General features: G+C 43.8%; 1 protein-coding gene across 1 annotated transcript; it reads right to left on the bottom strand.

The window, feature by feature from the left end:
• Window positions 1–26,094: 26,094 nt before the first annotated feature.
• Window positions 26,095–56,244, bottom strand: TMEM154 (transmembrane protein 154). The gene is made up of 6 exons (XM_053403096.1): window positions 56,063–56,244; window positions 38,610–38,927; window positions 33,797–33,824; window positions 33,334–33,419; window positions 30,377–30,434; window positions 26,095–26,843 (listed from the first exon to the last, which is right to left on the bottom strand). The coding sequence occupies exons 1-6, from the start codon at window positions 56,124–56,126 to the stop codon at window positions 26,828–26,830; spliced, it is 570 nt and encodes a 189-aa protein (XP_053259071.1). The 5' UTR covers window positions 56,127–56,244; the 3' UTR covers window positions 26,095–26,827.
• Window positions 56,245–64,509: the final 8,265 nt, after the last annotated feature.

Below are 64,509 nucleotides of genomic sequence, written 5' to 3'. Positions count from 1 at the left end.
TGGTCCCGAGGCTCGTGCTGCCAGGGCGGAGACATGCTCGATGCAAGGCAGCACCTTTAACTGTGGTGTCGCGGGGCTCCGAACTGGATGCAAAATCCCTCTTCAGTCGTGAAGCTTCCCTGTGTGATTCGTCAGCAGCTGTCAGTCTCTGCTACCTCACAGGGCTGTTGTGAAGATAAAAGCATCGGAAGGAAGGGAGTTGGCCACCGAGGCAAAGCGTCTCCCCCGTTACCCTCTCCCCACTCCACTGAGAGTGCTTCACTTTGCAAACACTTATAAAATATATGTTCTGAGTATGCAAGGCTCATGATCTGTGTTGGTCCCACCGTTAGCCCAAGTGAAGTGATCGTGTTGCCCGTCTTGAGGCTCACCTGGGCTTGCAATACCTTGTATTGTATGGTAGAAGTGCAGTCGAGCACTATGCAGCCCGGAAGTACGCACATGTAATTATCAGCTATTTTTTAATAATAATAATATAGAAGAAATTTATTAGACTACTGTGGCAAAGCACATGGCTGGTTAAGCTGAGGAAACTAGCTCACTGCATTAGAATAATGAGGTATCTCCCTGCCCATCACTCTGTAAAAATTACAAAATCTAATGAAACTATGCAAAGCTTACTAATTTTTTGCAAGAGGGTGTGAAGAAAAGATAGAACATCCTGAAGAATTGGCAGTGCTAGTACAAATGTTATGCATCCGAAAGGTCCCAATTCTGACATCTCCAAATTAAGATTCAGGAAGAGAAATACCTCAGACAGAGCTGCTGCCAACCAGAGCAGACTATATTGGTCTAGAAGAGCCAGATAGTCTGACCCAATATGACAGTTTTGTTCATAATTCTTGCAGAAATGCCCACCCCACTTCCATCGTAAGGCAACTTATGAACTATCTTGTTCTAAGGGAAGTCAAGAAAAGACAGAACAGCCTGCACATAACCCAGCTAAAGAGAGCAACACAAAAAGCATATATTGAAGCTGTCAGTTAGCCTGTGACAAGCATGGGAGGCAGCTATTGCAAACAAATGTGAAGCCCACTTGTATTTGTATTCTCAGCATTTTTATTGTATTTTGCCTCAGGCACGCTTTTTAGCAGAGGGCAATTCAAAAAAGCAATCAATAAATAATGTGTTGTCTGCCTCTTAAGGATTTGTAAACTTCAGAGATGCTAATTCAAAACCCTGATTTAAAATAATAAATAATAAGTGTATTCCACCTACCTAATTTCAGGAGATTTGGAGGCATAGAGTCAGGGACAGTGGTGAAACTAGAGTGATCACTGAATTCTATTCAAAAATAATGCCAACCCAGAATATATCAGGGATACAAACATTATGCAAACTAAATATTTAATTAGCAGGCTGCATTGCATTATATTCAACAGTTTGTTTGCCTCTATGAGATGAAAATGTGGCCTCTTTATATACATCTATATGACAGCACCATAGAAATAGATAGATGAGGAAGGAAATAGGTAGCATGAAGATTTCATAAGGAGTTACAGTACATTTCAAGATGGTTTGATGTGTTGCATTTGCTGCAAGGCATGGAACTGCATTTCTATTGAGACAATCATTCTCAGAAGCCCTTGTTCAGTGCACTGTCAGAGATAAGGCAGGTTGCACCAACCAGGAAATGGTTCTCTGTGGTCTTTCGGAAGCTGTCCCTTATATAGGAAGTCTATCTTCCAGTTGCAAATACCGTATGGCCCAATTTAACCATGGCTGTCCACTGGCAAGTAGATCCTACCTACTCAGTGCTGTGCACACCTGGTATCTTATTTCAACTAGGCTCTCAGCTGCTCTACATGCAGTGTTAGCAACAGGAGCCACCTGAGCTATGGACCACTGTCATGGTAACAACATAGTTGCAGGTGAGGCAACTGGGTTTAGCAATGGCATGCACACCACCACACCACACAGTAAATTCTCCTTGCTCATTTGATGCCACATTTCAACATAATATGTGCTTAGTGGTGAGAGCCGAATGAATTCCCAACATACTACAGTGCCCCGAATTTGGGGGAGGGGAGGAAATGTGCTTTGAATGTGTTTTAAAGGCATAGGGCAAATATTGTGGGAGTAAAATTCAGAGTCTGTTCCTCCCACAACTGTATTTAAGCAAAAAAAACAAATACATACTGTTAAACATGCAAAGCTGAGTCTTGACACACAGCTGTGCCCAAACATCATTTCTATGTCAGGGGCTGGTTCCTAATACTATGCTCCCTTCCCATTCCAGGCCTGTCTCCCCAGTGGCAAAGCATGGGTTGCCAGTGCCCGGAACCAAACAGGGGATGGGTGGGAAGGAGGGAAATGGATGGGCATGCATGCTCATTCAACTGCTTAATGGCGTCCACATCACCCAAGAGATCGCAGCTGCAGAGATAGGAAAGGAAGAGTCATTCCGTTGCCTGGAGAGGTCACTTCCAGGGTTGCATGGAGAAGCCGTTTTCATCACAGTGAAGGAAGCGTGCAGCTGTATTGAGGCAGCACTGGGTGTTGAAATTTTGCATGTGGGGCAATCGCCCCTGTGCCCCCCCCAACACTACTATGTCTCCCAATTCTAAATATGGCCTGAAGAAGCACATAAATAGTTTTTTTAAAACTCGGGGCAGAAGGAGTAGCTGTGGTCCTTTAAGGATAGTGTTTCTGACAATTCAGATAGCAGCTCCACAGCTAGACTATTCCTGTTGCTCTACCACCAATTAGGGTATTGCACAAAAAATCTACCAGCTGCTTCTGTTAAATCATCAGCAACTGGCCAAAGTCACATGCCTACAACTTTCTCTTACCCTATCAGCAGCATCCAGTGGCTGAAAATGCTTTGTGACATTAGGCTGCAGGCACAGAAGCAACAAGCGACAGCAATTGCCTGCCCACAGCTCTCATTAAGTAAATTGATATTCAGCTTTTCATCTATAGTCTTGGAACTGTCTCATTGGTCTACACTGAAATGATGTAATATTTTAACAGTCCTTCAATAGCATTTGTATATTATATGACTTCCGGGCACTTTTTGCATCCCTGTTCAAGTTTGCCAGGGGCAGAAACAGTTGCCGGTCATGTCCCCCAAATATTTCCTGCTGCCCAAGTCACTCCCATAGTAACAGTATATTTATACACAGCACAAATTAAATCCTTGCTCCCCTAATGATGGTCCTGGCCACGCCTTCACTCATCCAAATTTGTCCTTCTGGAGGTGACCCTAGGCAACTGTTTCCCCACCTTAGTTACATTACTTCATTGTAATGTAGTTAGACTCTCTTGGATATCCTGCTCAACTTGTATATTTGTGATGAAATAGGTATTACAAAAACACCATCATGCTTCCATTCCTGAAACTAAGCATATAAAAGCAGGAAGAAATTGAAAAATCTCTATCCTCAGGAAACAGGAATATGAGAGGCTACTTGCCATTTATATAATTTATTTCAAGTGTTCAAAGTGCTTCACATACACTATTTCAACAACACTTTAAGGTAGGCTAGTGATGTTATATCTACCGTATTTTTCGCTCTATAAGACGCACCAGACCACAAGACGCACCTAGTGTTTGGAGGAGGAAAACAAGAAAAAAAAATTCTGAATCTCAGAAGCCAGAACAGCAAGAGGGATCGCTGCGCAGTGAAAGCAGCAATCCCTCTTGCTGTTCTGGCTTCTGGGCTAGCTGCACAACCTGCATTCACTCCATAAGACGCACACACATTTCCCCTTACTTTTTAGGAGGGAAAAAGTGAGACTTATAGAGCAACAAATACGGTATATGTCAGTTGTGGGGAGGGGCTGGTAAAAGGGATAAAGTTTGAGAAAATAGTAACTTACATAAGGCTATTGGGAAGTCTGTAGCTGGGATGTAAAGATTATGAGCCAGCAACTTTCTAGTTCATTCGATTGGCCATTACGCTCCAGAAGCTGACATTAGAAGGTCCAGTTCTCTGTTCTATATTGCCTCAGCTTCAATTTAGCACAGAACAGTCCCCACTTGCAAATAGGCAAAATTATTTGTTGCTTGTTGATTGGTCTTTCGAGTGTATTGGCCATATGCCTTCATTGCCAATCTATTTGTGGCGAAGTTATGTGATAGCGTACTTGTTTCTTTCCCATTAAGAGGTCATAATGTGGGATACTATTGCAGTCATTCCCCTCTATGGATACCACTTGCTCAAGATAGCCATTGGACACTTACTAAATCCTTTACAGACCTTACAGTTAGAAGTGTTTACCTCAAATACCTGAGAACTTCCAAGCTGAATAAAGCCAACCAGTCACTGAGGTCTCAGTAAACTTGCTGTTTTTGCTGCCTACCAGGGACTGCAGAAAGGGCCAATTCTCAAGCATCCGAGGGGGGGGGTATTCTGTGAGGGACATGTGTGGGCATTGAGTACAGTGGTACCTCAGGTTACATACGCTTCAGGTTACAGACGCTTCAGGTTACGGACTCCGCTTACCCAGAAATAGTACCTCGGGTTAAGAACTTTGCTTCAGGATGAGAACAGAAATCGTACTCCGGCGGCACGGCAGCAGCAGGAGGCCCCATTAGCTAAAGTGGTGCTTCAGGTTAAGAACAGTTTCATGTTAAGAACAGACCTGCAGAACGAATTAAGTATTTAACCCGAGGTACCACTGTATATTCTTCATTGTGTGCGAGTTCTGCTCATAAAAGAGTGGTTGTAATGAGTAAAGTGGGGTGCCTAGTGACTGGTAGTAGAGGGGTCACTGCTGGCTGTAACACTGGGGCTGGTGGAGTGAGGACTCTATGGTGCTGCCTTGCATGTTGTGTGGGTTTAATGCAGGGTGTGTGCCGGAAATGTGTCTCATCAGGGTGAGTTCATTGACACCCTCTGTGTGCCAGGCATCCTCTCTTGCACAGTCTGTGGGAAAGGTTTCCAATAGCTCTGGTGAGTGTGAGTATTAGAGCAAGTGTTGTTTTCATGCCTTTTAAAAAAATGGTTTTGTATTTAATGGTTTTCCCCTCCCAGGCTGAGTGTACATTGGATACAGTGGCTGTTCCACCAGAATAGCGGCATCTAGTCCAGGCATATAAGATTGTGATATAAGTTCTTCATAAGGGATATGAAGAGGTCGCAAAACCTCCTTTCACACAGATCAACATTTCAAACTCTATAATATTTAGATTCAGAAACATATTTAATCTACCTCTTGTCACAATATTCAGTGTGTGTACTTTGCTGAAGTGTATGGGTTTTTGTACCACAGTCCAGGGTTTATATATATATATATATATATATATATATATATATATATATATATATATATAGTTAAATGTAAGAACTGTGATATGGCTTTAAACATTGATTGCACTCCTGAGAAATTAAGCTATAAATCACAAGTATGTTGTAAGTGCCTAAATTATTTTTCAACACTCACAACGTACTAGCTATTAACTATATTTTAAGGTGAACAGTTTATGATTCTTAATAAATCTGTCTATAAACCAATAAATAGTACATAGCGCCATCCTATGAAGGTTGACTCAAAAGTCCTGCTGAGTTCTGCTGGACTTGCTTCTGAGTAAGTATGGCCAGGATTAATTATAGATACAAAGTCTTTTTAGTTTTAGATGCCAGGTGAAAACTTGAAGTGTTGCTATTTCGTATCATGTATTTGGAAAAACATACCCAGAAGACATATTTTTCTCTAAACAGATTATTTTTATTGCATTGATCTTGATATTTGATTACCTATTGTTTTGTATATTATATCTTTTTCTTATGATCTGCCCTGGGGTCTTTGGATGAAGGGTGGGCTATGAGTTTTAAAACCAAATAAAATATGTTCATGCAGAAGCAAATCCTACTGAGTTCAACAGGGCTTGCTTTCTGGTAAGTGAATTTAAGATTGTGGTCACTGCCATTTAGCAAAAGAAATGCAGATCAATCTATGGGGATCATTTTACCGTTGAAGCAGTTTGCAACAAAATCACAGAAGGGTCCTTTGCTGAAATGTCTTTTTAATGAATTGCTTGACTTCATACCAAACAAGACTTAATATTTCATATCCTCAAAATGAAAATATGTTGACTTGGAAACATCTTGCCACTAAACAGCACCCAGTCCAATGCTAATTTTGCCAGATGTATTTATGCCGATGGCTGTATAATATTGGTATTGTCTAATAAGCTCCAACGCATGAACTTTATCTTCATTTTGCAGACTGCTTGGCAATGTCTGAACCTGTTACTGTTCAATTAACATACTAAAAAGGTTTGCTCAAAGGTGTTACGTGGTCTATTAACAATTCAACAGGGGAAATAGCTGTGTACCGGAAGTTTCTTTCCGAGGCTAACTAGTGGAGAAACATTTATGACCATTTTGCTTGCAGGGGTGAAAGGGGGACAATGTAAGGAAAGGAAGGAAATTGAAGTTCTGGTATTCACAGCATTCCTTGTGAAAGAGAAATAAACATCCCTTGTGTAACTGATAACACCTTCACATCAAAGCAGCAAGATAGTGTGCTATATGCTTTTTCACATGGCTGTAAGCCTAGAGTAATCAAATCTAAAACATTAAGAATTTTCTTCTCAATGTCAGAGTCTCTGTCCCCCCCCCCCCAATTTGCGTGTTCAGACCCAGAGACCTCCCCACTAAATAAAGTCACACTTGACTCAAATTTTAGTTTTGGTTTTTGGCAGAATTTAGGCCATAGCTTTATTGATTACAGGTGAGTGGTTGCATAGGCTCTGGTTCGACTAGCTCCCTGCACCCTTGCAGGCAGTGCTGAACCAGGGCAACAGCATAGGTCAGCCAAGGGTGAACACCTGGGTAGACGAAAAGCCGGGAACAGATTATGTTCACCACCCAGATGCCCCCCTGGACTCAGGCACAGGCACAACCCCCTCTTGGGAGTTGACCAAACCACACACATTGCTGCAACAGCTGTGACCAAAAAAATTGAGTCCAGGAAGAGCTGCCTTCAACTCTTCCAAGTCCTCCTGCATGCGGGTCTGCAGGCTCAAGCTGGGAGCTTCTGGCAAATTGTGCCCAGCTGCACCACCATCGCCGCAGGCATGCCTTCCACAGACACCTTTGCCCACACCATCGGGAGACGCTCCTCCCAACACATTCCTCATCTGGACACCCAGGAGAGGCACATGTGGTCAGGGAGTCTGAGCCTGCGTCTGAATCCAGACTCTGCTGTCCTCCTGCCGGCCCAGTGTACAATGCTGTGCCCGACTATCCAGACGTGCAAGGTAGGCAGACCTAGGATTGAACAAAACAACATTAACAACTGCACCTCAGTTCCGCATCCGAACATAACCCCTGTAGGCATCAGATTTCCAGCAGCCCAGATCCTTAATCCTGTCGACGGACAGGCTCCAGTGCGCAGTGGTAGTAGCTGCCCCAATACGGAAAGAATGAGGTGCAAACTCACTGGCTAGCAGGCCACACGCTGCAAGCACCTTACGCATTACTACAGCAAATTGATGCCTCCTTAACAGGGACCCATCCTTGTGGACCAGGAAGGGACCATCCCCAGGCGGGTGAAGTGACAAATATCTCTTGGCATCTTCCACTGGACAAGGACGGGGCTTATCAGTGGCAGGCAGCCTCATCAAGGCGCCTCTGCCCAACTGGTCCATTTTAGAATTTCGAATTGTGAGCACCAGCTCAGCATCAGAAAGCTGAACATCCTGCAAAAGCAAGCCCCTGGGAGCCTTTTCCTGTGCTAACTCCAGCACCACTTCGCCCACACGCAGTGCACCAAAAAAGGCTATCGAAAAAGCTGCCACAAAAAGCCTCGCCTCACAAGTCAACCAGCAAACAAGTCTTAACTTGTTGCGCACCGAAAATAAAATGTCAAATGTGACCAGCCTCCTACCCGGTGACTTTGGTGGCTGCAACCTGGCCCAACCTTCAAGAGCCTTGCGCACTACAAACTTTGCACAAGGGTCTCTAGAATAAAGGGATTTACAGAAAAATGAAATGGGAGACGACTGTATTCTGATGGACTTTACAGCACGACCCATATACCGCAGGTGAGCCAAATACTGTAAATACTGCCTCGCTAGAAAGAAGGGAAGGAGAAGGAAGGTGGAAGAGGACAACTTAAAAAGGAGAACAATAAAAAAGAATTAATGAAAAAAAGGAAGAATAATAGAAAGAAATCACCAAGACGATCTGTCAAAGGTAAGTCTCTCGGCTGCACAGAGGACATGCTGTTAGCTTGTTCCAAATGCACAAGCCGAAAGAGGAAGCTCTGGGTCAGGTGCCTAGGTATATATAGGTCCCTTGATCCATTTAGACTGTGTCCCATTGGCCAGATTGAACCCAACATCGAGGGACCTACCAATTGGGTGTTGTGGCTGACCAGTCTTACCCACCCACAACACAGGTGGTCGGTCTCCAGGTCTCACCGCAACACGTGCCCTCTTTTAGGGAGGACACAATTTACCACACACACCAGTTCAACAGATTAGCACAGACTATCAGAAGAGCTGGTAGAAATTTTTCAAAGATTAAGGAAGCATAAGAGCTGACACCCAGCTTTTCTTCCTGCCTGTATTTTGCTATTTACTACTGCATTTATTCTCCATCTGAATGTCTTTCATTCAAGGCATCTTGAAAGGAATGTCTAAGTTAATACATTATATCCCCCATCACATTTTCATACCAAATTTAACCCAATTAGATGCTGGCAAAAGAGGAGCTCTTGTTTTCTAATGGGATAATATCATTCATATATATACACATGCCATCCTGAGCTATTCAGAAATAGGGTGGGATACAAATACAGTGGTACCTTGGGTTAAGAACTTAATTCATTCTGGAGATCTGTACTTAACCTGAAACTGTTCTTAACCTGAGGTATCACTTTAGCTAATTGGGCCTCCCGCTGCCGCCGTGCGATTTCTGTTCTCATCCTGAAGCAAAGTTCTTAACCCGAGGTAATATTTCTGGGTTAGCGGAGTCTGTAACCTGAAGTGTCTGTAACCCGAGATACCACTGTATGATCATCATTCAATAAAGGGAACAGTTGCATAAAAAGGGACACTTTCCCTGTCTGTGCATCTTTTAATTAATAGTTTATTAATGCTCTCAACACACACACACACACACACACACACACACACACACAGCCTTTTCTTTCCCTCTGTGGTAAATTCATGGGTCCAATAACCACAATTTTTATGAGTTATATAGAGTCAGGAAGAAAAGAGAGAGAAATGATGAGAAATAGAAAGGGAGGAGGTTGCACTATGTCCCCCCCCCCAATATTTCTCATTAAAGGCTTCTAGGTTTGTAGGCCAGATGTGTTTGTATTTGTAAAGTGTCCCTCCAGTGGTATGGTAAGGTAATTTTAGAATCTTAATGACCTTACTGAGAGGGGTGCCCAGGGAGAGGGCTCTTTTATTATCCCTGTGCATTATGTCGCCCATTTCAAAATGTGATAAGTCAGTCCTGTGGCATTTGGGCATCCTCCTGCTCATTCTGCAGAATGCAGCAGGCCCTGGACAAGTCCTGCCCTGACAGCACCAGTCCCTCTTCTCAAAGACACAGCAGGCATTTCATCACCAGCTCCAACTTAGTGCTCTGTTTTTCATCATGGTATGCATGTGTCCTAGATTTCCATCCTCTAAGAATCAGTCCCTTGGCTGCTAGAAGATTCCTTTGGAGCCACCACTGGCCTCTCTTCCCACCAAAAAACCATAGAGATATAGTTCAATACAGCTATTCTTCCAGGTCCTTCACAAGGAGTTTTGGTAGCATAATTGACAATGGAGTCAATCTCAAATCAAAATTAGGACATTACTGAGGAGCTCCATTTCAGGCGATGCACCAAGAATCATATATCTTCAACATTGCAAGTGTGTTAATGTGCTCAGTCTTTTCCCACATCCAACCCACAGAAAGATTTCTGGTGAATGACACATAATTTTGTCCAGCGATCACAAAGTGAAAAGTCTGAAGGCCTCCTTCTGTTGACTCCTTGAGGCCCGATGTTCTAGCTCATCACACCATAATTGCTTCAGAGATTCTATGAAGACCTAAGCTGCTCATATAAGTAATTTATATACATCTACATTAAGATCATAGAGACCTTAAGCATTGGCAAAACTAGGGTTTTGCTCATTGCTCTGACACTGCTCAAGTTTCTGGGAAAACTGAGGTTGGAACCAGATTTCACACTGGCAAACATAGGATTCCATCTCCTTCGCAAAGACAACAGAAAGACAGAGGTAGCAGGTGATCATATATTGTCTCCTGCAAATGTTCTCCCAGTACTAAGACCATGTTTCTTCCAGCCAGGAGCATTTCTGGAAAGTAATGATTTAAAACTGTCAAGGACGCACTTCTAGGCGAGATTTGTTGGGAGCAGGAAATATTAATCACCACCACTCAGCCACCATTCTCCCTGCAAGCATTCCTGTCACGCTGCATTGGTGTTCCAAAAGAAATATGCAATACCTAGTTGTCCTAAGTAATGAATAGATGCTGGAGCTGTAAATACTCCCACTTTCTCACACCAGGGCCTAAAACCCCTCACACTGCTATATGAAGTCCATGAAATCACCTGTTGTGTACATCACCTCGGGCACTTTTGAAGTGCCAGCTTTAATCCAAACATTGACCTTCAGCCAATATTCAGGTCAAGGTGTTTCCCCTGCAGGTATGGTTTCTTCATGCAAGTAAGTGGACTAAGTTTATCTGCTATGCACCAGCAAGCTTGTCTGGTTGTTTTGACAGTAGGCTCCCTTCACCTCTGAGATCTAGTCAACATGTGCTTAGTAACAGAGTTATATCCTGTAAAAAAAGGTATTAAGGATAAGGGCACTGAACAGATGAGGGGCAAGCAAGGTGTGATAGGCAGTCTCTTTTCCCTGACTGTTTGTTTGACTTAATGAAAAACAGCCTTGGGCAGCTGCAAGTTTAAGGAAAAGGAAGGAGCTGCTTAACCCATTCTTCCCTTCCATTTGCTGACTCAAAATCACACACTCACCAGTTGCTAGGGATTTAAAAGTGAACCTGCCTAATTTGCACCTTCAGAACCAGAGCAGAGCTAGTGTTTGACATTCACACTGCTCCAGATTTTGCAGTGCAGTTCTCTAACCAAGTAATGTGTGCACAAAACCACCAATATTCCATACAAAATACCATACAAAAATACTTTAAATTAGGGGAGATTGTATGCAAAAAGGTGTCTATTAGAATAAATTTGAACTAAAATGATAGTGGAATTTCATGAGGGGAAAAAGGGGAGAAATGCAAACTGATGTTGAAATGTGGAAAATAAACTCAAGATTTCAAAAATTAGGATCCGAAAGAAACTAAAATTGACAGGTTGGCTCGTTCCTACCAGTTGCTTGCCCACCTGTTAGAGAAAGAAATGGGGTCTCCATTTATTTTTCTCTCCAGGGAGAAAGGGAACTTGGGGATGCAAAAAAATAAAAATTAAAAGGGGGTTGAGCAGCTATGCCCCCTACTCTTCTGCCTTTCAAAGTCTGTTTTTTTTCATATAAAAAGAAGAAACAATCATTAAAAGAAGAAAGCCACACTGTTTAAAAATAATAAAAGTAATAATAAACTATGTTCCAGAAAGGCAGTGTGTCCTGCATCAGAATGTTTTGCCCTTATGGTGGTGAAAGGAGTTCTGATTTTCCTTCACTTAAATTCAGTTTCCTACAATACAGTATTGATATGCTTGCAATTGCATATGGTGCAATTAAATACAGCTGTATCTTGGAAGTTGAACGGAATCCATTCCAGAAGTTCACTTGACTTCCAAAACATTCAGAAACCAAAGCGTGGCCTCTGATTTGCTGCAGTAAGCTCCTGCAGCCAATTGGAAGCTGCGGAAGCCGCACTGGACTTAAGCTTCCTAAAATAGTTCACAAACCAGTTTGCAGCATTCAGGAGCCAAAACGTTCGAGAACTAAGCTGTTTGAAAACCAAGGTACGACCTTACAGTGTGTTTGTTATTACATCACTGTGTGCTAATTCAGGAGAGGATGAACGGTACAGGGGAGGGCTTTGAATTTCATAGGGATAGGCAAGTATGGTCAGGAAGATGCCTGTCTCAGGTTCCAGCTCTATATGTTGGGACAACTTTGATGATTTCTTTCTTAGCTCGGTTGGTAGAGCATGAGACTCTTAACCTAAGAGTCATGGGTTCAAGCCCACATTGGGCAAAAGACTCCTGCATTGCAGGGCATTGATGACTATTGTGGTCCCTTCCAATTCTACAATTCTATGCTTTAGTGATGGACCAAAACTTGAGAGACCTGGGTTCAAGTCCCCTTGCTGTTATGGAGCTCACTGGGTGCCCTTAGGGTTAGCGGAGACTGTAACCTGAAGCGTATGTAACCTGAAGCGTATGTAACCCGAGGTACCACTGTATGCTCCCTGAGCGCCTTGTAGGAAGGGTGGGAATTTAATATAATTTTATTTCATTCATTTCTATTAGACCCGGAAGGATGGGGTAAAAATCCCTATAACAAATAAAAAAAAATTCTTCAGTGATGCTTATGCTTGGAATGTTACAACTGCCTCCTGCCTTCTCAAGGGGTTTTGCACGGGGGACAAGATCTGGATTTCTGCATGAAGAAAACCAGGAGGGAGAAATAAGCCGAAAGAAGGCTCAGAAAGCCAGTGTGGTTGTGTATCCTTCGTAAATTATAAAGCAGCCAAGAGAGCATGGAGGAATATATTTGCCCTTGCAGGTCACTTAGGACGGCTGAGTCAATAAAATCAACGATCCTACAATTCCCTGACAAGAGGGGAGAGGAGGTGCTCCTTTCAGAGAGGCGGCATTTGCGTTGGTTAATTCTCAGTCAGAGATGATCTCGCCTGCGTTTTAAGAGAACCGGCCAAGGGATTTGTGTTTGGGACCCATTTCCCCAGCCGCCCCGTTAGCCGTGGGTTTTTCAGATGCCGCCTTGTTTTCTTCTCCCAAAGGGTTGCTGGATGTTTCCTAAGAAATGATGAATTATTTATGGCTTTCATAATTATTCCGTGGCTGCGGTTACTTCAGATGTTGGCCTTGCATTGTTCTGGCTTGTTAAAAATTTAACAGTGACAACAACAAAAAAGAAAGGCACCGGGAGTCAATTTCTTCTGCCGCGTAGTTGCGAGTTATGATTCCGCGAGGTGTTCTGTGAGGAGTCACCGACTATTTACACTGCTCAAGTCCCCTGAGACAGCAACCAAAGGCTTACAATGCACCTATTCTGTGCTTCTTTTCTTAAAAAAAAATGTTTAGGGGTACTCTCCTATTCGTATTGAAATACTGCAGCTCAATGAGGCCAAACTTAGATTCACAAAATGTTTAGGGGTAAGCGCACCCCTGTGACCCCCAGAAAAAAGCACTGCACCTATGTGTGTGACCCATTCCATTCTGCACCTTCCTCAGCTCTCCTGTGTACAGTGGTACCTCAGGTTACATACACTTCAGGTTACAGACTCTGCCAACCCAGAAATAGTGCTTCAGGTTAAGAACTTTGCTTCAGGATGAGAACAGAAATCGTGCTCCAGCGGTGCAGCAGCAGCGGGAGGCCCCATTAGCTAAAGTGGTGCTTCAGGTTAAGAACAGTTTCAGGTTAAGAACAGACCTCCGGAACTTAACCTGAGGTACCACTGCTAAGAGGAACTACATAGCTAATCATAAAAATAAAGACTAGGAACCCAGCATGGGGCACTTTCCTAGGTCAGGGCACTGGTCTATCTAGCTCAGTATTGTCCTACACTGACTGGCAGCAGCTCTGCAAGGTTTCTGAAAGAAGGCATTCCCAGGCCCACCTGAAGATGCCAAAGATTGAACCTGGAAACTTCTGCATGCAAAGCAGATGCTCAGCCACTGGACTTGGACTTGTTCAGGTAGCCTGGATAGCTTGGTTGGTTGCAGTGTGGTGCTGATACCGAAGTCCCAGGTTTGAACCCCGTATGGGACAGGCACATATTCTTGCATTGCTGCATATACCAGAGCCAGAGACCAGGACAACATGTGCTTTCAAGGCTAACGTTCTAAGCTGCCATAGTTTTGCACTGCAGGTTTTTCTCTGAAATTCAGTTCCGCTTGCCTGTGGCAGAGGCTTCACTCTTTAAACCTTAACAAGTCACAATAATTGCCATTTGCTACTTATTGCTATATGGATAAGTAGTAAATAGCAAAGAAAAGGCACTTCCTGCCTATAAGGAAAAGGCGCTTCCTGCCAGATAAGACAGGATACAAAAAGAGGATATAACAGCATCTGGCTACAATGAATTGCTGAGCCTGTGCAGTGATTCAGGCATTAAAATCTGCCACTCTGGGCTTTAGGAAGGACCCAACCTGCAAACAGCTTTCAAGTGCAGTTCAAATCTATTTTTATACAGCTTTATTTTGAAGATTTTATCTGGGTAATGTAAAATATAATGGAGTGGGGTGGGATGTTTGAATCCTCCAAACCAACCTCAAGAAATACAATTCCAAAATATCCTATATATTGTCTGTCATCCCAGTGCAATAGATTGCACTACCTAACTCCTCTTTCTATCTCGTTGCCTCTGCTTTGTGCTCTCCCCCTTCCTCTCCTCTATGCTTAATTTTAAACAGAATTTCTAGCTGCCACACCAAAATACCTACAGCACAGGAGCTGTCCAGGCCACCTAACACAGGATGTCTGGTTCTGAGGAATGACACCCTTGGCTCATCCTCAGATGGAGGCAGGGAGGAGTGGGGAGGCAGAATACCCCACAGGAGCCAGACCAGGTGGGTCACAAGGCAAGCAAGTGGAGACCCAGAACACGCCACTTCACGGCCCTGTGTCCTAAATATCAGCTTGTCTTACAAAAACATGCTGCTTGGACATAGTGCTTTTTTCTGGAGGGACGCAGGGGTATGCATACCCCTAAACATTTTGTGAATCTTTGTACTTTTGTCCATTTACTGTATTTATTTTCCCCGATTTGAACTATAAAATGGTGATTTTCTTGAGTCAAAATGAAAGTACCCCTAAACATTTTTTTAGGGGGGAAAGCACTGGAGGTAACTTTTAACAGCTGTGAAGGGACAAAATGATTGCTGAAATATAAAGAATTAATGAGTCTATTTTCAAATATGGGCACTATTAAGGGCTGGTTGAGGGCCACGTTTTTTTGCATGTGACCCTGGATGTCCTGTGCCTTTCCATCTCCTTTAACTTCAATTTTTTTAAAAAAAATAATAAGACCTTTTTAAAGTGCAGTGCTAGTCACCCACCATCGTAATTTGCCCTGAGGGCCTATATATACAGCTTAGCATATGCAAATTCTATGCAAATTTGTACCATTGGCCTTTGCCCCAAGCCCTTTACAGTACCTGGCAATCCCCCATGAATTTTAAATCAAGACGCTTCCTCTTATTTCTTTAAGCTCCTGAGGAAAAGTTGGTATGATCTAACGTTGCATTTCTCTGTGGAGGAATATCAGTGAAATAATTAATATAAGGAACATTGTACGCTGCAAATCTACATGGATTTGGGGTTCTTGTGTAAAAATTTCAGTTATTTCCCTAAAGAGTTCTGCTCAGGAGAGAAAGGTTTATAGTGAGTTAATCTAGAGTTGCTAAAAATGTCTAACGAGTTTTAAAGAGTTTACCTCTTTGACATAGTAGCTGCTTTAGATAATTATACATCAGATTAGCAAACAGCTGAATCATTTGTTTACTGTACCACAAAACACCCCAGTCCCAGGATCTGCCCTGGGACCCTCTGTTTCTGGCTGTGCAAACTGCTTAGATAGTTCAGTTGTTACAGCATGAGATTCTTAATCTCAGGATCGTGGGTTCAAACCCCACGTTGGGTAAAAAGATTCCTGCATTGCAGGGGGTTGGACTAGATGAACCTTGTGGTCCCTTCCAGCTCTACAGTTCTTTAATTCTATGATTCTGCATTAAACAAGGGTGCCCAACCTGAAGATAAGAAAATGTGACACTCCAGAACAGAGCTGCTTGCCATCTATACATCTCTAGCAACTGCACAGGTTCCCTAGCAACAGCAAAACTCAAGCACCAATTAGCGTGTCTCCATGTGATTATTCCTCAAGAGCACCTATATCTCTGATTATTATGAGGCATAAAAAGTAACCACCACAACAAATGCTCTTAAAACACGCTGCTTCTCCTCTGCAATTTCCAGCTGAATATATAAGACATATACAGTACATACACACACACACACACACACACACACACACACACACACAAAATCAACAACAAACAAACTGTAGCACCTCAGAGAAGCTGACCTCATGAGTTTGACATCCAGTCTAATATTTTGTACTCCCCCCAACTTGTCTTCCCTCCCTGCCCCAATACTTCATGAAGAATTCTTCATGAAGAATTTGTCTTCCCTCCCTGCCCCAATTCTTCATGAAGAATTTCGGAGAGCTCAAAAGCATACCCCATTTTTGTGGTATTTGGTTGGTCCTAATCAGGCCTGACCTGATACATTTTGGCACCTGAGGTGAACCACAAAATGGCATCCCCATACCTGCCAGGGAAGAAGGAGGAGAGTGAAGTTCAACACCAGGAACAGCGGGGAAATAAAGATCTGCCTTGGGATTTGCTTCCTCAGTGGATCTTGCCACTTGAGGCTGTCATCTCACTTTGCCTTATGTGGGGAGGCCAGCCCTGGTCCTAATCATAAGATTGCCCAACTGCATAGCCTCCGAAATTCCACAGATGAATGACCATTCTCACTCCCTCTCCCCTCACTGACCCTCCTCGACCCCCCATTCTTGGTCCCCTCCCTCGCAGAGCATTTCCTGTCAGAAGAAGCGCAAGTAGCACCACCACTACACCAACAATACACAGCACACACAGCCTCCACCATCCTGAGAAAACCCCTTAATCCTGATTTTGTTTTATTCTTTGGTAGATTTACAAAAAGAAAAAACACACACCAATACATTTTAGAAAGGATCAAGATTAGACGTGGACGCACAAAGCATTAAAAAAAACCACACACAACAAGACTCCCTACACTCCACTGTGCTCCCTCTTTTTTCTAGCCCAGGGCAGCCCTGCCCTCTGCCTGCCCCTCAGAGCCAGCAGATCACGTGGGTCTGGGCACCAGCAGCTTCTTCTCCTCCTCACCCACACTCCAGGAGCTGCTACAAGTTGCCCATGGGTGGAGGCTGGTAGTGGCGGCCATGAAGAGGCCATGGGATGCTCCCTCGCAGCTGCTGTCACTCAGGACAAGTCCCGGGTCAGCTTCCTCCCTTAGCTGAAATAGGGACATCGCAGAAGCAGAGGCGGAGCTGTGCACATGCTGTGCACCCAGGAGCAGGGCCAGCCCACAGCAATGTCACACCCCTCAGGGATGACACCCGGGGCGGACCGCAACCACCGCACCCTCCTTCCTCCACCAGTGCCCAGAAGCTGGGGTGCCTTTCATAATTCCAGGACTGTCCCTGGTAAACCGGCTTATTCTGAAGTTATTTCTTATGGACTAGCAGGGCTGCCTTTGCTTTTTGAACCTTGCAGTGAAGTGAGTGCCCTTACTGATCTCTGAAACAGGAGTCCTGTTCAACCCCTTCTCCTGCCACGGCTTAGATATTGCAGGGTTCATTCAAGGCTTGCAGCCAGGATGGGAACAAGCAATCTTGCTGTAACAAGGATCGCCTTGCTGAGAGGAGAGAGGGTAAGATCACCATGCTGCTGTCTCTTGCCTGTTCTGTGTTTTTTGTGTGTTTTTTTTGAATGAGATCTGCGCTAGAGCTCATTTTGCAAAGAGAGGGCTAAAGGAAGAAGAGCTGGAAGTGACTAGCCTCAAAGTAACATCTGGAGAAGCCTCTTGTCAGTTTCACTTGGCAGCCACTCAGGCTGAATCTGCAAACTTGCCTCTTCAAAAGCATCATCTATCTGCCCAAATTGCCTTGCGGCTAGTCAGTTTCAGGTCCTGGGTGAGCCCCATCTAATGAAAGATGCAGTTAAATCTTTTTTCTTTTCCTTTGCAAGCATAAGCCTCTCATTTACATTTGACTGTAGTAAGATTTTTCTCCCCCCATCACCACACAGTTTTTTAGGTTTCCGAGAAAATTAATCAGCTATTGATTGCACCATCTTCCACTCACAGTAAGTGACATTTTGATATGCTATGTTTTAGACTGATTTTAAATATTTCGCAAACACATTGCTCTGTTTTGTTTCTTCTAAGATTTAATGCAGACTTTTCTGCCTCTTATGCCTGCAATGTATCTACAGAAGTCTTTCTGTTTAGATGTGCAGTGCTTAATGTCAGGCTTTTTAGCAATATGGCACATTAGCTAACATTTTACATTTCATCACACTGAAACAAAAAGCTCATTTAGATGCCTTTCAGAGGCCCTTTTCACTTGGCCTCTACTTTTAAGACTCTAAAGGAACAAAACCCCAGACACAGCCACTGAGGAAAGTGATGTTTGCTAAAGAAAGCTGCCCTTAATTTCTGAATGAAAGGTAGAGAGGTTCATGCTAGACTGAAAGTCATCTCTTTTTTTATCCGAAAGCCCTTAGCACTAATAGTAGTGCAATGGTAGTGCTGCTAAATTTAGTTTTCTTTGATTGTCCTGTTCATTCAAAACTTGTGTACACAGCGTAAATGCAGTGACCATAACAAAAGGATGAAATATTGAGAGTGCTCATCATGCTACATACTTATGCCTGTATTATGAGTAATGCATGAACAGGGTTCTTTTTTATATGCAAATATATAATCAACACATCTCGGAAGCAAACAGGTACTCCTCTAGTACACAGCACTTCTGCTAACTTGCCTCAGATTTTGAGAGGGAGAACATGCACTATAAGGTTGACCTTCCATCAACTGCTGGCTTCCTCTTCCTGTCTCTTTCTTGTCAAATTTAAAGTGCAAAACTGCCTTCTGTTTCTCAGCCCCTGCCTTCAGTTTAGAAGGCTGTCACTTTCCAAAGGCTGGAAGGTGGAATTGCCATCCCACTATATTGTTTGTTTATTCAGGCATTATCCCTAGCAGTAATCAATCAGACCTAACTAAAGAGCGTCTCCCAGCACTCAAAACAAATATATTTGTAAATATTTTTAACTTTGACTTCCATAGTTTCTCCTACGGTATTGCATAGTACATTTTCTATTGAGACAGAGATGTGTCTATATTGCCTTTTTATATGAATAGAGTACAGTGGTACCTCAGGTTACATACGCTTCAGGTTACATACGCTTCAGGTTACAGACTCTGCCAACCCAGAAATAGTGCTTCAGGTTAAGAACTTTGCTTCAGGATGAGAACAGAAATCGTGCTCCGGCGGCGCGGCGGCAGCAGGAGGCCCCTTTAGCTAAAGTGGTGCTTCAGGTTAAGAACAGTTTCAGGTTAAGAACAGACCTCCAGAACGAATTAAGTACTTAACCCGAGGTACCACTGTACTAAAAAATAACTCAATTTAAATAAATCCGTTTGTTTCAGAAGTGAAATGTAAATAGAAAAAAATAAATAAATCACATATGCTACAGTTAATATGGTTGCTACAAACACTTCCAGATGGCAGTCAAGCAGGCTGCCTTTATGCTGCAGCAGATGTTGCACACAATTTTTATTCTTTTTGGAGTAAAATAATTAAAGGTGCGGTTGAACTGTCATCCCTTAAATAAAATGCAGCAGATCAGTGGATGTCATAGACAACTCATGCATTTCTCCTCTCCTCAACATTTCAGTGAAAGATACACCTGATTTTCCCTGTCCTCTTAATATATTTATTTGCCACATTTGTATGTTCCTTTCCTCCAAAGAGCTCGAGGCATCCTAAATGTGATTGTGCCATACAACCAAACGATGAGTTTTAATTGAAAGATAGCACTTGCTGAAGGGTCACCAAGGGAGCTTCCTGGCTGCAATTTTTAAACTAAATCTGTGTGATCCAGGTCTTGCATTCTTCCCACTAAAGGTAAAAAAAGGTAAAGGGCCCCTGGACGGTTAAGTCCAGTCAAAGGCGACTATGGGGTTGCAACGCTCATCTCACTTTCAGGCCAAAGGAGCTGGCATTTGTCCACAGGCAGCTTTCCATGTCATGTGGCCAGCAGGACTGAACCACATCTGGCACAACAGAACACCATGACAGAAACCAGAGCGCATGGAAACGCCGTTTATCTTCTTGCCACAGCAGTACCTATTTATCTACTTGCACTGGTGTGCTTTCGAACTGCTAGGTTGGCAGGAGCTGGGACAGTGCAATGGGAGCTCACTCTGTCACGGGGATTCGAACCGCCAGCCTTCCGATTGGCAAGCCCAAGAGGCTTAGTGGTTTAGACCACAGCACCACCCACGTCCCTATTTTCCTCATTGTGCCAGGCTGATAACAGCTGCATGAATACTAGAAATTGAAAGCACATTTATAGCATATCCCTGCACAAAGAATCTTGGGAACTGTAGTTTACGCATCTCAGAGCTACAATTCTCAACAGCCTGAACATACTACAGTGACCCAAATTCGGGGGGGGGGGAAATGTGCATTGAATGTGCTTTAAAGGCATAGTGGAAATATTGTGGGAGTAAAATTCACAGTTTGCTCCTCCCACAACTTCATTTAAGCAAAAAAACCCCACAACCAAATAAACCCGCTGTGTGTAGATTGGTCGAGGCTCCCTACTATGGGACCCATAGTGGGCCAAACAGCACTCCCAGTCACGTTGCCTAATACCCACTTTGGGCCAAGTTGTTTTGGTGCCTGATACAGAAAATCTCACAAGGTTTACTGCCTGGGAGCTTAAAAAACATGCAATGAAATTAAATAACTACAGTGGTGCCTCGCAAGACGAAATTAATTCGTTCTGCGAGTTTTTTCGTCTTGCGAATTTTTCGTCTTGCGAAGCACGGTCAAGTCGCAACTGCACCTCTTCAAGCGGTTTTAAGAAAAAGGAAACAAACTTGCAATATGTTTTCGTCTTGCGAAGCAAGCCCATAGGGAAATTCGTCTTGCGAAGCAACTCAAAAAACGAAAAGCTCTTTTGTCTTGCGAGTTTTTCATCTTCCCAGGCATTCGTCTTGCGAGGTACCACTGTAGCTGTTTGCTGCATTTTCATGGCACCCAACATTAGCTACTTTGCTCTATCTGAGGGAAGGGCCAGCTCTGACGGGGCCAGAGTAGAAGGAGCACTTGAAACTGCCTTATAGCAGTTCCACCTAGTCTAGTGTTGTCTCTTCTGGCTGGCAGGAGTTTTCCATGACCATCACTCCACAGCTCACACAGACAAGTTTTGTGAGCTATTTACTTATTAGATTTCTATACCACCATTCATCACAAGACAGTTCACAAGGTAAAAATACAAGCCAAAGCACAAATAAATAGTTGAAACAAAAACAACAAAACAACACCCCCCTCCCACAAATACATTTAAAAAGCCGTAGAATATTACGTAATCAGTTAGAGGCCTGGCTGAAGAGGAATGTTTTCACCTGGCATCTAAAAGTATACAGTGGAACCTCTGTTGTCGAACGTAATCCATTCCGGAAGTCCGTTCGACTTCCGAAACATTCGAAAACCGAGGATCAAAGGGCTGTCAGCAAGTTCAATGGGGAGGGTGTGTGAAAAACTCGCCTCATAAGCCGTTCGACTTCCAAGGCGCATTAGAAAACTGAAGCATTCACTTCCAGGTTTTCGGTGTTCGGCTTCTGAAACATTCGGCAGCCAAACATGCGGAAACCAAGGTTTGACTGTACAGTGGCACCTCTGATTGTGAACGGGATCCGTTCTGGAGGCCTGTTCGCAACATGAAAGGAACGCAACCCGCAGCGGTGCGCCTGCACACATGCAGGTTGTGATTCACCGCCTCGTGTTACGTCATTTTACATGTCTGCGCATGCGCGAGCGGCAAAACCCAGAAGTAACCCTTTCCGGTACTTCGGGGTCGCCGCGGGACGCAACCTGAAAAAAATGTAACATGAAGCAAACGTAACATGAGGTATGACTGTACAGTGGTACCTCGGGTTAAGTACTTAATTCGGTCCAGAGGTCCGTTCTTAACCTGAAACTGTTCTTAACCTAAAGCACCACTTTAGCTAATGGGGCCACACTGCCGCGGCACGATTTCTGTTCTCATCCTGAAGCAAAGTTCTTAACCCGAGGTACTATTTCTGGGTTAGCGGAGTCTGTAACCTGAAGCGTATGTAACCTGAAGCATCTGTACCCGAGATACCACTGTATAATAAAGGCACCAGGCAAACCTTCCTGGGGAGAGTCACGGCAGAAAAGGCCCATTCTCATGTTGCCACCCTCCAGAGCTTATGCAAAGGAGGCACACGAAGAAGAAAGGCCTCAGCTACAGTGCCTTAATTCCCATAGACCAAGAGAGCAACAAGATGTGAACCTGAAAGTGCTGGGGTGAGGAATTGAATCTGCCCACCTGACTCCTGAGGTCCCTCAACTCCCACTGCTTTGACAGAAGTGTGGGGCTCCCTGCCTGTGTGTCATACGACATAAAGGCAAGGGAAGAGAGCTTGCAGCTGCTGCTGATCAGCAGAGGTTGAAAGCCCCACTTCCTATGCCTACACAGTTTGATTTCAGACCACATGGGCAAAGGAAGCATTTCCTGCTGACTAGCAGCAGCTGCAAACCTGTCTTTCTTTCCCCTGTACAATTTGATTCCATAGCATACTGCAAAGGCAAAGAAAGCATTTTCCTTCAAGGCTTGCAATAAACTCCATTCAGCTGATTGGTGCTGACAGCAAGACCTGCCGGGATTGATTGACTGTAACCAATCCCCGCTCAAAGGGGATCCGTGATAGCAAGCCCCACTTTGGGCAGCGATTGGTTGCTTTCATTCAATAACCGTGGGGCTTGCTGATTGGTGCTGGCTGCAAACCTCACTTGCCAAGTAACCATTGCAGCAAACTTGAACGCTTCCTCTTGTTGCAGCTGTGTCAGATACGATGTCAGTTGTGGGGTGGGGTGGTTTGGGGAGAATACGGCCCCGGCAAGGCCATATTTGATCCACAGGCTGCAGTTTCTGTATGCCAACATAAGTGGCACACACGAGCAACAGTAGAAAGGTAAAAAGCCATTCCAAAAGTAAAGACAATATTACAAGATTTTAACACTTTATTCCAAAATGCATAGGATATAAAATGGAAAGCGTAATGCTGGTGGTCAACAAAAGAGGTTTAAAGACTGTCTCAAGGCAATTTTTAAAAAATGTAGTATAAACACCAGCAATTGGGAAACAGTTGCCAGCGAGCGCTCCAATTGGAGAAAAGCCTTACCAAAGGTGTCATGGGCTTTGAAGACACTTGAACTCAGGACGCAAGGGAGAAACGTGCTAGGAGGAAGGCACGCTTGGCAAATCCACACTGTGATTAACTCCCACCCAGAAACCAATGTCCCCACCGTGGAAGGACGTGTGGGTCTAGAATTGGCCTCCGTAGTCACTTACGGACTCATTGTTAAAACCGTGTTTATGGAAGACAACCTTACTCGGCTACAAGTGATCGCCAAAGAAGGAGGAGGAGGATATATTATTATTATACAAACTTAGAAATACTCTTCTGGAATATACCTTTGCAACAAATTTCATGACCTACGCAGAACATTTTATGCTGTGTAAAAAAAGGAGAAAAGTAAATAATATATTTTCCATAGATTATTAATATTTTCAACACCATATAACATTTTTTGCTAGCTTCTTCTTTTTTTTGCATTGCCCTCAAATCTGTAGGCAGGTATTCTGGGTTGTGAATCTTCAAACACTGAAAAACAAATTCATCCTCTCTACAGATGCACTGTAAGGGAAATTAGAGAGATTATTCACTTAAATAAAACCATTATTTACAGAACAAATATGCTGAGCTAGTATCCCTATATTTCAACAACACACTTTTTTTGGGGGGGGGTTGCATTTTTCATTTAATAATGTACACCTGTGAGTTAAACCTCTATAGCTACACATTTTGGAGAGATGATTTTTTTTTATTCATATACTCAGTTTGCTATTATTACATGGGGTGGGTTTTTGTGTGAATAATATGTTTCCTTAATTTTATGGGACAGGTAAATTGCTCTTATCAAAATGTACATTGATCCAATCTGATATCCAGAATTATTATTTTTTTAAAAAAAGAAGAAGTGGTATTTCTTGTAAACAGAATGTAGAGTCTACAGTTCTAACATCATGTTTTATGCTAATAATTACTTTTAGAAATTATAATCCTGATCATCCCCCAAAGCCATAAATATTTGCTGGAAACTCCAAAACTTTTAATAAGTCCATGAATTCCCTGACGCTAACAGAAATTCAAATAATCAGAATTAATGTTGCAAAAAAACCCAGTCACTGACACATTATGCTAAACTGGCAAGCCTTCTCACTAATTATTACAGATACAGAAATGATATTCTGATGCTTCATGCTTGTAAGGTTTTTGGAATCTGCATCACTAATCATTTAATGTTCTCTGTGCCTTCATCCTCAAATGTGCTGTGCTAGTAGGAAAATACTTGCATACGGCATAATAGCAGATATATTTTTGTTGGCTCATTCTGTGAACAAATACCTTCCTAATTCCAACCAGCACTTGATCATATAAAAATTAAGCAGTAACCATAATGATGGGATACTCAAGACACACATTCTCAAGATACATGAATATCAGCAGCAAGTGGCAGGAAGCATAGCTTGTTGAATGGATAGCTAGATAGTGCAGTTGGTTAGAGCAAGGTGCTGACAACGCCAAGGCTGCAGGTTCAATCCCTGTATGGGGCAGCTGCATATTCTTGCATTGCGTGGGGTTGGAGTAGATGACCCTCGAGACTCTCTTCCGCTCTATGATTCTATGCGATATGAAAAAAAGTGGAGCAACCTTTGCCCACACCAGTAGTGACTTATTTAGAGACTGAAAAGGTATCCTTTCAGTGGTAACGCTGGCATATCACATCTCTGTGTAGGACTGCCAAGTTAGCAAAAAAGGTCTACACTTATTTGCACATGAATGGAAAGAATATAAATAGATGCTGAACTTTAAAAACATGGGGCAAATTAGCAAACGAAAGCAAAGAAGTTTTAAAACATGCCAGGTGGCCAATCTTTTTTTTTTTAAAAAAAGAGTCTCTCTCAGTAACAGGGCACTTAACATGAAATGCCCTCACTCCAGAAGTTCAGCTGGCTACTACTCTGTTATCCTTTTGGCACTTGTTCAAAACTTATTTAACTTCCTAAGCTTTTCAGGGTGGAGTTTTTATGGAACAACGCAAGGAATTTGTCGGATTTATGGAATTCCATTGACCATTGGTTTTATCCATTCCTCTTGTGTATGATTATGAACAATATGTGTTGTTTTCAATACCTTTGCAACCCACCTTGGGATCAAGAATGACCAAGGGCAAGATATAATAATAACAATAACAATAACAACAACAAAAATAATAAAATCAAGGAACTCTTAGTGTGTTGTCACCTGGCAATAGATTCCAAGCTAAGGAAGCTTTTCAAAATCAGGTCCTTCTCTTTTCTTGCCACCCAGACAGAGATGTGCAGGTAGTCACCTGAAGTTCTCTGTTGTAAAAGGAACCCTCAGCTACTACAGAATCACAATGACAAGCCAGCATGAGGAAGGCAAGGGGTCCTTTTTCCAAACTCAAGGTAAAGGAATGCTATGTCAGCTAGAATAGGTGCCAACTCCCTGGGGCCCTGGGTGCCCAAGCACCCACAATATTCCCCATGAAGGGGCCAGGTGCCCACACATTTCAGTGCCAGGGCCATGCACGCTGCATGGCACCCACAGTTGTGGGGCTAAGTTACCACTCCTGTCAGCTAGGGAGGAGCAGAAGGCATTTGGAAAGGTAAAAATGATCCACCCCAGGTATCTTGACACCACCAAAAGTTATGTTCAATCCTCTACATTTCTTCTAAGCAAGTAGCATTCAGAGGAAATATCCCACCATTGAAGCATTATTTATTTAAGGTCCCAGGCTGGGTTACAGCCTTAAAAACAATAATAAAAACAATTTAAAACAGCTTTCAAGAAAGTAAAGACAAGAGACTATCTTTCTCCGAAGGACTGGCAAGCACCATTGGAGGTAATTACAATGTGGATAAACCTGCTCCTAAGATTTACAAGAGAAGTTTGGGCTCCATGAAACCAAAAGTAGAACACTGTCAAGGAAGACTTAGAGGGCATACTAGGAAGCTAGAAAAGAACTTTATTATATCTCTTTAAAAAGAACAGTAACAGGAAACTCCTGGCTCACTTCAGATACCAGTCCAGCACCATCTAGTGACTCAACTATATAATGACAGCATCCATATTGACACAATACAAGCTTTTCAAATCTTGCAGTATTTCCTTGTCCCAAATCCTCCGACAGCTCCTGGTTGTTTGAAATGATGTCCATGCTACATTCGTTTATAGAATGATTGCCCGTTTCTGTTGCCCTCATCTGTTCAAATCTGTGTGAAGTATCACCATCATTACCAGAAAGAAAATTAAATGCCAGTTCCTTGGATTGTATTTCAGAACTGTGATTTAAACACACAGGAGCAAAGAAATTCAGAACCAAGGACACAGTGTCCTTTGTACATAAAAAAACATTAGTGTAATGGGCAACCTTACAAAATAATACCATAACGTGATTGATCAAGGGGGGCGGGAATGAATTGCTCTGGGAAATGTCTGAAAGAGGATTGTACTCTTCCTATTCCTTCTGAATTTCACAGCAGAATTTTTTCCCCAGGACCTTTGCTTTGCAGAAGTGATGTCATCATGATGAGGAACAGAAGCAGCAGGAAAGGACAAATGCATTAGCATCCTTGACTGTTTCAGGTAAAGGAAACTCAAATCCAGATCACCCAGATCTCAGGAATTGTAAGGTTTGCTGTTTCTTCCTTCAATCCATATAATGCCTTCTTGATTTCAAGATTCGCAGTCACTGTGTAAACATTGTTTAATAAAATAATTAGCAGGTGTTTCCACATTTGAACATTGTACTTTCCTAACACACACAATTAGTTCTTTTTTTAAAAAATGTGGTCAGTTCTTGCTTAGACATGGGGCCCCCAGTGTGACATCCAAGGGTGCCTTCATATATCCTCCTGGCCCCCCTAGGCCCCCTGCCCTTCACATTTTTATTTTTAAACTATTAAACCCCTGGCCTAGATTGTTCCATTGCCACACGGTGTGTATAGAATGAGAAAGAGCACATGCTACTATTGGACTAGCATCAAGCATTCAAATGTCCGAGTTACACAGAACCTAGTATTGTGCAGAATTAAAAGGCTGTTAATTTTCTGCAAAAGTGTTATGATTAGGTTAAGACTGAACTGAAATTCAAATGTTTACACACTCTCAATGCAACACACGTTGGCACAATGAAAGAAACCCCCCATATCCTGATCTGTTGTGAGGTTGTTGCCAATCTCTGATCTCTTCCCTTGCCAATAACCAGAAGAAACCAAGATTGATTATGGGCCAGCTCAAAACTCACAATCTCTGTGGATCTGTGGTGCAATGTAATTAGCATGGGATTTCCTTCAAGAATCTATTGCCTGCAAAGTCTTTGATTTCATGTGCTGAGTGACTGATGATCTTCTCCTGCCAGCTTCCTTCCTGTACTTTATCTACCGTTCCTTGCTTTCTTTATACCACAGGTCCCTTTCTGCCTTTTTGGTCCTCATGATTTCACTGTCTGTAACAGCTTTTGGTGCCACCACTCCCAGACAATTGGCCTGCAGGCCTGGGATGCCTCACTCACCCGTTGGGGTGAGTGGTGATAACAAGAAGATAAGGAGGGGCATTCCAGCCTGGTGCACACAGCAAGATGGGGGGGGGGTCAAACGGTTTCCATCACAAGTCACACTTATGAACCGCCATGTTGCCCCCAACTTTGCTTCCCTGAGTCATTATTCTGCATCTGGATAACCTTGGAGGGGGGCACATTCTTGTAAAATGCAAAAGTAGGTCCCACAAACCAGAAAAATCCAAATATTCATTCCCACCGCAGAATCAATTGGATGCAACTGTAATGGTTTGAGAACCTTTGCTGGCAGATCCCCACTTCCTCAATCTTACTGATTGGTTGCTACAATCCAGCCTATCTGAGTGAAGAAAATCTGCTGACTGCTTACACTGAACTGCAGCAAATTACCCTGGAGGAAATGTCCACAGAAGTGTCCTCAGGGCACTTGATTAGACACCTTTGTTCTCGCATCTCACACTTTAATTCTCTCAGGGGTGTTCATTGTCACCTGAAGCTCTCTATGCCTTTTACCTTAGCAAAACATATCTAATTTCAAGTAGCATATCATAAAGGACACAAGCGTACACTATTGCCATGATTCATAATAAAGCAGAGCCACCTAGTGGTCCCAGTGATTCTTTCTCCTCCCCTCCCTCCCAGAAATCCATGCTGCTCTTTTATTTACAGAAGGGATGGGCTGTAGTTGATTAGGATCTACTGGCAGATCTCTGTGTGAGTCACAGTAAAAAGCTTTCTGACTTCCAGTGATCTAACAATAGCAAGTAAAATCTTCAAGTAACCCCCTTTCTATGTTCCTCACCTGTAAAATATTAGCATTTATTGGTTTCCTTTGACCATGGCTTAGTGCAGCCCCACAAACTAGCTTTAGAGGTTTCTGTTTAGAATCCCTAATCTGTAGTATCTCAAGATGTTTATAAGGTGCGGTAGGCAATTGCTGTGCCTCCTCCCACAAAACACTATTTGAATCGGGCTCTGTCCCCTGCTGCTATTTTGCACTGGCTCTGGTTGGTGGACCTCAGTGGTTCCTGTCAAAATAAAGGAGATCCCTCAAGCCTGAAGTTTGCTCACCACTGATTTACACAGACGGTTTTTAAGAGGGACCATTCAACGTTTTATTCCAGCATCTTGGAAATGCAGCAAAGGAGGGTGATTTCAAATATTGCCCTTCTCCCCACCACCCGCCCCCCAAACATAGATATTTTCAGCCACCCTAAGAACAAACATTGAAAGCATAGGAACCTGAGTCAGAACTCTAGTCTCTCTAGCTCAGTATTGTTTTACATTGAGTAGAAACGGCTTTCTGGGGTTTCAGACAGAATATGCTGCCAGCCCTACCTGAAAATGCTGGGGAATGAACCAGGGACTTCTGCATGGGAAGCAGATGTTATCCCACTGAACTATAGCCCTTCCCCTTAATGTTTGTGGCTTGTGAGAGGCAAAGGGGCAACCAAAAGGCAAATTCTAGGGTATATTCAAGAAGAAACTGGGGGGGGGGTGCTTTGGAAAGTGCATTCATTGTGTTAATTTTCTTTTTCTTTTTTTGTAGTTCACAATTACTAGAATGGGACGCGGGTGGCACTGTGGGTTAAACCATAGAGCCTAGGGCTTTGCCGATCAGAAGGTCGGTGGTTTGAATCCCCGTGATGGGGTGAGCTCCCATTGCTCAGTCCCTTCTCCTGCCAACCTAGCAGGAGGAGGAGGAGGAGTTTGGATTTGATATCCTGCCTTTCACTCCCCTTCAGGAGTCTCAAAGCGGCTAACATTCTCCTTTCCCTTCCTCCCCCACAACAAACACTCTGTGAGGTGAGTGGGGCTGAGAGACTTCAGAGAAATGTGACTGGCCCAAGGTCACCCAGCAGCTGCATGTGGAGGAGCGGAGACGCGAACCCGGTTCCCCAGATTACGTGACTACCGCTCTTAACCACTACACCACACTAGCAGTTCGAAAGCACGTCAGTGCAAGTAGATAAACAGGTACCGCTCCGGCGGGAAGGTAAACAGCATTTCCGTGCACTGCTCTGGTTCGCCAGAAGCAGCTTAGTCATGCTGACCACATGACCCAGAAGCTGTACGCCGGCTCCCTCGGCCAATAAAGCGAGATGAGCGCCGCAACCCCAGAGTCGGTCACGACTGGACCTAACGGTCAGGGGTCCCTTTTGTTGTTGTTTAGTCGTTTAGTCGTGTCCGACTCTTCGTGACCCCATGGACCAGAGCACGCCAGGCACCTCTGTCCTCCACTACCTCCCGCAGTTTGGTCCCTTTACCTTTACCTAATTACTAGAACAGTGGCTAATTGTCTGTTTAAAATGCAACCACAAAATGTCTTTGTATCTTCAACACATATATCAGCTACATCGTTGAATTTTCTTATTATAATAGCCACTCAGCATGTTTAGAACCAGTGAGCTGGACAGAAACACAACTCCCATCTAAGGAATAATCCCTTCCAAAAAAGATATATTGAATTAGCAGCGCACAGTTCACAAAATGAAGTTCCGCATCCATCTCACCAACGAGACTAATAAAACCCCATCTCTCAGTGGTGGGCTAGCAAATCTATCCTGTGCCTCAAACAACAGAGTAATGTTGATAAGCAAAATAGATTTCAGGGTCATCTGCAAAGAAGAAGAGACCATTGTTCAATTTTGGATCTATTGAAGCTGACAGTGTCCCTTTCAGAAGTGTAATTGGAGAATCGCAAGTACCTTGGGCTGGCATTGCAGTCTTTTTCTTCTTTCACGGAAGGCAAATATTCACATTCAGCTAAGAAAAGATTGGAGACAGTGAAACTATTAGCCTGGGGAATTTTGTGAACGTCTGTTCAATTTGAATAGCAATGACTGGACTGTAGACTCCTCCAGGACCTGGACATCATTTTTTATTTTTATTATTATGTCTCCAGCCATTAGCCCATTTAAAACCCTTGTGGATAAGTCAGAAGCCATAGTAACCTTTGTTTTATTTATTTTATACATACATATATATATGCACAGAGCACCCATCTCTAGCACCTTGCCTTTGTCACAAGCTAAAAATAAGAGGGATAATAATAAATTGCCCAACATATAATTGTTTATGTCATGTCTGTTGTTCTGCTGGATTACTCCAGCTGGTGAGTTTGTGTGCTGTTGTCCTTTTCATGCTGTTGCTGGGTAGCACCCATTGAGTAGTGGCAAATCAATGCCGCATGCCCACTTTGAAGACCCCTAGCAAGGTCAGGGCTTCACTTTTAAAGGCAGGCTCTGTGTCTTCTGCCAGGTACCATAATGTCAGGCTCAACGCAGCTTCCTGCGTCAGGCAAAGGACAGAGCGCCAAACCCACTGATGCCAAATTAAATGTGAACTAAGCATTGGTGCCTAGTCTAAGGAGGATGGCCATGTTCACGCCAATAAACTTCTCCTATCTGGTGCTGGAGATAAAAGCACCAGGGCTCTTCACTCCAATGTTGCTGTTAGTTGGTAGTATTTCCATAGCATTGCACAAATTTGTAAAGGTATAGACCAGAGCAGGGGTTGCTAAGCTGTGGTTCTCCAGATGTTGGACTACAGCTCCCATCAGCCCCAGCCAGCATGGCCAACAGTGAGTGATGGTGGGAGCTGAAGTCCAGCAACATCTGAAGGCCCACTGGGTAGGCCCCTTATCTACATATTATGGATATGTAATGCTTTCCCAAAGTCATTTGATCAGCAGACAAGGAATGCCTACCAATTTGCTTACCTGAGGCCTTACAAGTTGGACATAAGGCATCTGTGTTTAGTTGTATGGGACTTTACTCTACAGTCCTTTCTTCAAGAAGCATGATTTGGAAAAAATAGTAGTCTTAGGCTATGTGAAGGATTTTTTGTGGGGGTTAATAAATCCCCCCCCCATTATCTCCAAAAGAATTTGGGGAAAACCCAACAGAACAGGTTTTTTTGGTGGGCGGGGAGGATTCATATCACTACTTTTTGCTAACAGCTACGCACAAAAATGATATACATGCTTACAGAAATTATTAGTGATTCATACATCAAGTCAAGCTGTGACCCATACAAATGTCTGTAGGACATAGGGTTTCACCAGTCTGAACAGTGAGCAAATCACTCACTTTACGTTAACAACAATAGCAATCATAATAGCCTTGAGGTATTCCAATCCACTCCTTTACCTTGTAAAGGTGCACATCAGATCCTATTGCACAAAGAGCACATCTAATAATCTATGGAGATCAGATCTCAAGGGAATAGCTACTATCCTGTGTAGATTACCAAAGCCATATGAGTGTAGAAGAGGTCCCTGTAATGTCAAGTAACAGGCATAGAGTGAAAGGGGAGGAGGTTCTGATGTGGATGCAGGTGTCTTGCCATACTCAATATCTGTGCCATTATGCACAGTCCCCCCCCCCTTTTGCAAGTCTTTGAACCAGGCTCTAGGTATGCAAGGTCTTTTCAGCAGCTTGGTGAGACGATCCTCTCTTATCAGGGTATTGAGGCTCTGAGGGAGCAATTTGACCATGATCACCTAGTGAGTCCTTTTTGAGCAGGAACTTAGGGTGCTTCCATACTGTCACTCTTTCCAGGTGGAATTCAGTGGCATGTCAGCAAATTCAGGCTGTACAATTAAAGTGGAGCTCTTGCAGAATAAACCCACTCCCCCACCCCAGGAAAAAACAGACTTTTATCATTGGAAAGTAAGAGGAAAATGCAGTGGAAACTGTGGGATAGCAACTGCTTGATGAGATGTCATACAATCTCCCTGCAAGCAACTCAGGATGAATGTTCAATAAGCAGTTGACATTGTATAACCTTCCTGCAAACATTGTGGAAACCAATCAGGACGAATGCTGAATAAACAGGTCATCTGGAAGCAACCTTGGGCCCAAGTTTCCACTTGTACTATTCTATCCACTAGACCGCAGTGACTTTATGGCACTTTCTGTGGTCTGGGAACCTTGGTGCCTACATGTATTTCAGCCCTTTCTCTGGTTTTTATGTCTTTCTTTTCCCCAGCAGCTATGTTTTGCGAACCTCTTGGAATAAGATATTGATACCACATTCCCTGTGCCAAGAAGCTTGATTTAATATACAGTGTTTGAGGCAAACAAGCATGCAGATTGGAATAAGAAGCCAGGAGACATAGGTTTAAGAATAATTGGATACGCCCAGCTCTCTTCCAGATTGGACAATAATCACAACTAGCCATCTGCTTGTGGAGAAAACAATGATTTCATTCCAGGTAATGGAGGAGTAGATAGCAAACCTAAAAAGACTGCAAGGAGGAAACGATGTGGTCATAGCAACACGCCTGTAAGATGATCCTGGAGACGGCAGTGAATAAAAAGTGCTAGGAGCCATGAGTCAATAGTGGTGAAGCATATCGCAAATTAATGCCAAAAAACACTCCTTAATACTAAAACACACACCACTCTCAAAGAAGCCACTTGCTATATTGAAATGGCTACAAATATTTAGGCTTTGAAATAAAAACTACATCACCTTAAAGGGACACACATCTATTTTTCAATTCCCTCAATATTTAAAGAGCAGTTATCTTCTGCTATTATTTTAGTATTTCAGATTATAGACTTAAATGCATTTTAGAGAACTTAGGCAAAGACGGTGGGAAGAGATGGGCTTGTTAGAAAAGAAAAAGTTCCAAGAGTAGAATGTGATCAATACATACTATTTCGTTTTAAGCTGCTCATCCATTTATCAAGCTCTTCCATCTCTATTTCCATTACAGAGGGTGTGTCTTCTTCAAAAATAGGACTGAGTAAGAAAACAAAAACATATTTTGGACCATGCAGTTTAGAATTGTTAGACAGATATTTTTAATACCATTTTAGAATCAATCCATGTGTTAGGCTGTATTTAAGTATTTAGCTGCCAGCGTGCTTAATTTAGAAAAGAGCATCATTGTGTGAGCTGTTGAATCAATAAATGTTACTAAATCTGGAATAAAGCTAATGCAATAAACTAGTAGTCCAATAGATCCCATTGTCGCAATATGGGGGGCATGGCTTAAAGACAACAGCCTTTTTAAAAAAAATAGATGACTTGTGGTTCTGTCATACTGAAGAGTCTATGTGGCCCTAGGCCATGAGAACAGTTCCACAACTGTTGATATGAACAAGAAGCAGTCTTACCTTTTACAGCTTTCACTTGCTAGTTCCTCTGAAATAAAATGAAATGCATTTCAGAAAGAAGTAAATGATTCATTTAAAAAAGAGGTAGAGAGATCACTGTGGGCTGGCAATTAAATATTGCAGAGTAGAATGCTCCTGCTCAAGATTCAACCCAGCTATACTCCATTCCCTTCCCCCTTTCCCTTGGTTATTTGTTGATTTGTGATGTCAGATGCTTTTCAATCCAAAATACCCGGAGGGCACAAGGTTGAGAAAGGCTGTTCTGTAGTATGAGGGAAATTGGGCCAGGATTACATCCTTTACCTTCCTGAATAATTATTATGCACAAAGCCAAAAAGAAGAAGAAGAAAAAAGAAAAATATATGAACTTGGAGGCAGCTAGAAAGTAAAATGCAGTAAAATGGATATTAAGCCCAAGTTGAAATTAGTAGCTGAGGTAAATTTAAGATGTTGACTACAGCTAAGCTGCATTAATATTCAAATCAGAGTCTAGCGGTGAACAGGAGACTGGAAGCAATGAATTTCTTGAGGCTAACAGGTTCCAACAGTGAAAGCAACATAATGAGAAGTCAACAACTGTGATAAAAATTGTTTACTTCCACACAGCCTAATGCTGTACATGTGCAGTGCACCTGTTTACGAACAGAGACTGTAGCAGATTACAGATAAGGGGCAAGATGAAAACGCGAACACACGCAAACACCTAAAACCTGGAGAGAAAGGCATTTGAGAGCACAGAGCAATGAAGGAAAATAAACCAAGGAAAGAGTAATTGCCAGGAGAGAGGCAGGTGGAATAAGAGGGGAAACCACATCCATTGGAGGTTAGGATGCGGTATTTTTAAAGGAGGAAACTGTCTTCTGAACAACTGAAAGGAAACGTGTCTTTTATACCTAGCAAGGTATAGGAGGGAGGAAAGGACAGGGGGAAGGATGTAGGCACTGATTCACTTTTCCCAGCAGAAACATTGATGGTATGGACCACAGATTTAACCATGCCGTCTCCACAATGCCTCAAGTTCTGCTGAAAGTTCCACCCCAAAAATATGCTATATAGGCTGCACCTTTCGTCAGTACAAATGATTCACAGTTGGTATGACAAATAATTCACAACATAATTGTCCTGACCTGACTTCAAGCAAAAGCTCATGGGGTGTGGCAGGGGTACTCTACAAGGCAGCCTGGAGCAGCAGGACCTTGGAGAGCTCTCAGTGAGCCACTTGTTCCAATGGAAGGAGGAGGTGAGTGGACCACTCTGTCCAGATTACTCTTCCTAGACTCCTCTACCCGCTACCTGAGGAGTGTGGCTACTTAAAACAGGAACAGGAAACCTCAGGCCCAGAGGCTGATGGAATGCCTGGAGGGCCACAATCTGGCTCCACAGGCCCCACCTTCTTCCCAGGCTGCACTCACTTTGAACCCTGCCTACTATCCTCCTTGGGTGTTCTTATCTGGCTAGAATGTGTCCTTAAACTCCAATAATGCCTCTTGCTTTCCAGGATGGAGCGTACTGATGGGGTGTGTGTGCAGAATTGCTCTGCCCACTATTGCTTCTGACGCTGCCCACCACTGATACGTTGCCCCCAGGAAGTTGCCTACAAAGGAATGCAAAATTCCCTGGTGTACAAATGAGTGCATTCTCCTCTGGGGTTGCTCCCTGTACTGTTGAACAGGTGTTGTGGAGCAAGAAGAGCTTGACTTCTTGGGTGAATTGGGTTCAGGGAGGGGTGATGTTCTAGCAGTCCTGGTGCAGCAAGTTCCTGTCTGCCAGACTCAGGTTCAGGATGAGGAACCCAACTGTGTTCTTCAGCCAGTGGTATGGTATTCATGGACTTGACCACTTCGGTTCTCCTCCATCTGAGAATTCTGGCTATTGCTTGATGCTAGGACCATAACAGCTGTATTCTATGGGATCCAGTCCCATGAAAGCATGTACAGTCGTACCTTGGTTCTCAAACACCTTGTGACTCGAATGTTTTGGCTCCCAAACACCGCAAACCCGGAAGTGAGTGTTCTGGTTTGCAAACATTTTTTGGAAGCCAAATGTCCAATGTGGCTTCCACGGCTTCTGATTGAGTGCAGGAAACTCCTACAGCCAATCGGAAGCTGCGCCTTGGTTTTCAAATGTTTTCGGAAGTCAAATGGATTTCCGGAACGGATTCTGTTCAAGAACCAAGGTACGACTGTATAGGATTGCACCCTCAGTCATTGGTAGGAAAAGTAGATCGGGTTCTAATAGTAGATTTCTGAGTAATATGCAGTAATATGCATACGCAAAGGTATGCATACCCCTAAACATTTTGTGAATCTAACGGGAGAAGAAACTTAAAAAAAAAAAATAGTTTCTTCTCTAGCACGGTGAATCATCAGTTCCGTTGCTACCCCCGATGGCGGCCTAATTTCCTGTCACGGTGCTTCCTGAGTCTCAGATGGAAGCGAGCATTTAATGTGTGAAGTAGGAGTTGGAATCTAGCATGGTGATTGGTCAGTTTCGTTGTTACCACCCCCGATGGCGGTTTCATTTCTTTTCCCGGTGATTTTATTGAGTCAAAATGAGAGTACCCCTAAACATTTTTTTAAGAAAAAAAGCAAAAATAATTTGAAAAACAAGGAAAGATCTCTCTCCACACACACACACCCCGCTGAAATTAAGAAAGCAGGGGTGGGGGCAGAGGAACTAGAAAGGAGTTTTTGTGCATGGCGATTGCAAGTTTAGTTTTGGTACTGAAAACAAATTTCTGGGTTGAGAATGTACTCAATTACCCCGTTCCTTAATCTAGGTGTGTATTGCAGGATTTGAGTCACCCTAAGGTGTCTGCGTCACTCAGGAGATTGTAGCCACAGAGTTAAAAAAGAAGAGCTGCTCTGTTATCTGGGGAGGTCACTTCCTGGTTCTCATGGAGAAGCTGTTTTCAACAGATCTTAGCAACGAAAGCATGTAGCTGTATTGAGACAGCACCAGGTGTTGAAATTTTGCACCCCTAACAATTTTTGTGCCCGGGTGGGCCCCCCATGCTATGCCACTGCATCCCGCTGCCCCCCATCCTAGGAACTGATGTTTAACCCTCATGGAGCTCCCAGCAGCCTTAACAAACTACAGTTCCCATGATTCTTTGGGGTGGGGGTGCCTAGACTGTGCTTTAAAGATATGGTGCACACTCAGCCAAAGTATCACAAGCAGGAGAAAAACACACAACCAAAAACCAATGCCAAGAATTCATGGCGTTGCAACTGAAAATATGCCTGTATACAGTTGCCCTGTATGTTTATATACCAATACTCAAAAGCTTCATTAGCCATCAGACTATTAAACCACTGCTTGTATATTTTAAATATTTGAATCTGTGCATGTCCAATCACCATCTTAAAGCTTCTCCCATTGTTACCAACCCTTTATATTTCACTGTAAATTTTCTAAAGGCTCTGCCCGTTTCCCCTTTCCATTGCATCATAAGCAGAATCATTGTCAAGGGAAACATGTCGTTTCCTGGATTGCATTATCCTTCTAGCTGGCGGATTAAAGACCTCACAATCCCATGATTCTCCTGCAGCATGTTTGGATCTTAGCAAGCGGTAGGTGCAATTGCCACGTTTATCCTGGAAGACCTTTGTGAGGGGAAATGTGAAGAATAAAATTAATTTTTGAGGCAGCCTTATTTCCTCCTCTTTCTTTATTGGAGAGGCATAAATCCAATACTGTAGTAAGTATAAGGGCAAGTATAAGAAAAATGGCAAGGGGAATTATCTATGGCCAAACACCCTTGAGAAAGAGCCGAAAAGCCAAGAAAATCCCATTATAACTGTCCTGGACAAGAGAGATAAGCAGTGGGGACTAAGAAGCACAGTCAGACCAGGTTAAGTGGGATTTCTTGTTTGCACTGGAATTGTGTTTAGCCAAATAATAGTCTCCTGAGGAATTCAGAAATGTGCCTGGTTTTCAACAACACTGCTCAGCAGCATGGAATATACGAGGCACCGAGGGCTCAAAATCCCAGTGCTCAAGCACAGGCTGCAGAAATCATCTTCCCTTCCTTCCAGACCATGAGCTTTGCCACTTGGGTCTATTCCCTATCACAGTGAATAGAAAACGTATTCTCTTTTGTTTTGGGGGCTGTGAGGAATCACACAGAATGCCACCCTGGACAAAATATATGTCACCCCACAGGTAACCTGAGAGAATATTGTTATCATGCATTATATACACATGCAGTTATATGAGCATAGGATCCAATCTTAACCTTCAACCCAATGTCCAGCTGCTGAAATCCACATCCCCATCCACAGTATTCACTCCTAAACTAAAGTTAGACCTTATTCAAGGGTTAAATCCAATTCAAACATTTAGCATGTGAGAGCCAGTTGTCTCCTCTGCATAGGTGCCAGCTCCCTGGGGCCCTAGGTGCCCGAGCACCCACAAAATTCCCCATGAAGGGGCCGGGCACTCACAAATTTCAGTGTCCAGGCCATGCACACTGCATGGCACCTACGGCACTGGGCACCCACGGTCACGGGGCCAAGCTGGCAATCCTGCTCCTCCATATATATATACACAGTGGTACCTTGGGTTAAAAACTTAATTTGTTCTGGAGGCCTGTTCTTAACCTGAAAATGTTCTTAGCCTGAGGTACCAGTTTAGCTAATGGGGCCTCCCGCCATCACCGTGTGATTTCTTTTCTCATCCTGAAGCAAAGTTCTTAACCCGAGATACTATTTCTGTGTTAGCGGAGTCTGTAACCTGAAGCGTATGTAACCTGAGGTACCACTGTAATCTAATATGGTCCTTCACACATCCCCCAAGAAACTTTAATATCTACCTTGCTTGGGTGGTTTCTGCTTCCAACGTCTTACAATGAAGACAACCAGCAAAACAATCAGGACTAGAAGCAGAGCAGCCGGGACTCCGTATATCAAAGCAGGATGTAGGTCTTCCATTTCTGCAGAGGCAGTGGTTTCCATTTCCGAATTCTCTGCTTCTGTGGATGTAGCGGCAGTTTGCACACCCTGGTCGCTAGTTGTCAAAATCATAACAGATGTAGGTGATCCCAGTGTATTCAGTACAGGTACTTCTGTGGTAACAGGTGATGTCAAGCCATGCCCTGAATATTCTTCATCTGCCGGTGCTGTTGTAGAGCCTGCCAAATAGGGGGAAACAGGGCTGGGTTAACCATTAAGCAAAATAAGCATGTGCTTAGGGTATCAAGGGAAGGGGTCACCACAGAATTTTTCCATCAGAAAAAGTAGGAGAACTTTCCCCCCTCAAATATAAATAAAGTGAAAGTATAAAAAAAAAACAGTATTTTCTATCTTACTGTAGGTTTTGTTTAATCAAAAACATAACATTTTATTTTACGGTTTATTATTGTTTATATTTTGAATATATCTATGGGGGCCCCAAAATCTTTTAAGTGCTTAGGGTTTCTAAAGGTCTTAATCTGGCCCAGGGTGGGGTGGGGACAAGTATATATCACTTTTATTTTTATAACTGGAACTAAAAATAAATTTTAGCAAATGAGCTTTTTTAAAAAATCCATTCATTTTCTGATGCAGTCCTCAAAAAGCATCCTTGACCGCATGGCTGCTCAAAAACTGTTATTGGCAATGGGATCTTACACTTGGCATTTCCCTTGTGATTCACATCTTCTGATTACATAACAACTCACGACTGTGTCCTTTGGATCTATAATGGTTTCCACAGAGATTTGTTAAACCCAGTGTGTTGTAAATCTAGAATCAGGACATTGTAGTGGAGCACTGAGTTTGCAAATCACTACAAAGCATTTAGGAAAATAAAGTTGGCTTGTTGGTTTTTTTGGTAAGAAAAGGCAGTATATTTATGGTTTGCTTTATGAAAGCTACTATTATACAATGGTACATAGTATTCAATTCACAGAAAAAAATTATGAACAAATATTTACAGCGTGACACGCTCACAACAAAAAACACGTTCTTCCAAAAAGGTATACTGAAGATGCAGCACAGAACAGCCCCAAACTTATACAGCTGTTCGGAACAAAAGGGAACAAAATATATATATTTTTTTTAAATCCTAAATTTCAAAAGCAGAATAAAGTTGAGAGCTGCTGTGCTGAGCTTTAGGCATACAGCTGTATCTGGAAGGCTGGCAAGCGAATGGCTGGGAAAACCTCAGTTAAATAAGTACAATGAAACACACATTAAAAATGAGAGGTGTGTGAGACAAATCACTGTTTTTCATTTAAACGTTTCATTTAAGTTTCCATTTGTCAGAATTGCATCTGTTCAGTTGTTGTTTTCAGTGATTGTAATGAAAACGCCACCTGTTTTCTGCTGCTTGTAACTTCTGTATTTTCTATCTAAGGGATAAGACATTTGCTTGCATTCGACTTAGGAATCAACAAACCCGCTTGTCAACTCACCACGGCCAACTGCCCTCTGGTGATCTGAACATCCAGCACCACACAAGTCCCTGCCCTGCAGATCTCATTTCCATTGCATTTCCCCCAACCAGGTAAGAAATAGCAGGATTCCTTTCCAAACACCAGGAAAGACTTCCATTCTTCCTTACCCTCTCCATAACCCGCACAAATAAGAACAGATTCTGTTTCTCTCCCAAGTTCTCTGTGAATGCCAGAGGATGCATGGGAGAGGGCTGGTAGTTACCACAAATAATGGCTGGCAAGGGAGCCTAGCCAGCATTTGTGGATCCCTGATTCTATTTACCATCACAAACAACAACACCCCTTCTCCATCCTCAGGCACCAGACTAGCCAAATTTCAGACAGATTAGACAAAGGGACCACACTTTAAAGGAAAGTAAAAATGCACAAACTAATGGAAGAAATTTCCCTTAATTTTGTTTTTCATTCAGATATGATGGATTACTATTTCCCATTCATTTATTCGCACGACAATGAAGAAATAAATTATGCTTATTCATTCATTATCCATTCATTATTAAAAGGAATTAACATCTCTACTGAGGAATGAACATCCCGGCTACAAACAGGTGGCTTCTGAATTAGCTGTGGCTACTCCAGAAAGTGATCTTGGAGTCATGGCAAAGAGCACAGTGAAGTGATCCAAATTTGAGACCTGGCGCCCTTGAGAAAGCGAGTTCTCTTACTGAATGGAAGGGCAAATCTTTTTTATATGCACACACGCATTGACCAATAAAAAGGCGGTGATAATAGATCATTCTCCCCCCGGTATCAAATTCAGAAGGCATTCCGAAAGCTTGATGTTATGGTTGGTGAGATGTAAATATTTGTTCCTGCCTTTGAGAGCAGCACATACTTCAGACGCTTTATAAATTAATTGCTCCCAAAATAACTTCAGTCTAAGCCATTTCACTCTCCCAGTTGTGCTGCCAGACTCCTAGGGAGGGATGGGGATGAGAGATAAAAATAAGCAACAGTTGGCTATGTAACATACCAATATTGCAGTCAAATATCTCAGAAGTCTACAATCCGCATGCCTATGCTAGTACCTTTCCCCATCTTTATTGGACAGAGATGTCATTGTGTCAAATGGGGTCACCAAAAAGTATGAAAGGGAAATTTCACTGAAAGTGCACTACAGAGTTCTAGCTGGAGGATTCATCATAGTTGTTGTTTAGTCGTTTAGTCGTGACCCCATGGACCAGAGCACTCCAGGCACTCCTGTCTTCCACTGCCTCCTACAGTTTGGTCAAACTCATGCCGGTAGCTTCGAGAACAGTGTCCAACCATCTCGTCCTCTGTTGTCCCCTTCTCCTTGTGCCCTCAATCTTTCCCAACATCAGGGTCTTTTCCAGGAAGATTCATCGTAGTAGCATTCAGCAAATCCACTTATACAGATGCCAGCATGAACTCTCTGCAGCAGAGGTAGCCAGTGGTGTGGTGGATTACAACTTGCACCCAGGGCCAATCCTACCACTAGATAGATTGAGACACTAACCTCAGACAGCAGGTGCTGATGGACAGAGAGTACACAGAGCTCTGTGAACACTGGGGCCTGCTCTGTGCCCGCTAAGCTAGGCCACTGTCCTCAAGTATGTAGAGGACTCTGCCTCATCACCTGTGTTGAAGTGAAAGTCAGGTGCCAACCTGGTCAGCATTTGAACATGGAATGGGAGGAGTGCCATTGTTTATTTCACTTCAGGTGGCAAAATGTCTTGGGCTGGTCCTGCACCTATCAGCCTCAGCTAGCAAGGCCAGTGGTAGGCATGCTGTGAGTTGCAGGTAGTCCACAGCATCTGGAAGACTCCATGTTGACTCTTGCCCTTGTGGAAAGCTGAATAGAAATGTAACCAACTGGTTAATGTCTTATAGAATAGCCATAAAAGGTTATGCCAAGTACTTCCTGGGAAGAAGAGGACAAGCTAGCATGTTGTTGGAAGAGTGTGTGCTTTAAGGTTATGGCAGTCAGGTGAAATGAAAATCACATTGATTGACTGGTAATAAAATACCCTTGAGATGACAGATTTCCCTGAGGAGGCTAAACCCAATACATTTTGCTGTCAAGGATTGAATAGCAAATGGTATCCCCCCACAAAAAAAAATCCTACAAAGGCCTCTCCCTGAGAGTACAAATATAAGAATAATTAACTAAAAAGGTAACAATTTGCTGCCCTTTCAAGACCCCCATACCCAAAAATCTGCTACCTGAAGAAACCACCTCTCTAAAATCTATGAAGGGCTGAATCACATGAGCAGGTAGGTAAGCAAATGCCATTTTTTCTCTTTTTAAATTACTTGTAAAACTGTATCGATTCAATCAGCGTTTTTGTTCTTAAAAGGAAAGGAAATCACTACAATTGCTGTGGGATGCCCTGCAATATTATGTGTGTATTAAAGTAACTTCAAAAGGGGAATGTCACACAAATATTTCGTTCTATCTATGCCAGAAACAACTTAATTAAGAAGAGAAAAGCTGTTCTCCCATTTCCTCCCATTAAGAGTGTTCCCAACTGAAGGAGAATTCGTCGCCTCTGCTAATGCTCCTTTTTATTGGCATGTGTCTTAAAAGACATGGTGGAATGTGTCCTCAGGGGAGCGTCCCCCCTTTTCTAAAGTAACACAGGGAACTGAAAATGTGAGCTCGAGATAGGAGGAGCTGTAAAGGAGAAGGGGGAGAGAGCTGGGGTGGGTATTTAGTTTTGATGGATGGGTTTAGCTTCAGGAATTTGGGGGAGGGATGTTTAAGTCAACATGTGGGTCATCATTCTCCTCTGAGTTTTGGATGTGAGAGTAGGGTGTAAGCAGTGGAGTTTGACTACTGAGGTGGCCCGCTTCATTCCCAATCATTATTTTTCCTTAAAAAAACCCCACACAATTAAAAAAAATTAATTTAATTTTTAATTTAATTTAATTTTTAATTTAAAATCTCTCTTTTTTCTTCACAAAGGACGCTCTCATGTAGGGAGAGCAGGTAAGTGGAAGGAAAAACTGTGAGTTTTCCACTTGTTGGTGTTTTATTAACTAAGGTAAAATCTCCAGAACAAAAGTCCATGGAACTATTTGTCTGAACTTTGGCAGGCTTCCCCCACCCTTACCCCGGGGTACATCCGTCCCTCGTGTTTCCAGTTTTCAAACTGGTTGCTCCCCAAGAAATACCTAAGGAAGGAAATGTGATTTCCATTTTCCCACCCCACCCCACCCACACCATATCCAGGATTCAGTTCCATTCACAGAAGGAAAAGTAGGTCAGTTGCACGTTTGATATAAACATTAAAACGAAGGGGGCCTGAACAATTAAAAAAAACCGCTTGATAGAGTACTGCAACCATTCTTGTGAAACAGTTCCCAAGTTAGAGGTTATGCTAGCCATATATGCCCGGAATTAAGGACAATTTAAGTTAATGAAAGGGGATGCGGGTGGCGCTGTGGGTTAAACCACAGAGCCTAGGACTGGCCGATCAGAAGGTTGGCGGTTCGAATCCCTGCGACGGGGTGAGCTCTCGTTGCTCGGTGCCTGCTCCTGCCAACCTAGCAGTTCGAAAGCACGTCGAAAGTGCAAGTAGATAAATAGGTACCGCTCCAGTGGGAAGGTAAACAGCGTTTCCGTGCACTGCTCTGGTTCGCCAGAAGCGGCTTAATCATGCTGACCACATGACCCGGAAGCTGTACGCCGGCTCCTTCGGCCACTAAAGCAAGATGTTTTTTTTTTTTCCTTTTTTTTTTTTAATATTTTATTTAGGATTTTCTTGTTTTACAAAAGTGTAATGCCTCGTATTTTTTTTTCCCATGTAACATTTTTACAAATCCGTTTCATTTGTTGAGGCATTAGGGGGAGAAGAGAAAAAAAAGGAAAAAGAAAGGGGGGGTGGAGAGAGGGAAGGTGGATGGGGGTGGGGTCGGGTGGCGGTGTTTCTATTATGCTTAGTGTATGTAGAGTTTGGTGTCAGCGTTGTTTGTGTTGTTCACTTGTGTTCCTTTGGTGGTGAGAGAGTTTGGGGTTGGCGTACGGTGTGATTGTTTGTTTGTGATTGGCTGTGGTGATCTTTGTTTCCGTGTGTGAGTGAGGTGGGTGGGTGTTTTGGATCAGGTTAGCCATATTGATTTGTATGCTGTTGGTGGATTATTGTCATTGTCCTGTTGGGTTGTGTATGTGATAAAGGGGAGCCATATCGGAGTGAAGGTGTCTTCTTCTGTTTGTCCCCGTGTCAGTTTCAGTTTATTAGTTAATTTTTCCAGTAGGGCTGTTTCCCATACTATTTGGTACCATTGGTCCATGCTTACTCCTGACAGGTCTCTCCAGTGTCTGGTTATGGTGTTTCTAGCTGCTGAAAGTAGGTGGGTTATGAGTTCTTTGTGGTGTAAATGGGCGTTGTTGTCTTGGAAGATGTTTAGTAGGGCCAATTCTGGGGTGATATCTAATACTTGTTTAGTTATTTTACATATTTCTCGTATGGCTGTTGCCCAGAATAGTTGGATTTTGGGACATTCCCACCACATGTGGAGGTATGTGCCTGTGGAGGTGCACCCTCTCCAGCATTTTGGTGAGGTTCCTGGGCGTATTAGCGCTAGTTTCCTTGGTGTTAGGTACCACCTGTAGGTGAGTTTCAGTGTGAGTTCTTTTCTTTTCGTTGATATGGATTTAAAGGGAGGTTTAGACCACATTCTGGCCCATTGCGTGGGGTTAATCTCATAGCCTATGTCATTCTCCCATTGTTTTTTGATTGCGTCTAGGGGGTTTGTGGGGTTTTGGAGTAGTATTTTGTATATTGCGGATACCGTCCCTTTACTGTTTCCCTTTGTTGTTAGGAGGAGGTTTTCGAAGGTTGTCAGGGGCCTAGTTGCTGCTAATTTTACTGTTGGGTTGTTTAAGAGGGCATGTAGTTGGTGTTGTGTTAACCAGGGCATTTGGGTGTCTTCTAGCTTGTCTTGTATTTCTTGTGTTGACAAAGGTTTGTTATTTTTATAGAAGTCTATTAGGCGATATAAGCCTTTGGTTCGCCAGGTTTTTATCTGGAGGTTTTGTGCTGCATGGTGGAATAATGGGTGGTACGCCAGGGGGATTAGTGGGGATGGGGTTGGGGATAGTTTGCCTATTTGTGTTTTCCATGCTTTGAGCATGGTCTGTGTGTACCTGTTGAGTGTTGTGGGAATTTTCTTTAGTTTGTTTGGGAGGAGTGGGTATGCTGTGGTGCAGGTATTTTCAATTGTGTCCCTCTCTAGGTGTACCCATTGTTTTGTCTCATCTTTGAGTATATATGGGATTATATGTCGTATTTGGTTGGCAATGTAATATGCTTCTATGTTGGGGATTCCCCATCCTCCTTCTGAGGTGGGGAGGTGCAGGCATTTGGGGCTTATTCTTGGTTTTTTATGTGAGAAGATGAAAGAGTGTAGTTTTCTCTGCCAACTGCGGAGTTGGGTTGGGGGGATCCAGATTGGGAGGGTTTGGAATAGGTAGGTTAGTTTTGGGAGTGTGCTCATTTTGATCATGGCTATTTTGTCTGAGAGAGTGAAATTCATGTTATTCCATCTCTTTAGGTCTTTGTTAATTTGTCGCCACAGGGGCTTGTAGTTGTGGAGGTGCAGTTTATTGAGGTTTCTGGTTATTTGTACCCCTAGGTATCTGAACTTGGTGTGGCAAAGTTTTATTTTGGTGACCTTCGTGAGTTCTTTTTGGGTGTGAGGAGGGGTGTTGAAGCACATAGCTTCTGACTTTGTGAAATTTACCTGTAGGCCCGACACCATTGCAAATGTGTTGAGTTCTCTGATTAGGGAGGTTGCTGTGTTTATGGGGTCTGGTGTTGTGACCATTAGGTCATCTGCAAAGAGCCCTAATTTATAGGTTCTGCCTTTTATTTCCACTCCCTTGATGTCTGTGGCTGCTCGGATGCGGATTGCTAAGGGTTCCAGAGCCAAGATAAATAAGAAGGGAGACAGTGGGCATCCTTGTTTCGTGCCTCTTTGGATAGCTATAGTATTAGAATCCATATTATTAGTTCTGCATCTTGCTGAGGCTTGGGAGTATATTTGTTTGAGTATTTGTAGGAAGTTGGGGCCAAATTTCATGTTAGTTAGTACTGCTAATATGTATTTCCACTCTAAGCAATCAAAGGCTTTGAGGATGTCTAAGGACATAATTGTCAATGGGAGTTTGGTTGCCTTGCTGTGTTCGATCAGGTTCAGTAGTTTCCTGATGGGGTCTGTTATATTGCGGCCAGGGACAAAGCCAGTCTGGTCTGGGGCTATTAACTTGTGTAGGAAGATTTTTAGGCGGTTGGCCAAGATTGATGTGAATATCTTGTAGTCTTGGTTTATTAATGAGATTGGGCGGTATGATTCTACTTTGAGGCTATCTTTTAGTGGTTTTGGGATGGAGACTATTTTGGAGTGGGTCCAGGTTTTGGGGATGGGACCCCCTTTTATGATGTCGTTGAATAGGCGGGTCATGTAAGGCATCAAGGGTTCTTTGAATTTCCTATAGAATTCTGCTGTGAAGCCGTCTGGGCCTGGGGCTTTGTGTGGTTTCAGATTTTTGAGGACTGCATCTATTTCCTCTGGGGTGATAGGGCTGTCCATGAATTCCTGTTCCTCATCAGTTAGGGTAGGCATGGTCAGTCCTGCTAGAAATTTTTTGATTTCCCTCTCTGGTGGGTTATGGGAGGTGTATAGGTTGGAGTAGAATTCTGCAAATTCTGAGATTATTTCTTTGGGGGAGAATGTTATGTTGCCGTCTTTTTTGGTGATGCAGTGTATTCTTGTTTTGAGTGCTTTTTTCCTACATCTATTTGCTAGTAATCTGGAGTTTTTCCCTCCATATTCATAGAAACGTTGTTTAGAGTATAGAATGTTGATCATTGTTTTGTTGATTTCTAAGGAGTCTAGTTCTCTCCTTTTTTGTTCTATAAGTTTGAGAAGTTTTTTAGATCCTGTTTGTTTGTAGCGTGATGAGAGGACTGTGATGTCTTGTTCTATTTTGCTAATTTTTGAGGTGGTTTGTTTTTTAAGGAATGTTTTCTCTTTTATGCAAGCTCCTCTGGTGACCGCTTTCATTGCGTCCCATAGGAGATGGGTTGTTATATTGTCTACATCGTTTTCCTCGAAGTAGTTTTGGAGGGTTTTTGTGAGATTCTCTCTAATTTGTTTGTTTGTAGTTAGGATGGGGCTGAAGGACCATGATGGGGTGGTTTGTGTTCCTTCTCCTATTTTAACGATGACTTCTACTGGGGCGTGATCTGTGATTTTAATGTTACCTATGTTTGTTGATTCCACTGAGGGGATCAGACCCTGTGTGAGTAGAATGCTGTCCAGTCTGGACACTGTATCATGGCGTCCCGATTGGAATGTATGGCTGATGTCTCCCGGGTTTTGCTCACCCCAGATGTCGTAGAGACCCCTGTTTTTTAGCAATTTTAGTAATTTGTAAGAGTTCCTAGTTGTTGGAGGTTTCCTTCGGAGGAAGGTTGCCCATGGGGTTGTAGGGTGGATATCTTTCAGGGATATACCTTTCATATTTAGATTGAGGTCCCCTCCTAGGATTGCTTCCCCTTCAGAGAAGGAGAGGAATTTGTTTAGTGTCTTCTGGAAGAATTCTAATTGTTTCGCGTTTGGGGCATATATGGAGCCGATTGTCAGTTTGATTTTGCCGTCTAGTGTCCCTTTAGCGAAGATGAATCTGCCTTTTTTGTCCTTGAGGACTGTTGTGGCAGTGAAGTTCAGGTCTCTACTAAGTATTATGGCTACACCACGTGCTTTCCCTGAGCCTCGTGCGACCCACTGTTGACTGAAGCGGGGGTCGCTCAGGAGTTTGCTGCCTTTGGGTGGGTTGTGTATTTCTTGTAGGAAGGTGATGTGTGGTTTCATGGTGTTTATGTATGAGGTGATGCGCTTTCTTTTGATGGGGTTTCCCAGCCCCCTCACATTTAATGTAATTGCTTTAAGGTTAGCCATCTTGCTTATCTATTATGTGGGGTGATTCCCTGCCAACCCGTTCGGGTTGTCTTGTGTCTCTCTCTTCGTGTTGTTTAAAGAACCAGTGGGGTTGCGCTGACCTAGGGTGTGGTGGGTGGGGGGCTAGTGGGATTAGAGTAAGATTTGGGTTAAAGAGTAGAGGGTAAGTTGTGGAGAGTTTCCTATATGTAGTCATATAGGTGTTTGTTTGGGGTGTTTTGGGCCATCTGGCATTTAGCCGGTTGGTCCTAGGTCTCAGCTGGTGTGGAGGGCCGTGTTCAAGGGCAGGCCATCCCCCCTGTTGTTTGCGATGGGGGGTGATCAGCGAGACAGTGTGAAGTGACTTTGTAACGTCGCTGTCAAGTATAAGGTTCATAAGCAATGTTGCCAATGTTTTGAGCAACATTGTTGGTGTGTTGGGGTGGGGATGTGGGTGCTGGTACGCTCTGGTGCCACCATAGTGCTGGTTGGGTATCAGATTTTAGCCTGATTGTGGGTTGTGTTATTGAGGTTGGAGTTGTTTTTCCTTAGTATGGAGTATGGGGATGTTGAAGGTGTGGGTGATGGGGAGTATGGTTGAGGTCGTCTGGACTGGTGTTGGGGTGAGGATTTCTGTGGGGGTGCGGGGCTGGGGGGGATGTTGATGGTGTTAATTAAATCTATGTTTTGGGGGGGGAGAGGGGGAAAAGGGGGGGAATCACCAGTCCTTCAGTTTGTGGTTTTTTCCTGGTTGCTTCATTCAGCTGGGGTTGTTGTTGTAGGGTTGTCCATCTGCGATGAATTGGTTTGGTTAATCTTGGTCTGCTTTCTTGTGTCGTATGGCCGGCGGGACGGTTCTGAGCATGATGCTTGCCTGTATTGGTTTGCGTTGTTGTGCCGCTTCTGTTGTTTCTTTTTCTTCTGTACCGTCGTCCAGTTGTTTGCTGTTGTTTCCTCGTGGTTGGGGCTGTCACTTGGTGGGTTTGTCGGTTGCCATTCCGGTGGGAGGTCGAGTTCGAGGTTCTTTAGTAGTTGCAGGGCCTCAGATATGTTGGTGGCCGTGTGTTGTGTTGTATTAGTTGTTACAATGAGGCGGAAGGGGAAGCCCCATCGGTATTTGATCCCTGCTTGTTGGAGGCGCTGGGTGAATGGGCGCAGGCTTTTCCTTCGGTTTAGGGTATCCTGGGATAAGTCCTGTAAGGCCAGGATGGGGGTTTCTCCATATCGAAGGTTGGTTAAGTTTCTGATGCTGTTCCATACCTCTTCCTTCTTTTTGTAGCGTGTGAAGCATACAATGATGTCTCTTGGGGGGGCGCTGGGTTTTGGCATAGGTTTTAGGGCTCTGTGAGCCCTCTCCAAGTCATCTGCCTCAAGTTTCAGGCTTGGGATTGTGTTTTTCAGCCAGTGTATAATTAGGTCTGCTGGGCTTTTCTCCTCTGTTTTTTCAGGAAAGTTGCGGAAGCGGATGTTACAACGTCTATTGCGGTCTTCAAGGTCGGCTTGCTTAATTTTCATCTCTCTGTGTTCTGCTTCCATTTGGTTTACCAGTTCGTCCAGTTTCTTGTTCACTCGTGCATTCTCCTCCCGGTATTGCTCTATTATTCTTTCTTGCATTTGGTTCTTGTTCTCTAGAGCTTCCACTTTGGAGGTTAGATTGTTGATTAGTACCTGCATGGGAGCCATTGTGGCCTTCAGTGTTTCTTCTAATCGTGCTTCTAATCTTGCTTCCATTTCCCTCAGGTCTCGTTTCGTTACTGGGCGGTCATCGTCTTGAAGGGGAGTTACGGTCTTAGCATTGTTTGCCATCTCCCTGGTTGGTGGCATCTCAGTCTCCCTAATGGTTTTGGTTTGAGGTTGGCTTGGCATCCTCTTGGAGTAGAGCGGTGGTTAGGAGTTGTGGCAGTGGTGGTTCCTGAGTATTGTTGGGTTGCTAAGCTGATCAGGCTTTGGCTGGTGGCTTGTGCAGAGCGTTTGGATTAGGTGGTCATTTGTGTCACTTCTAGCCTGTGTTTTAAGAACTTCTGTAGGGCTTCTGTAGTTGCCTCAGCGGTGCCGCCAAAGCGGGGGGGGGGGGCAGGTAAGAAGATGAGTAGACTAACGGACAGACCGTTCATATAAAGGGAGGGGGTCAGCAGGTAGAGATGCAAAAGATTAGGGGGTGGGGCCAGGGGAAATATTTGTTTCGGAGGGGGTTGTATATACCCCAACGGGGTACTGTACTGGGGTCCAGTTAAGGTGGAAGTTGGGGTTGGGAGTGCACTCAGAAGCAGAGACAGACAGATAGGCTATATGTAAAGGGTGGAGGGAGTAAAAAGAAGAAGAAGAAAGAAGAAGGGGGGAGCCAGAGGGGGGAGAGGAGAGATTGGAGTCAAGTAAAGGGTGGCTGCAGCAGCAGTGGCCCCTCTTTTAAAAAGAAGAGTGATAAAAGTAGGTATATGGGGGGGGGATAGAAAAGATTTTTAGATATTTTTTTTTAAAAAAAGGGGGAGAGAGAGGGGGAGGAGGAAGGGGTTAACAAAAAGGGGGTTAAATAAAAAAAAAAAGAAAAAGAAAAAGAAAGGGGGAAAAAGAGGGTAGTTTCTTGCCCTCTGTGCTCTCCTTTGTCATGCGGCTTTTCGCTGTTTTCCTTGCCGCTGGAGCTCCGGTCGGGCTCAGCCACGTGTTTTTCGGAGCCTCTTTTTCCTTCCCGGTGCTCACCTACCTCTCCTCTTTTTTCCCGTCGGCAGAGATGGGGGCAGCAGCGGTAAATTTTTGGGCTCCTTTTTCTGTCTTTTTCTTCCTCTCTCCCCCTTTCTTTCTCCCTCTTTGCTTTAGCTCCACTGTTCTCCTGGTTTTAGAGCTCCTCTGGGCTGTTGGGGGGGGGTCGGGTGCCTTTCCGGCTCAATCTCAGTCCTGGGGGGGTGTTTTGGCTTCTTTGATAGACTCCCGGGCACCCCCGATTCCTCTCTGCTGGCGGTGCTGGCAGCAGCAGTCTTGGGAGCCCGGGAATCGGACAGACAGCCTTTTACTCTGGCTGGCTTCAGGAGCTCTTTTCTGCTGTTGCAGCCGCCATGCTGCCTCACCGGAACTCCCCCCACTAAAGCAAGATGAGCACCGCAACCCCAGAGTTGGCCACAACTGGACCTAATGGTCAGGGGTCCCTTTACCTTTTTAAGTTAATGAAACTTTCATACAAGTAAGCATTTGTGAGATTAGGCTACAATTTGGGCTCAGTTAGGAGGATCAGAGACAGAATGTGTGATATATGCATTATCAACCAATTATCTGGCATGTAGGCCCTTGAAGAGAAACAACTAGGACTCAGTTCCTAGAGAGCTGACTCAAAGGTGTGGCCTGTCTGGAGAAGTTATTACTATTTTCTGCAGGCTCCTAAGCCTCCTTAAGGATATTCTAACTCAGCTTGAAGTGAATGAGAATGGGGAGAAATTTGATTCCGTTTGGATTTTAAGGTTCAGCTTACAAAATTCTCACTCTCTGAAACAAGATGTGAACAGAAACACAGCCATCCTATAACATTCACACTTTCTTTGAACATTGCAATGCAGTTCTCCAGCCAAGCAACGTGTACATAAATGCATGTATCAGGGTAAAAAGGTAAAGGTACCCCTGCCCGTGCGGGCCAGTTGTGTCCGACTCTAGGGTTGTGCGCCCATCTCACTTAAGAGGCCGGGGGCCAGCGCTGTCCGGAGACACTTCCGGGTCACGTGGCCAGCGTGACAAAGCTGCTCTGGTGAGCCAGCACCAGCGCAGCACACGGAAACGCCGTTTACCTTCCCGCTATAAAGTGGTACCTATTTATCTACTTGCACTTAGGGGTGCTTTCGAACTGCTCGGTGGGCAGGAGCTGGGACCGAAAGACGGGAGCTCACCCCGCCATGGGGATTCGAACCGCCGACCATACGATCGGCAAGTCCTAGGCACTGAGGTTTTACCCACAGCGCCACCCGCGTCCCGTTATGCATCAGGGTAAAGTGTGCATATAAATGCACATATAAGTGTAAATAACAGGACTTTGGTCTGATCCAGTAAGGAGGGTTCTTCTGACATTCTTATGAGTGTCAAAGGGTTCAAACACCTGAGGAGTCTTGTGTTTCCAATTCAGTCTTTAATCATGATCAGGTATTTGGAGAGGATCCAACCAATGGTATTATTTTAATAATCGTTGGAAATTTGATACAGAGACAGGCAAGCAATGCTGCCTAAACCAGGAACGTTTTCCGAGCCTGTCGTCAACAAGCCAGCTTGTGGGTGAGTTTTATCCAGCACTTGGCTATTTCACAATGAGAAATCTGCTTTCATTTCTCGAAAGCCATTTCTATCTAAAATGCTCATATATTTTGTCCAGAGGCCTAAGCTAGCATTTGATTTATACTTCAAGTTAATATGCTTTAAAATATTTGGGTTTCTCTTCCTTGAAACTTGTCTGAGCAAGAAGCCACTTCAGACTTTCATTCTTCTTCGGAAGTTGCCTTTCGCAAGAACTTCCTTAGAGATTTTTAAAAGTTCAGAAGCTTAGCGTCTCAAGCTGTTGCAAGAAATGGCGGTAGTCAAAACATTAATACACCCAAAGTTCTTAACAGACGACGTCTCTCTTATGGACAGCTTTGTAAATGCTACATGATTAGCACTGGGAGGTAAAATCCAGAGAGTTCCCTAAGGAGACTCCCCACCCTGTGGGTCTTCTATGACAGGTGGATGTGTCCACCTATGAGTCATTTGATGGTTCACAGATGGGTGACCCACACATCTGTAGGGTAAGGGGAGACAAATGGTGGTCTCACCCAGGCCAAAAGGGCACTCCACCCATGTCATAAACCATGGCTTACCACACACAAGCAAACTGCCCCCACTTTGCTTCTCCTTGATCTTTCCCATTTTTACTGGGAGCAGACAAAGCACGATCCCTGGCTTAGCATTGCATTCTAACTTAGGATTGTGGCTTGTTTTGCTCCAATGACCACAGTTGGTTAAGCCACAAACAAACCTTGCCTGAGGTTGTGGTATGTTGGGAGCAAAACAAACCATGATCCCTGGTTCAGACATACCGCGAACCCAGGGATTGTGATTTGTTTCCTCCCAGTGATTACCAGTATTTATTTATTTATTCATACATACATACATACATACATACATAAGGGATGTGGGTGGCACTGTGGGTTAAACCACAGAGCCTAGGGCTTACCGATCAGAAGGTCGGCAGTTCGAATCCCGGCAGCTCCCATTGCTCGGTTCCTGCTCCTGCCAACCTAGCAGTTCAAAAGCACATCAAAGCACAACTGGATCTAATGGTCAGGGGTCCCTTTACCTTTACATACATACATACATGCGTACGTACGTATGAACATACATACATACATACATATGAACATACATGCATACATACATACATACATAACATACATACATACCTTGCCCATCTGGCTGGGTTTCCCCAGCCACTCTGGGCGGTTCCCAATAAGAATATTAAAAACACGCTAAAACATCAAACATTAAAAACTTCCCTAAACAGGGTTGCCTTCAAATGTCTTCTAAAAGTCAAGTAGTTGTTTATTTTCTTGACATCTGATGGGAGGGGGTTCCACAGGGTGGGTGCCACCACCGAGAAGGCCCTCTGCCTGGTTCCCTGTAACCTCACTTCTCGCAGTGAAGGAACCACCACAAGGCCCTCAGAGCTGGACCTCAGGCTGAACAATAGGGGTGGAGACGCTCATTGATTATTGGTTGATTATTTAATTTCTATACTGCTTAAAATATTAAATATATATTGAAGTGGTGTACAGGAAACAACAAACAACTTAAACAAAGTATTACAAAATACACAGTTACAGATAAAAAAATATATTAATACAAACTTACTAATATATAGAAATCAATATCAATTCCTTTGCCTTCTGACACACCCTCTTTCTCAGCCTCTGGGTCTGGGTTCTGTTTCAGCCTCCAAACAAACTCAGCTGACCCACAGAAGTCTCACAGTGAGAAGAGTTCCTAGAAACAGTGAACACCACCCTAGCCCATGGGTAAGCAAACTAAGGCCCAGGGACTGGATCCGGCCCAATCGCCTTCTAAATCTGGCCCACGGACGGTCCGGGAATCAGCATGTTTTTACATGAGTAGAATGTGCCCTTTTATTTAAAATGCGTCCCTGGGTTATTTGTGGGGCACAGAAATTCGTTCATATTTTTCCCCCAAAATATAGTCCGCCCCCCCCCCAAGGACTGAGGGACAACGGACCGGCTCCCTGCTGAAAAAGTTTGCTGACCCCCGCCCTAGCATCTCACACTAGCCTTGCTTTTTTAGGTTCAAGGTGCATGGCACTTCCTCAGGCTGCCCACAGCTGTTTCCCTTTCAGCTGCACTCTCTACACCCAGTTCCAGGTGCAGCAGGATTGTTGAATTTCCATGCGGGGGGGCAAAGGATGGAGAAAAGGCCCCTCTCCACTCACAGCTCTTTCTTCACCCTCTTCTCCTCCTCCCCCTGTGCAAGCAGGGAGCAGCAATGAGGACCGATGCAGGCACAATTTCCTTCTGCAGAATAAGTCATCGTTAGCTGGTGGGCAGTCGAACTGCCATTCTCCTGTGGCAACAATTTTCTTCAATCTCTGTGGAGCTTGCAGACTTTTTTCTTCTCTACCAACCTCAGCTTTTATTAAAAATTTGCCTGTGACTAAATTCTTCCTGTCTGAAACCTAGCTTTACCAGTCTAGGGTTTTACCAAGATTTAGATTATATGAATAATAGAATCCCACAATAACTCGCTAAGTCACTCTTCATATTTTATCCCACCATCTTCAGGTCAGGTACAGTTGCAGTTCAGACACAAGGGAGGAAGCCCACAGAAGGAGGAATGAACACTTTTCATATTATTATAAAGTACAAGCAGGAACAAACTCACTGGGTAATTCAAAGCAACGAAAGAAAAACAAGGCAAATACAGGAACTCTCAGGCTTGTGGTAACCCAAACCTTTGTGGAAAAACTTTTTCACTTTCTTGACAACCAGTTATGAATATCAGCAAATGGGACTTCTGCTTTTGAGGTAAATTTGCTGGGTTTAAGTGCAGCATGCTTAGACAACCCTTTTACGATTAAAAGAAAAAACAAAGAACTTCCACCCTCTCTGTCTCTCTTGCACAAAATGTGCATGTTTAGACACATTAAATAGTAGTCAACCATTTATTAGAGTATACCCATTGAAATGAATGAAGATGACCAAGTTAGGTCCATTAATTTGAATGTCAACTCTGACTGAAACTAAATCACCAATAGTCTCAAATATATGAAGATAAAACTAGGACAATGATTCCACCCCCAATTGTTTTTACATGGGAAGAAGAACACCCCAAAACACGTTTTTTGCTGTGCCACCCTACAAAAACAAATTGTCTGGGGCTGACACTATCTTAAACAGCACCACATGCTCAATATTTCTAGGAGCTTACTACCCAGTAATTTGATACATTTGGCTATCGCGATAACAATGAGAGTGTGGATTTATTTGCCCATAAAATACCGATATTACAAGGCAGTCCTTGCCTGTCTTCTTAGAGAAAAGACCCACTGAGTCTAGCTGTGCTCGTGCCAAGTGTGCACAGGACTGCAGTCTTAGAAGCACAGGACTTTAAAAATATATATATATCTACAAAAACTCATACGGCAGAACCAGCAGTGATTCAGAAACAAAGGCTTCACACACATCTCAACACACCTCAGATCTGTAGCTCAAGCTGGATCCATGGAAAGAAAAGACAGCAAACTGTTGGGAAGAAGAGCTACAAGGCAGAGTGCAAGTTTGTACAGACAGCCTTTGCAGGGACCAGATTTTCTGGGTGTGACACTTCAAAACAGTTCCATAGCCTCAAGCATAAAACGTGCCTCTATCGTTAGTTCTCCTTAACAATGCAGAGAGCATGTTACTGCCACTTACCACAGCAAGCAGGTCTTTCGCTGAGCAACAGAAATAAAGGCAACATAAAGTTGTGTTTCTGCATGTTGGCGTCTTTGTGATCAGGTACGAAGTTTCTTTCATTCTCCCTTAGCTGTACAGAACATGTACATTTCCTGTTTCCTGCCTCTGTGGTTGGATGTGTAAGATGCCTTAAGGAGATGCACTATGTCTGATTGCTCGTAGGAAGTGATGCAATTTAGTTTGGGCCTGTCAAATGAGCAACGATTGCTGATTCAGCTAAAGAAACCACCAGGAAAATCCACGTGTGAGAATCTCGCAATCCTCTCTTGTTTTCAAGATCTGACAGTCTCTTTCCCACCCAGACAAGAATGCCTCAAATATATCTAGTTCAGTGATGAAGTACATGCCTTGCATGCAAAAAAGTTTGGATCCTTATCATCTCTAGGTAGGGCCGGGAAATACTCCTGTCTGAAATCCTCAGTTGCCACTGCTAGTCACTGTGAGTTTGATAGAGCAACAGTCTGACTTGCTTTAAGGCGGCTTCTTATATTGCTTTTAAAAATGAAAGTTTGCTTCTCAAACTATCTGATGTGGTGGACCAGCAATTCTTCACACACACAGTGTGCCAGGAACTGGTACCCAGGGCCAGCCCACCCATGGGGGGGGTGAAGCAACTGCCTCAGGCGACAGACCCCCTCCACTGTTGGTACCACTGCAGACACCCTGTCTATACCACCACTTCTTCACCAGCGGGATCTCACTGGAATATCATATCTTATCAGAACTCACCATTGTTGCTGCTTCACAGGTGCTGCCACCAGACCCAGATAATGGGAGTTTTGGCAATTGGGCTGCGCCTTCCCATTTTGCCTCAAGCAGAGAAATGGGACAGGCTGCCCCTGACAGGACTATATTTGGTCCCTGTACCAGCTGACTACTAAAATGGGACTTTTTAAAAAATTGCAAAAAGCTTTACATGCTACCCCAATCTCCGAGCAGGGCGAGATTCCAGAGGTTCCAGGCACTTACCCAAGATTTGTGTTACCTTTGGAAATGAGGCACAGCTTTATGTCTTTATGATATATGGCTTACTTACACATCAATACCACCTGAGCCTACTGTGGAGGGTTCCCAGCACTACACTCCAAGAGGGTCTCTTGCTTCTCCCATAGGCACAGTGAACTTGGATCCAGCAGAGAAATCAGCCATGCCCTCTGTCTCCTTTTTACAGCCTCTCACAGTTTTTGCCAGCACATCACTGCCAAGTACCATTCGAAAAACTAGCCTTTTGTCTCCTGCTAAGTACCTCTCTACATGAAGGAGAGGCTCACACCCCTATGCTGTTAGTTGCCCATCTCCCTGCCCCGTTTGGTTAATGATTTGGCCGCCATCAGGCTTTGTTCCCCTAACACAGGGGTAGGCAACCTAAGGCCCATGGACCACAAGCAGCCCATGGGGGTCGTTTAACCGGCCCATGAGCCGCCCCTGAACCAAGCTGCCTGCTTGGTGAGTCCCCACAGCGTGGTGCGGGGGCTTGCTTCCGCGGCACTGGAAATTGCGTCTGCACAGACGCAGATGCCAGAAATCATGGGCGCGCGCAATCCAGCCCACGGAGGGATCTCTGCTGGAGTGAACCAGCCCAGGTGAAGTAAACCTTGCCGACCTCTGCCCTAACAACTCTCACTCAGCAAGCCATCATCAGGTTGTTGGGCACAGTTTAATTCCCCCAAACCTTGATTAGTTCTCAATTTTATTGGACCCAGAAACTTAGAGTGTATCACTCCCCACAAACTCATAACACTATTTTTGTAGACATATAAAGAGTTCTGGGAAGCTTGAAAGCTCGTACACTGTTTTGTCCCAAAGCAGCACAGAAAACCTGTGACGCATGTGAGTTATGTTTCATAAACTCAGTGGCAGAGATCACAAGCTCCACTTTCTAAAATTCCCAGGTTCAAGCCCACATCTCTCCAGAAAGCATTGAGAAAGACTCATGTCTGAAACCTTGAAAAACCTCTGTCAGACTGAGCAATCCTTCTATGATAGGGTTGCCCTATTTCAAAAATTTGTTGAGCTTTTTTAAAAAAAGGGTAGTTTTTGGACACTGCTTCAGACTGCAATATTCCAGTTATGTCCAGGAAATTCCAGACGTATCACACCCCTAGCTATGATTCTATGAATCTACAAGTTCTGTCTCGATATGAGGCATCTATCTACCTACGATCCTCTCCGTTTTCACATCAGAAATAGAAAAAACAGACCCACATCCTTGCATACAGATAGATAGTACTGTTTGTGCACAATCCTGAGGAGTGTTCCAACACAAAAGTGCACAGTGTTTTGAACATTTTGTACAATGTCAAAAGGCAGAGCCATTTTTAACATATCCCATGTGCTTGTCAGACTCATCCTCATTCAGCAAAAATAGGTGATGAGAAACTATTCTTTGTGGCAGTATAGTCTCCAGGGGAGTACTTGTGGGCAATTGCGTGATGATCCATATCGATTTAACAAGCTGTGCCGGCCTTAGACATTTTCACACCCTTCTCTTTTATTTTTTTAATGACACAGAGGGGGAGGGAGGAAAAGAGGGTGGGAAATTGTGCTGTCTAGAAAGCGGCTGTGCACTAAGATTGATGCAGCTCCCTTCATGTAAGGCCTGCCGTTAGTTAGGAAATGCAGAGGGGGAAACTGCTAGGATCACTAGGCACCTCTTGGCACATCAAGTGGCTTCTTCAGAAAGAGACTGCAAACCATGAAAATGCTGGTTTTTAAAATGGATAATTACCAGTAGTTGAAAATGTTGCGGTGGATAACGGATTATCTCTATAACTTCCTTTTTATTGCATTGACATACAATTCATACCCACAGAAAAGAGCAGGATGAAATTTTAAAAAATGCTCATCCTGTTATCAGTGTTTGGAGTATTTTAAATGGTAACCCACACTACTGGATGCTAGTTCCCTCCCCTACTAGCCCCAAACCAATTCACACAGCTATTTTTTAAAAGCATTTTTCAGGTTGTAGATAATTAACAGTTTTTCCACCCTGGATGTTTTGCTTGTGCATAGTTGGGGAGAATGGAGTCGAGAGATTTGGATTCACACACACACACACACACACACACACACACACACACACTGGTGCACAGACACATTCAAAACTGAGATTACAGATTATAGAAGAGTTTGGATTTGATATTCCGCTTTATCACTACCCTAAGGAGTCTCAAAGTGGCTAACAATCTCCTTTCCCTTCCTCCCCCACAGCAAACACTCTGTGAGGTAAGTGAGGCTGAGAGACTTCAAAGAAGTGTGACTGGCCCAAGGTCACCCAGCAGCTGCATGTGGAGGAGCGGGGACGCGAACCCAGTTCACCAGATTATGAGTCCACCGCTCTTAACCACTACACCACACTGGCTATAGTCTTCATTCCTTCATTCACTTACAATCCATCTTTCCTCCAATGACTCAAAGCGGCCTGCATGGTTCTCTCCCTTCCACCCTGTTATTCTCACAGCAGCTCTGTAAAATAGATAAGACAGAATGGCTGATACAGAGCCAATGCTGAGCTTCATAGCCGAATGGAGATTTGAACCCAGGCCTCCTTAGTCCTACTACAATGTTGCATTGTGTGAGTTTGTGGTGCTGCAGTATTATTATTATTATTATTATTATTATTATTAAAAAATAAAATACACCCTAACTGCTCACTGTGCAGTTCTACTATGTAGAATTTATTTATCCAGTTCACAGTTACAAGGAAGCAAGTAATGTTAGGAGCCATTCATACAATGCATTTACACTCACAGTCACACATGAAAACTAATCTCAAGAGCTGTTTATGTCGTTTTGCCCTCCAACAGTGCCAGACAGATCCTCGGTTATCAGAGCATGAAGCACAAATGCACAGTGTACACATCAGACACACCCTCGGTCTGAATCAGAATTTTCTGGCTGACAAAGGGTGAGCAAGTACGTGCATTCTGGGGAGCCTTGTTCTGTGATTGGTAGGAGCCCAGGAGGTGGCTAATATGTCTTGGCTCAGCCTGCTGCAGCAATTAATCTTTCTTAAAAACATGGCTGCTTTTATAGGTCATCAGTTACAGTTTCTCAGCTATTATCCCTGAGAAATAGGTCAATGATTCATTTACTGGCCAGCTTGTTAATGGGTTTACAATGCTAGTATTAATCTGCTGGCTAGCGATGGAGCCAGTTGTTGGTTTGTTTATTAGTGGCTGTGTGTTTTGGAGCGCTCTACTTAACAGTTATCAAAACACAAAAACAAGGAGCCAAGCTAGCTGGATGGAAATGTAGGAGGCGGAACTGAAAGTACTAAAGAAGGGATCAAGGTTTGCTGCCCAAGTCACCTAACAAACCAGTCTTCCCAGACCGTAGCCAGTTTAAGCCAATAACCTCACACTTTCTCCAGGATACGAATAACGAAGAAAGTAGGAATTTGGCTGGAGGTTAATCTCAGCCTGGCTTCACCAGATCTGCTTTCCAGCACTTGTTATGGGGATCAACTCTGGAATATATTATGATTATGATTAGATTTCTTACCTACCCTTCACCATGAGGTCATAGGGAGGGCCACAACCATTTAAAAATATGATATAAAATCAGTTGAAGCAAAGTACAGTCAAAGGAATAGGGTGGGACCTAAATATTTATCTATATATGTATTGACAGGTATCAAAGTTCAGGATAAAGAGCCTTCAATAAAGGACTACATAAAGAACAATAAAATAAAATAAAATAAAAAACTACATAGTATTTATAATGAATGTAAATAAATACTATATTAATAATATTTATTTGATTGATTATTTATTTCTCTGGTTTCTAAACTGCTCTCCATCCAGTATAGACCCACATACCAATTACTAGGGGGTTTTCCACGGCTACATTGCTCATCAACTCCCTCTTCTGCCCCACCAACCCCTTAGTGGGGCAACTTTAGTTCCCACCGCATGAGCCAGCTTTGCCAGGTGGGTGGGGTAACGCACCTGCCACTCACATGACATTGTTATCCCACCGCATGGTTGGCAGGTGGGTTGTCCCGCCCACCTGTCAAAATCCATTGGGGGGTTTCCTGGCACCCACCGTGAGAAGCTGTAGAGAAGCCGGCATTTTTCCTTCTGCATTTCTCGCTTCCTGCAGTGCCAGCGGTGGCAGCAGCAACAGCCTTCATTCCCCACACTCCCACTTTGAACCTGCAACATCAGAGGTTGAAGGGGGTGGGGAGAATGCAAGAAAGGGCTTTGCAATCTCCCGAAGCGCTTCTCCTTTGCACATCTGACGTTGGAGGTGGAGAAGTGTGGGAGGCTCACAAAGGACTTTCCACCTCTGATGTCAGTTAGGAGGCCAGAGGCAGCAGCCAGCCAGCATTGTGATCTTCCTCAGGCACTTCATCTAACTCTTGATTATACTCAGTGATGGCAGCAATGGATTATGAGGCTGGGTGGCCACTGCTTTTGGCCACATTTCCACACTTCTAACTGGCAGCGGGGGCAGAAACAGCAGCTCCCCAAGCTCGCTGGGGAGGAGGTGTCCAGTAGCAGGGCTGGCAGCAGCCTGGGGTTCTATATCCCAAGAACAGAGGCCCCAGGGTTGGCAGGTGAAGGAGCTTTCATAGCAAGGCTGCTGCTGCAGCCTGTTCTGTCTGCCTTCCTATGGCTTGCCTAGGCCCATCCACCACTTCTCATCTTGCTGCAGTTTACAGTGCCACCTGTCTGTAGCCCAGTGAAATACAGTATGATGCCATTCTTCCATTTTTCTTATATGGTAATAAAGCTAGGTTTCTGGGTTTTGAGGCTGGAGCTGTCTTAGAATCCTGCGGAAATTAAACCTAATGTTTTATTATTACAGTGGTACCTTGGGTTAAGAACTTAATTTGTTCTTCAGGTCCGTTCTTAACATGAAACTATTCTTAACCTGAGACACCACTTTAGCTAATGGGGCCTCCCGCTGCCGCCGTGCCACCGCCGTGCAATTTCTGTTCTCATCCTGAAGCAAAGTTCTTAACCTGAGGTACTATTTCTGGGTTAGCGGAGTCTGTAACCTGAAGCGTCTGTAACCTAAAGCGTCTGTAACCCGAGGTAACACTGTACTGTTCTTAATTTGTGCTGAGAACTGCTCAGAATGCAATCAGTAGAAGAATGTGGTAGAAATCCTGATCATAGAAGAAAGCCAGTGTGGTTTTGTGGCTAGTTGCAGTCTGGGGAGACCTAATCACAATCTTTCAGCCTATGACATATGCTACTGAGCACGCAGACAGCTGAAGGTACAAGTTCTAGCAAGACTGGGACCAGAGTCAGGGTGGAGCACTGAAGCAGATTAACTGGAGGTTCACTCTAGAGTCATTTGCTGACTAGGAGAGGCTGAGCTGAAAGGGTCTGAAATGAGGATTCATAGGAAGGTCGGCCAGAAATGCGCAGGCAGGCAGGCAGGCAGGCAGTCACAAAGATGAGGAAGAGCTAGAGCTCAGTCCCAGGTTCAGTCTCTGGCATCTCTAGATAGAGCTGGGTCATTGTCTGTCAGTGTAGTAGACAATACATTATGCAATAGATGGACCAATGATCTGACTCTGTAGAAGGCAGCATCATATTGTTGCATGCACCCCGATCTTTGAGCAATAAGAGACTCCAGTGATTCCAGAGCTGACCAAGGGTTTGGTTTCCTTGGAAATGAAGGTCAATGGAGACTGTGGCATCTTTCGGATATATGCTTTTATTTCCACAAATATACAGCCTGAGCATAAGGAACGCGGGTGGCGCTGTGGGTTAAACCACAGAGCCTAGGACTTGCCGATCAGAAGGTCACGGTTCGAATCCCCGCGACGGGGTGAGCTCCCATTGCTCGGTCCCTGCTCCTGCCAACCTAGCAGTTCGAAAGCACGTCAAAGTGCAAGTAGATAAATAGGTATCGCTCCAGCGGGAAGGTAAAAGGTGCTTCCGTGCGCTGCTCTGGTTCGCCAGAAGCGGCCTAGTCATGCTGGCCACATGACCTGGAAGCTGTACGCCGGCTCCGTCAGCCAGTAAAGCGAGATGAGCGCCGCAACCCCAGAGTCGGTCACAAATGGACCTAATGGTCAGGGGTCCCTTTACCTTTACAGCCTGAGCATAGGGTTGAGGGGCTCACAGCACTAACACTCCAGCAGAACTTGCTTCCCGATTTGGCTTCAGGTGAAGCCCCAAGTCACAGCTCTTCGGTCCACCTGTCTCTGTGTCTCCAGCTTCCAGCATCTGCCGAATTCACACACAGAGAACCTGCTCTGGCCTTTTTTTGTTCCCCATCCTATGATGATGCATCCAGCAGGTGAGGTGGGAAAAGGTTTGCCTATTTGTTTCTATGTCAGCCTCTTATGACATGTACAGTAAATGCCAGAACTTTATTGGTCATTCCCTTACAACAGAACTGGCTCGGTTGGTTTCCTCTCATAAATTCTAACCTTACATACATAAGATCACAGGTTTGGAAGGAACCCACAGGTATCCTCTAGACTGACACCCCCCCCAAAAAAAACCCCATAACAATATGTTCCTACAGATAGGAAAAACTGGTAGACTGGAAGCCAAAAGCCTGTATAATGAGGCCAGCTCAGAATAAACAAGTTAAATGCCATGGAAATGCAATACCATTCAGTTGTCAAGAATCAGTTTGGAAAACTTTGCTTTACATAGTCCTTACCGAGCAAAAGCCCAACTTCCGATAGCAATGCTGGATAAATTCACAAGGTTCACGTTACCAAATACCCAACTTCCAAACCAATAAGCAAACCAAAACACAGCTACCTTTTGAATTTTGCACCACTCCAACTTTTGTGACACAGTTCTCCAACCCCAAAGCCTGCACAACAAATGCCTGCTTTAGTGAACACCATGTACAAAACTATATTAGTGGAAATGGCTTGCAAAAATGCTTACGGTATATTAAGGGAATTCATGTGCACACAGAAAAGCATATATTAGTGAAAACAATGCACAAACGCATATTAGTTTTTCTGCAGTCCTTTTTAAAGATAAATTTGCAAACTGATTCACAAATATACATGCCTGTGACACCTAAAACTGAAACACAGAGGAAACGTCCCAAAGAAACTGCCTACCAAAGTTGTTGGTAAGTCCCCTCCTATCGCCTTTACATTACAGTTAGCTATAATTCTCAAGCTCAAAGATCTCACTGAGGCAAGCAAAGAATCTGGCATAAAATGTATTCCTTTAAAGGCAACTGCTGATTTTGTCGTGAGGGGAGACTGCAGTTCCTCCATGTGATAGGCAAAGCAGTCTTCACATGCCCCCAAATACTCTGCAATAATATTTTTTTCCTGCTACTATGGACTCACTGGGCTAGTTAATATTGTGGTGCCTTGCTGCAAAATAGTCTAAATGGCATCAGTGTTCATAGATGTGTACATTATACAAAGTTGACTTGCCGTTCAGTGTGTCGCTTGCTTCACTGCT

This window comes from Podarcis raffonei, chromosome 9 (assembly GCF_027172205.1).
Source record: "Podarcis raffonei isolate rPodRaf1 chromosome 9, rPodRaf1.pri, whole genome shotgun sequence".
Taxonomy (NCBI): Eukaryota; Metazoa; Chordata; class Lepidosauria; order Squamata; family Lacertidae; genus Podarcis; species Podarcis raffonei.
This window is presented reverse-complemented; position numbering and strand designations above follow the sequence as displayed.

Excerpts from the sequence above, each read along its gene's own strand:
- TMEM154 (XM_053403096.1), bottom strand. The coding sequence starts at position 56,126 with ATGCAGAAACACAACTTTATGTTGCCTTTATTTCTGTTGCTCAGCGAA. Across the intron at positions 33,825-38,609 it reads GCAGAAACCACCCAAGCAAG|AGGAACTAGCAAGTGAAAGC; the intron begins GTAGATATTAAA and ends ATTTTATTTCAG. Across the intron at positions 30,435-33,333 it reads GAGCAGCTTAAAACGAAATA|CTGAATGTGAATATTTGCCT; the intron begins GTATGTATTGAT and ends ATCTTTTCTTAG.